At 45.5% G+C, this 72,089-nt stretch overlaps 1 protein-coding gene and 1 long non-coding RNA gene across 4 annotated transcripts; both read left to right on the plus strand.

Moving 5' to 3' along the window:
• The first annotated feature begins 38,527 nt into the window (after positions 1-38,527).
• LOC123092580 (uncharacterized) lies at positions 38,528-41,848 on the plus strand. 3 transcript variants are annotated; one of them, XR_006444744.1, is made up of 3 exons: positions 38,528-38,762; positions 38,831-38,987; positions 39,664-41,848. It is a non-coding gene; the product is annotated as an uncharacterized lncRNA (long non-coding RNA). The 3 variants fall into 3 exon arrangements; XR_006444746.1 differs by having other exon boundaries at positions 38,835-38,987; XR_006444745.1 differs by having other exon boundaries at positions 38,877-38,987.
• Positions 41,849-49,643: 7,795 nt separating this feature from the next.
• LOC123092582 (heat shock cognate 70 kDa protein) lies at positions 49,644-52,139 on the plus strand. Its single transcript, XM_044514379.1, has 2 exons — positions 49,644-50,000; positions 50,135-52,139. Exons 1-2 carry the CDS (start codon positions 49,775-49,777, stop codon positions 51,880-51,882), a joined length of 1,974 nt encoding a protein of 657 aa, XP_044370314.1. The 5' UTR covers positions 49,644-49,774; the 3' UTR covers positions 51,883-52,139.
• The last annotated feature ends 19,950 nt before the right edge of the window (positions 52,140-72,089 follow it).

Here is a 72,089-nt window from a genome sequence, read left to right on the forward strand (position 1 = left end):
ACTAGTTGGTGTAGGCATCACGAGAACAGTTTTCTGTGATGAGCTACTTTCCAATTCAAGAGAAGGTACAATTACCTCATCAAGTTCTACTTTCCTCTCACTCACTTCTTTCGAGAGAAACTCCTTCTCTAGAAAGGATCCATTCTTAGCAATAAAGATCTTGCCTTCGGATCTGTGATAGAAGTTGCACCCAACAGTCTATTTTGGGTATCATATGAAGACGCACTTCTTTGATTTGGGTTAGCGCTTATCAGGCTGAAGCTTTTTCACATAAGCATCGCAACCCCAAACTTTAAGAAATGACAGTTTAGGTTTCTTGCCAAACCATAATTCATACGGTGTCGTTTCAATGGATTTAGATTGTGCCCTATTTAAAGTGAATGCAGCTGTCTCTAATGCATAACCCCAAAACGATAGTGGTAAATCGGTAAGAGACATCATAGATCGTACCATATCTAATAAAGTATGGTTACGACATTCGGGCACACCATTACGCTGTGGTGTTCCAGGTGGCGTGAGTTCTGAAACTATTCCACATTGTATGAAGGCCAAACTCGTAACTCAAATATTCGCCTCCGTGATTAGATCGTAGAAACTTTGTTTTCTTGTTATGATGTTTCTCCACTTCACTCTGAAATTCTTGAACTTTTAAAATGTTTCAGACTTGTGTTTCATTAAGTAGATATACCCATATTTTCTCAAATCATCTGTGAAGATCAGAAAATAATGATACCCGTCGTGAGCCTCAACACTCATTGGACCGCATACATCGGTATGTATTATTTCCAATAAGTTAGTAGCTCGCTCCATTGTTCCGGAGAACGGAGTTTTAGTCATCTTGCCCATGAGGCATGGTTCGCAAGCATCAAATGACTCATAATCAAGTGATTCCAAAAGTCCATCCACATGGAGTTTCTTCATGCGCTTTACACCAATATGACCTAAACGGCAGTGCCACAAATATGTTTCACTATCATTATCAACTTTGCATCTTTTGGCATCAATATTATGAATATGTGCATCACCACAATCGAGATTCAACAAAAATAGACCACTCTTCAAGGGTGCATGACCATAAAAGATATTACTCATATAAATAGAACAACCATTATTCTCTGATTTAAATGAATAACCGTCTCACATTAAACAAGATCCAGATATAATGTTCATGCTCAACGCTGGCACCAAATAACAATTATTCAGGTCTAAAACTAATCCCGAGGGTAGATGTAGAGGTAGCATGCCGACGGTGATCACATCGACCTTGGAACTATTCCCAATGCGCATCATCACCTCGTCCTTAGCCAATCTTCGTTTAATCCATAGTCCCTGTTTCGAGTTACAGATATTGCAACCGAACCGGTATCAAATACCCAGGCACTACTACGAGCATTAGTAAGGTATACATCAATAACATGTATATCAAATATACCTTTGTTCACTTTGCCATCCTTCGTATCCACCAAATACTTGGGGAAGTTTCGCTTCCAGTGACCAATCCCTTTGCAGTAGAAGCACTCAGTTTCAGGCTTAGGTCCAGACTTGGGCTTCTTCCCGGAAGTGGAAACTTATTTGCCATTCTTCTTGAAGTTCCCCTTCTTTCCTTTGCCCTTTTTCTTGAAACTAGTGGTCTTGTTAACCATCAACAGTTGATGCTCCTTCTTGATTTCTAACTCCGCAGCTTTGAGCATTGCGAAGAGCTCGGGAATAGTCTTCTCCATCCCTTGTATAGTATAGTTCATCATGAAGCCTTTATAGCTTGGTGGCAGTGATTGAAGAACTTTGTCAATAACACTATCATCTGGAAGATTAACTCCTAGCTGAGTCAAGTGGTTATGATACCCAGACATTCTGAGTATGTGTTCACTGACATAACTGTTCTCCTCCATCTTGCAGCTATAGAACTAGTTGGAGACTTCATATCTCTCAACTCGGGAATTTGCTTGAAATATTAACTTCAACTCCTAGAACATATCATATGCTCCATGACATTCAAAATGTCTTTGAAGTCCTGATTCTAAGCCGTAAAGCATGGCACACTGAACTATCGAGTAGTCATCAACACGCGACTGCCAGCCATTCAAAATGTCCGTAGTTGCTGGAGGGGGTGGCACAACTAGCGGTGCATCAAGGACATAATTCTTCTGTGCAACAATGAGGATAATCCTCAAGTTACGGACCCAGTCCGTGTAGTTTCTACCATCATCTTTCAACTTAGCTTTCTCTAAGAACGCATTAAAATTCAAGGGAACGGTAGCACGGGCTATTGATCTACAACATAGATATGCAAAAACGATCAGGACTAAGTTCATGATAAATTAAGTTCAATTAATCATATTACTTAAGAACTCCCACTTAGATAGACATCCCTCGAGTCATCTAAATGATCACGTGATCCAAATCAACTAAACCATGTCCGATCATCACATGAGATGGAGTAGTTTTTCAATGGTGAGCATCTCTATGTTGATCATATCAACTATATGATTCACGCTCGACCTTTCGGTCTCAAGTGTTACGAGGCCATGTCTGTACATTGTAGGCTCGTCAAGTTTAACCCAAGTATTCTGCATGTGCAAAAATGTCTTGCACCCATTGTATGTGAACTTAGAGCTTATCACACCCGATCATCACATGGTGTCTCGCCACGACGAACTGTCGCAGCGGTGCATACTCAGGGAGAACACTTATACCTTGAAATTTTAGTAAGGGATCATCTTCTAATGCTACCGCCGTACTAAGCAAAATAAGATGCATAAAAGATAAACATCACATGCAATCAAAATATGTGACATGATATGGCCATCATCATCTTGTGCCTTTGATCTCCATCTCCAAAGCACTATCATGATCACCATCGTCACCGGCTTGACATCTTGATCGCCATCGTAGTGTCATGGTCGTCTCGGCAACTATTGCTTCTACAACTATCGCTAACGCATGGTGATAAAGTAAAGCTATTACATGGCGTGTGCATCTCATACAATAAAGAGACAACCATAAGGCTCCTACCAGTTGCCGATAACTTCTACAAAACATGATCATCTCATACAACAATGTATATCACATCATGTCTTGACCATATCACATCACAACACATGCCCTCCAAAAACAAGTTAGACGTCATCTACTTTGTTGTTGCAAGTTTTACGTGGCTGCTACGGGCTTCTAGTAAGAACCATTCTTACCTATGTATCAAAACCACAATGATGTTTTGTCAAGTTTGTTGTTTTAACCTTCAACAAGGACTGGTCGTAGTTGTCGGTGTCAAAACCGGCGGATCTCGGGTAGGGGGTCCCGAACTGTGCGTCTAGGCGGATGGTAACAGGAGACGAGGGACATGATGTTTTTACCCAGGTTCGGGCCCTCTTGATGGAGGTAAAACCCTACGTCCTGCTTGATTAATATTGATGATGTGGGTTACAATAGTAGATCTACCACGAGATCAAGGAGGCTAAACCCTAGAAGCTAGCCTATGGTATGATTGTTGTTCGTCCTATGGACTAAAGCCATCCGGTTTATATAGACACCGGAGAGGGCTAGGGTTACACAGAGTCGGTTACAATGGTAGGAGATCTACATATCCGTATCGCCAAGCTTGCCTTCCACGCCAAGGAAAGTCCCATCCGGACACGGGACGAAGTCTTCAATCTTGTATCTTCATAGTCTTGCAGTCCGGCCGATGATGATAGTTCGGCTATCCGGACACCCCCTAGTCCGGGACTCCCTCAGTAGCCCCCGAACCAGGCTTCAATAACGACGAATCTGGCGCGTATGTTGTCTTCGGCGTTTGCAAGGCGGGTTCTTCTTCATGCTCCATGTGTTTGCCGGATAGTGTCCGGTTGCTTCATAAATGCTGCGCTCCTTGGCTTCCGCGTCCAATAATGGTCTTCTTCCACGCGTCGCATGAATGCGAAAAGCCAGGGTATTTTTATGTTTTACCCCCTAGCTGGGCAAATAAGCTGCCTATAAGAAAGGCGAGGATCCAGATCCAAATCACATCATCCTCCTTCCGCAAGCACTCATCGAGGCGCATCTGACACCAAACCCATTCCAACATGGACAGTCGACGCGGCTCCTCTTCTCGCGCTCCCAGCCCTAAGCCAGGAGATTGGAGGAGATGCTCAGTCCCACACAGCGAGTTGGTGACGCTCCAAGAAGAGGGATATCTTCCCCCGACCTTCATGGTTCTGGTTCAAGCCGGACTGGCCACCTACAAAGGAGGGAAACAGGGGGAGAGCGCCCCCAATCCCTCCAAAGGAGAGCGGGTGTGCTTTGTCCCCTACTTAATAAGGGGACTCGGATTTCCTATACATCCGTTTCTCCGGGGGCTCCTGGAGTTCTACGGACTCCAGCTTCATCACCTTACACCTGCCTCCATTTTGCACATCGCGGGCTTCGTAGCTCTGTGTGAGCTGTTCTTGGGCATTGAGCCCCATTTTGCGCTGTGGAAGAGGTTGTTTTGCCTCGTACCCCGCTCTCACGAGGGGTCAATATATCAAGTGGGCGGAGCCGAAATATGGCGCATCGCTGGGACCGGATACCTGTCCGGGACCCCAAAGAAGACGTCCGAAGATTGGCCTTCGGAGTGGTTTTATATGGAGGACGCTCCGCTGCCGGATCCAGTCCGGATCGGCCTTCCGGAGTTCAGCAACGCTCCCCTGAAGAAACGCCTAAGTTGGCGCCCACGGAGCCCTCGACGAGAAGATGATAGTAGTGTCCATTACTTGATGGGCCGGATATGGCTGCTAGCCCCTTCCGGATTAACCATGATCGGAGTCATGGCCACATGCATTATGCGTGGGGTGCAGGCACTCCAATATAGGGGCCACCCCATGTGGGACTTCAACGGAGACGACGACGCCACCTGTCACGGCCGCAAGGGACCTGGCTCGGCCGACGATCTGTTGAAGATCCTGTCCGGCTTGTACAAGGGGGAGAAGGAGGACTTCCTCCGCACGAATCCTCTGAACGGATTTTCCATGAACAACCCTCGGAGCTGGGTAAGCGGTCGCATGCATATCTGAACCGTGCCTTTAAAGGCAATTGTCTTATTGTATGATTTTGACACAGGAACTGCGTCGGGATGTGGAGGGCATAAAAAGCCCAGCCCCACAACCCGAAGACCCAGAAAGGTCCCTTGATCCGGCCTCCGAAGAGGATCCGGACTTAGCGGTGGAACTGATCGACGGGGTGTACCACCAGCTCAACATAGATAATGCTTTAGTCGCCATTATGGCTGACTACCCCGGTTTGTGTACGGCTTCCCCGGTGAGTATGACCGAAGTCCTGGCACCGTTACTTTTTTAATGCTTAGTTCTGACAAACATGCACCAATGGTGTTCGGCAGGAAGCGCCTTTACGGCAGGAAGTCGAGCCCGTGGCGACTGGCCAACAAGGGTCAGTCCGGCCCAGCAGGCGAAGAGGAGTGTGACGCGAACTGAAACATCGCTGCAACGGTATGGAGCACCGCTATTTTTAAGGGAAGGATTCCCAGGAGGTATATTAATGCTCATAACTTTTCCAGAAAGAGCGCTCGCCGGACAGTGTCCGGAGAGGTTGTCAATCAAGCCTCCGCCAGCCATGCTCCAATGCATGGCCCGGAAGGGGAGGCGAATGCAAGGCATGAGTCGGATGCTCCACCGATGGAGGATGCCGACAGGCTGTCCGCCACCCGGTATGAGGTGGAGAGCGCCATGAATCACAGGCGTCGCCGGACAGTTCTTCGTGACGCGTGTTTCTCCCCGGAGGCGTTAAATGCCTTTGATGCGGGAAACGCGCACCTCCGTGCCGCTCAAGATGGGTTAACCAGAGCCACTAAGCAGTATGTGAAAGACATACGCATAAGTAATTTTAATAGTTATATATGTCAGTAGCCCCCGAGACTTAAAATGGTTAAAATAACTGATTTAAGGATCAATTTTTATGCAGGATCTTACGGAGAAGAATACACATCTGTCCCAGGAGCTCCAAGAGTGCAAGGCCCAACTTGAGGCCGCACTGGCCGCCACAGGGGGAGCCACAGAGACCCCCGCTGGTAAGACGTACTGTGAAAAGATAATTAATTAACAAAGTGTGGCGTGAATCTGACAATAATATTGCAGAGGGCGCCGGACTAGATCCAGACAAGCAACAGCTACTGCGTCAGCTCAAGGCTGGCGAGAGGGTGCTTATGAAGGTGCAGCAGGAGAGAAACAAGCTCCAAGATGCCCACACCCAGCTAGGAGAAGAGCTGAAAGGTGTTCGGGCCCAGCTGTCTGGCTCCTTGAAGGACAATCAGCGACTTCGTCGTGGCATTTATAGTAAGTGCTTGAGCAAATTCCTTTGAAAAGAAGAATTCGGCGAGGAAGTCGTTTGACAGAAATATGTCTTTAGCTGTGCTCACAGGTCGCCCTGCGGAGGAAATGCCTGGGTCAATAGGTAACCAACTTCCCGAGCTAGCGCAATTGTTCGAACGTGTTCGGCAGGCGATGAGTGGCGTCGTTCAGGCTTTATGGCCATCCGTCTCCCTACCCGAGGGCCTTGGTGAGCTTGTTGAGAAGATCCAGGGAGCACGGCGACGCCTCCGTTCGTGGAAGATATCGGCCTGCCATCAGGGCGCCAGGGAGGCCTGGGCCATGGTGAAGACGCGCTACCCGAAGGCTGACCCAAACCACATGGCCGAGGTCGGACCTGCGGGGCCTGATGGGAAGGAGATCCCTGTGAGCTTGATGTATGGCCAAGTAGAACTGGCTGCGAAATATTCCCAACAGGACTGTAAATTAGACAGTCTGTTAGATGGGATTGAGGAGGAGTACAATCTGTCGGTTTGACAATGTAATTTGAAATGACATGTAAGATGCCTTCTAGCCGGATTGTAGATCGTTTGTCTTTGCGGACCGTTTCGCTTCAACCTCGGGACCCAACAGTCCGAAGTGTGTCCGAATACCCCTACGGTTATAAAAGAACCGGGGCATGCATGGAGACAAGGCGTCGGGGTCATAATTGCTTTATCAGACAAGTACCCAACTAGTTATGTTATATTACATGGTTAGTAAGAAACATCTTCCAGGGAGAATAGTTCCATTAAGGGTTCCTTTCCCTGGGAGGCATGCCCTAAGGTGCAATGCCGGACTACGAAAATAGCAGAAAAAGCATCCGGGGGCTTATAAATAAGTAAGTAATAAATCATCTTTCAAGTCACCGACCGAATATTCTCTTAAGAATGCTAGCTTTCGGCTTCACCCAGTCTGAGGTACACGTCTGGCTGACCCGGCAGTAACAATCGCAGAGGTGCTCCCTTTACCTCCTAGCCGAACAATCGGGAACGTAGGGGTAAGCACAGGAGCCAGGCAACCCAGCTTGGCCAAAACTTAAGTCATATCGATGCATATAATGGTGAATAAAAGGTACATGCGGAAGTATGACACATGTATTGGGCGTGAAGCCCATATTAATAAGCTTCTGGTAAAGAAGCCCCCAGGTATAATGAGTGCTAGGAGCACATCAAGTGTGTGCGAACAAAGCGCAAATCAGCCTATAAAAGGTAAGGAAAAAAAGTGGGAAGAAGGAGGGGGACAAGAGATAGTAAAAAATATAAAAAGGTGGACGGGGGAGTGAGACGAACTCTGAGTCCGGTGTTTAGGCGTAGAATCTTCGGAGACGGGCTGTGTTCCATGGGTTCGGCTCGAGTCGGTTGTCAGATGCTTTACGTAGACGATATGCTCCGCCGGTCAGGACTTGGTCGATGATGAAGGGACCTTCCCACCTGGGCTTAAGTTTGTCCTTTTTCTTGTCCGACAGGCGTAGAACGAGTTCGCCGACATTGTAAGTTTTGGCCCGTACTTCTCTGCTTTGATATCTTCGAGCCTGCTGCTGATAAAATGCGGAACGAGCCTTTGCCACGTCCCGCTCCTCCTCTAAGGCGTCCAAACTGTCCTACCGATCCAACTCGGCTTCTCTTTCTTCGTACATGCGCACACGAGGTGAGTCATGAATTATATCACAAGGCAGAACTGCCTCTGCGCCATACACCATGAAAAATGGTGTGAATCCAGTAGTTCGGTTTGGCGTGGTCCGCAGCCCCCAGAGTAAGGAGTCGAGCTCCTCTACCCAGTGCGTGTTAGATTCCTTGAGGGACCGCACTAGTCTGGGTTTGATGCCGCTCATGATTAGACCATTTGCTCGCTCGACTTGACTGTTAGTTTGGGGGTGATAGACTGAAGCGTAATCGAGCTTGATGCCCATGTTTTTGCACCAGAGTTTAACCTCGTCGGTAGTGAAGTTCGTGCCGTTATCAGTGGTGATGCTGTGGGGGACGCCAAAACGGTGTACTACCCCGGATAGGAAGTCTATCACCGGTCCGGATTCTGCCGTTTTAACTGGCTTGGCCTCAATCCATTTGGTGAATTTGTCCACCATGACCAATAAGTATTTGTGCTTGTGGGTTCCCCCTTTAAGGGGTCCAACCATGTCAAGCCCCCAGACCGCGAACGGCTAGGTAAGGGGTATAGTTTTGAGGGCGGTGGGTGGCATGTGGCTCTGATTAGCAAAGAGCTGGCAACCGACGCATCGTTGGACTAAGTCCTGAGCATCTGCCCGGGCTGTCGGCCAATAAAATCCTGTACGGAAGGCCTTGCCTACGAGTGCCCGGGCTGCAGCGTGGTGCCCGCCGAGTCCGGCGTGAATTTCAGCCAGGAGATTCCGCCCCTCCTCTTCGGAGATACACCTTTGAAGGACTCCGGTTGTGCTTTTCTTATAAAGTTCTCCCTCATGGACCTTGTAGGCTTTAGATCGCCGAACTATGCAGCGGGCCTCATTTTGGTCTTCGGGAAGTTCCTGCCGAATTAAGTAGGCTAGGATGGTTCTGTCCACGGGGATATTGCGGTAAGCTGCCATTTTTGGATCTTTGGCATCAAAGTCTCCATTTACTTGGGATATTGCGAGGTTTGAATCCCCGCGCACCTCTAGGCGTTGAATGCCCATGGAGATTGCCATCCGGAGGCCATGTAGAAGGGCCTCGTATTCGGCTGCGTTATTGGAGTCCATGTACATTATTTGAAGTACGTATTGGATTGTGTCTCCAGTTGGGGACGTCAGGACGACTCCAGCCCCCAAGCCAGCCAACATTTTGGATTCGTCGAAATGCATGATCCAATTGGAGTATGCGCCGTACTCTTTAGGGAGTTCGGCTTCGATCCATTCGGCGACGAAGTCGGCCAGAACCTGCGACTTTATAGCTCGCCGTGGTTTATAGGTTATGTCAAATGGTAAGAGCTCAATAGCCCATTTTGCAATCCTGCCCGTTGCATCGCGATTGTTTATAATATCGTTGAGAGGTACTTCGGAGGCCACCATTATGGAACACTCTTGAAAGTAGTGTCGCAGCTTCCGGGATGCCATGAACACCGCGTGTGCTATCTTTTGATAATGTGGGTACCGGGACTTGCATGGAGTTAGAACAGTGGATACGTAGTACACTGGTTTTTGAAGAGGGTATCTGTGCCCTTCTGTCTCTCGCTCGACGACGAGTACCGCGCTGACAACTTGATGTGTTGCTGCGATATATAATAACATAGGTTCGCCCAGGTTGGGCGCGGCCAGGACCGGATTTGTTGCCAGTATGGCCTTTATTTCTTCGAGTCCGGCTGTGGCAGCATCCGTCCATTCGAAATGTTCGGTGCGCCGGAGGAGGCGGTAGAGGGGCAGAGCCTTTTCTCCCAAGCGGGAGATGAAGCGACTTAAGGCCGCTACGCATCCGGTTAGTTTTTGTATTTGCTTGAGGTCTTTTGGAATATCCAATTGTGATAGAGCTCGGATTTTAGCCGGGTTTGCTTCAGTTCCTCTACCGGATACGATGAAGCCCAAGAGCTTTCCGGCTGGTACGCCGAAGACGCATTTTTCCGGATTGAGCTTAATGTCATATGCTCGGAGGTTGTCGAATGTCACCCTCAAGTCTTCTACTAGAGTTTCGACATGTTTGGTCTTGACGACCACATCGTCTACGTATGCCTCTACTGTTTTGCCTATCTGGGTAGCCAAACATGTTTGAATCATGCGCTGACATGTTGCACCGGCGTTTTTGAGTCCGAAGGGCATTGTGTTGAAGCAGAATGGCCCATATGGAGTAATGAATGCCGTTGCGGCCTGGTCTTTCTCCGCCATCTTGATTTGATGGTATCCGGAGTATGCGTCGAGGAAGCACAATGAATCGTGCCCTGCGGTAGCATTGATGATTTGGTCGATGCAAGGGAGGGGGAAAGGGTCCTTTGGACAGGCCTTGTTAAGGTCTTTAAAATCGACGCAGAGGTGCCAGGATTTGTCCTTTTTTGGTACCATTACTAGATTGGCTAGCCAGTCCGGATGTTTTATATCTCTGATGAATCCGGCTTCTAAGAGTTTGGCTAGCTCTTCTCCCATTGCCTGTCTTTTGGGTTCGAAAAATCGCCAAAGAGCTTGTTTGACCGGCTTGAATCCTTTTAGGATGTTTAGGCTGTGCTCTGCCAGCCTGCGTGGGATTCCTGGCATGTCTGAAGGGTGCCAGGCAAAAATGTCCCAATTTTCCCGAAGGAATTCTCGTAATGCGGCTTCAACATCAGGACTTAATTGTGCCCCAATGGAGGCCGTCTTTGTGGGTCCGTTGGATGGACCTGAAATTTGACTATTTCGTCTGCTGGTTTAAAAGAGGTCGACTTGGACCTCTTATCGAGTATCACATTGTCCCTATCCACCGTGGAGCGAGGCGTGGTTAGTTCCTCTGCCGCTAAGGCTTCGGACAATGCCTCTAGGGCCAGTGCGGCTGTCTTATTTTCGGCGCAGAGTGCTGTATCTGGATCACTGGCGAGAGTGATTATCCCATTGGGTCCGGGCATTTTGAGCTTCATGTACCCATAGTGGGGTATGGCTTGGAAGATTGTGAATGCCTCTCGCCCTAACAAAGCCTGATATCCGCTGCCGAATGGGGCCACTTGGAACGTGACCTCCTCGGACCTGTAATTGTCCGGTGAGCCGAACACTATGTCTAGTGTGATTTTTCATGTGCAGCGTACTTCTCGACTAGGGATTGTCCCTCTGAAGGTTGTGCTGCTTCGCTCGATGCGACTCCAGTCAATATCCATTTTTTGAAGGGTTTCCTCGTAGATGAGGTTTAATCCGCTGCCGCCATCCATGAGTACCTTGGTAAGGCGAAAGCCGTCCACTATCGTACTGAGGACCAATGCGGCTGGTGCTCTAGCTGTTCGGAATTTGGGTTCATCGCTGGCATTGAAGGTGATAGCCGTGTCACTCCATGGATTTGCTGTTGCTACTTGGTAGACTTCGGCGAGGTCGCGGATTGTTCGTTTTCGCATGTTATTTGATGCGAAAGTCTCGAAGACTGTTAATACCGTACCGGTACTACTGGGCTGTTCGCCCGGGGCTAAAAAGCTTTCGCCACTTTTGGCCACCTGTCGTAGTATCCAACATGCTCGAAGGCTGTGTGTTGGAGTGGCGCCCTCCGTACTATGGATTTTGCAGGGTCCGTTGAGCCAGCCCTCCAGTACGGTTTCATGCCCTTTAGAGGGTCTTTGCTTTTTGATTTTTAACCCAGGTGCTTGAGTATGGCGCACCCTTTTACTTCGGACTAGGGTTGTGGTCAAGGCCGGACTGTCCCAAAACCTAGTTTCGGTGTTCCTGGCACTCTCTACCGCACAATATTTTTGTACAATAGTCGCTACGTCGATGAAGCGTGTAACTTCGCGACGACTTATGGCGTTCATGATTCCCTTGTCCGTGCAATTGTTGCAGAAAATTGAAATCGCGCTTTCTTCGCAGCAGTCCTTTATCCTGTTCATAACCAGGAGGAATCTGGCCAAGTAATGATGTACTGTTTCATCAGGCTCTTGCCGTATTCGAGATAGATCGCTTATGTTTGGGTGGGCGGGTGGAATCAAGTTCGGAACCCCGCCCGATCTGAGGCTCAAAGGCCAAGAAGTTTCCGGATTTGGAAGCTTGACTTGCTGGATGCTTTCCAACGAATCTAGTCCGATGCCTGACTCTAAGTTCAGTATTTGATTAGCGTCCGTCCCTTCGCGTGAATCCGGCTTGGAGGGATCGGGAATCCGGACATAGTTGGTTTTCAACGTAGAAGAAGGGTTGCCGCATTGTTCCTCTACCACGACAACGTGGTGGGTGGCCTGAGGAGAGTTAATCTCTCTCAGATCGGGTTTAAGCCCAATCTGATCATAGTCTGTAGCGACTCCCAGGGCGGCGATGCGATCCAAGAGCTCGTTTACAGAGGAGAGCTCAATCGGACCTAACTGCTTGGCGAATTCCGGGCTGACATGAAGATCGCTTTTGATGACCTGAGAGGTCATCGTCGGAGCGGTGGCCGAACAGGCGGTCATAAGAAAACCGCCTAGCCGGACAGTTTGGCCGGTGGCCAAAGCTCTCTTGACGACGGTGCCGTCTTTAAAGTCGGGAGAAGGCATCCTTCCTGATCGCGACGGCACAGAGGAACTCTCAATGAAAGCACCAATGTCGGTGTCAAAACCGGCGGATCTCGGGTAGGCGGTCCCGAACTGTGCGTCTAGGCGGATGGTAACAGGAGACGAGGGACACGATGTTTTTACCCAGGTTCGGGCCCTCTTGATGGAGGTAAAACCCTACATCCTGCTTGATTAATATTGATGATGTGGGTTACAAGAGTAGATCTACCACGAGATCAAGGAGGCTAAACCCTAGAAGCTAGCCTATGGTATGATTGTTGTTCGTCCTACGGACTAAAGCCATCCGGTTTATATAGACACCGGAGAGGGCTAGGGTTACACAGAGTCGGTTACAATGGTAGGAGATCTACATATCCGTATCGCCAAGCTTGCCTTCCACGCCAAGGAAAGTCCCATCCGGACACGGGACGAAGTCTTCAATCTTGTATCTTCATAGTCTTGGAGTCCGGCCGATGATGATAGTTCGGCTATCCGGACACCCCCTAGTCCGGGACTCCCTCAGTAGTCAAATTCGATTCAACTAAAGTTGGAGAAACAGACACCCGATAGCCACCTTTATGCAAAACTAGTTGCACGTCTGTCGGTGGAACCGGTCTCATGAACGTGGTAATGTAAGGTTGATACGGGCAGCTTCATCCAACAATACCAGCAAATCAAAATAAGACGTTCGTGGTAAGTGAGGGAGTCCTGGATTAGGGGGTATCCAGACAGCCGGGCTGTGTACAACGTCCGGACTATTGAAGCATGAAGATACAAGACTCAAGACTTCGGCCCATGTCCGGATGGGACTTTCCTTGGCGTGGAAGGCAAGCTTGGCGATCCGGATATTATATTTCCTTCCTTGTAACCGACTCCATGTAAAACCTAGCCCTCTCCGGTGTCTATATAAACCGAAGAGGTTGGTCCTTAGAAGGCCGATCACAATTACATTCATACCATCGTAGGCTAGCTCTTAGGGTTTAGCCTCTATGATCTCGTGGTAGATCTACTCTTATACTATCCATATCATTAATATTAATCAAGCAGGAAGTAGGGTTTTACCTCCATCGAGAGGGCCCGAACCTGGGTAAACATCTGTGTCCCTTGCTTCCTGTTACCATCAGCCTTGACGCACAGATCGGGACCCCCTACCCGAGATCCGCCGGTTTTGACACCGACATTGGTGCTTTAATTGAGAGTTCCTCTATGTCGTCTCTGTCAGGCTCGATGACTCCTTCGATCATCATCAACGATGCTGTCCAGGGCGAGACTTTCCTCCCCGGACAGATCTTCGTGCTCGGCGGCTTCGCACTGCGGGCCAATTCGCTTGGCCACTTGGAGCAGATCGATAGTTATGCCCCCGGCTAGCAGGTCAGGTTCGGAAACCTGAACTACACGACGAATATCCGAAGAGACTTGATCTTTGACGGATTCGGGCCAGCGCCAGGAGCATCGAACAGTCACGACGAGCATGGCTTAGACCTGCTGTCGGATGCTGCTCAGGAAATCACCCCGACAGAAGCCTCGGACTTAAATTCGGGGCAGATTGCGTTACCTAAGGACGGAGGGCTGGACCCCGCCCCGCACGCTGTACCCTCATCAGCGATGAAGCCGAACACAGGCCTCGCTCTTGAGAGAGCCTGTGACTTTGGACCCCCGGATTCATATCCAATTGTAGGTCCCAGTCCGACCGGCCCCGCCGAGCCTGATTTGACTCCGGCGATGGAGTTCACCGCGGCGGACGTTTTTCAGCACTCACCCTTTGGCAACATGCTGAACTTACTGAAGTCTCTCTCTTTGTCAGGGGACTCTGGGCTGAACTATGTCCGGCTTGAGTGGGAAGCAAATGACGAGGCAATTCGTTGCCCACCCACAACCCACTTCCTAGCCACGGTTGACGATTTAACCGACGTGCTTGATTTTCACTCCAAAGGCATCGACGGTATGGACGATGATGCAGGAGAAGACCCAGAACCTACGGGGTACCGGATTCCCGCCTCCTCACACGATATATACATGGTGGACACGCCCAAGGAAGACGACGGTGACAATCCGGAAGATAAAACCCCTGGGCAAAAACCAAAGCGACGGCGCAGACGCTGTTCCAAATCCAGCAACAGTAAAATATCAACAAGAGCGCCAGAAGAATGGATACTCCAGTCAATCCTGAAGGCAATAACGACCAAACGGAACCGGCGATGGAGCAGGACGAACCAGGTCACGCCGAGCATAGTTCGGAATAGACGCGCCCGAAGACAACGATCCAGAGGGATGAGTTCATCAAACCGGCCCAGGACAAGAAGACAGTCCGGACGATGACGCATTCATCATTCCAAAAGAGCACGTGGAACGAGAGAACCTCCATAGAAAGCTTATGGCCACAGCAAGAAGTCTGAAGAAGCAGAAGCAATAGCTTAAAGCAGCACAGGAAACGCTCAATCGCAAATGGAACAAAGTGCTAGACACTGAAGAAAGATATGGCGATGATCACCATACAAAGAGCTACCCAAAACGCAAGTTACTGCCAGAATTCGATGACGAGGCCATTCCACCAAAGAATAACACAACCAGGAGACCAGGAGTACCACTTCATAACCGCAACAAATCAACTATCGAAGACGCCCATGATCCACGTGAGCACCTGGATAAGAAAGCTGGCGCGGCTAGGTCCATCTATGGATCTAAAGGACACATCCCAGCGGGGGACTGTGGTCGTAAAAACAGTCATGACAACCAAACACCAGTTCGGAATAAACACTGAACACAAAAACAGCCGACGGCATGCCACAGCGCGTCTAGATACAGAGGGGCTGCTCACCCCCTGTGCTTTACTGATGAAGTACTGGACCATGAATTCCCATAGGGCTTTAAACCTATGAACATAGAGGCATACAACGGAACGACAGACCCAGGGGTCTGGATCGAGGACTTTATCCTACACATACACATGGCTCGTGGGGATGACCTCCACGCCATCAAATACCTTCCCCTCAAACTAAAGGGACCAGCTCGGCACTGGTTGAAAAGCCTCCCGAAAATTCAATTGGGAGCTGGGAGGAACTAGAGGATGCTTTCAGGGCCAATTTTCAAGGGACTTATGTCCGGCCTCCGGATGCTGACGATTTAAGTGACATAATCCAACAACCCAGAGAGTCCGCCCGCAAGCTTTGGAACAGATTCCTCACTAAGAAGAATCAAATCGTCGACTGTCCGAATGCCGAAGCCTTAGCGGCATTCAAACATAGCATCCGTGACGAGTGGCTCGCCAGACACCTCGGCCAAGAAAAGCCAAGGACAATGGCAGCCCTAACAAGCCTTATGACCCGCTTTTGCGCGGGAGAAGATAGCTGGCTCGCCCGCAAAGGCACCAGCGACCCCAGCATATCCGAAATAAGGGATGGAAACGGGAAGCCACGGTGTAATAAAAACAAATGCCAAAACAAGGAAGAGAGCCCAGATAACCCAACGGTTAACGCCGGATTCTGGGGCTCTCGACCTAATCAGCAAAATAAGTCATCCAAAGGCAGTAAAGAGGGACTGTCCGGACTGAACAGAGTCCTAGACAGATTGTGCCAAATCCATGGCGCCCCTGACAAACCTGCAAACCACACGCACAAAGATTGCTGGGTCTTCAAGCAGGCTGGCAAATTGAATGCCGAACACAAGGGAAGGGAAACACCAAGTGAGGATGAGGATGAACCTCACCAGCTGAACACTGGGGGACAGAAAAAATTCCCGCCAGAGATTAAAACAGTGAACATGATCCACGCGACTCGCACATCCTTGGGAAGGCACGAACGCGCCCATAAAGATGCATGTGATATAGAGCCCATCGTACCCAGACCTAACTACTGGATGTCTTGTTTGATCACCTTCGATCGTCTAGACGGTCGAACTAGTATTCGGTGCGAAGAATCAAATGCCTTGGTGCTCGACCCAATAATCGACGGACACCATCTCACTCATGTCCTCATGGACGGCGGTAGCAGTCTCAATTTAATATTTGAGGACACTGTCCGTAGGATGGGGATAGACTCATCCAGAATCAGCAAGATTAACACCACCTTTGAAGGGGTGATACCGGGCGTTGAAGCCTATAGCAGGGGCTCCGTCATACTAGAGGTAACATTCGGCTCTCCAGGCAACTCCATAAGCGAAGAACTAGCCTTCATCATCGCACCCTTCCAAAGCGGCTAACAAGCATTGCTTGGAAGAACGGCCTTTTCCCGCTTCAACGCATTGCCGCACTATGGCTACCTTACACTTAAGATGCCCGGTCCACGCGGCGTCATCACCGTTAGCGGAATAACAGAGCGCTCTTCACGCGCAGAGGAATACGCGACGGCCCTAGCGGCCGAACTATAAACGGCCTCTAACAAAAATATGACGGGTCGTTAAGACCACGGACACGGTTTGACGAGTCCAGCAGCCCATATCAAACCAGGGCACCGTATATGCAATCCTATAGTGGATACCAGGGGCTAATAATAAAGCCCCACACTTGGCTCAACCTTATTGGCAGGCCAGCATCTTACATTTTTTACTATCCATCGCATACTTACGTTGCACTCTTCTATGAGCTTCCCTTTTCCACAGACAACGTTCGCGCGATACCCTTCCAGGATGCGGCACAATGGAGACAAAGGCGCAGACGTGTAGCAGGGCCCCGTTCAACAGGTTTCTTTTCAGATTAAGCCCCTGTGTAAACCTTTTCTATTGCCTCTTGTTGTTTAGCCATCCCATGGGTTCCATACCCACAGAGGATACTGCCGTTTTTGGCATTTCGCCACAACAGATTAACGCCCGTACCTGGAAACACAGGTTTTATAATGAATGGGCATTCTTGAGCTCATCATCTGTAATAAAGTCTGAATACCTTCGGGAGTGTTTGGCGTCACGAGTTTGGCCTTATATGAATCAGCTCCAAATCATGTCTTTGGTCAAATGTTGGGTTTGCCCGGCTCCTGGGTTTGCCGCCTTACGTTCCGTTATTATCGGCTAAGGTGGCCAAAGGAGAACTACTGCGATTGTCCCCTGGTTATTCTGGATGAGCACCTCAGTAGAGAAAGCCGAAAACTGACTGTCATGATACAGCAAGAGACTGGTCAACCACTCGACGACTCACCGGAATCTCTAGGATTCCTCTGCATTAACGAAGGGCCATTTCTCGTCCAGGTACATACGCGCCCGTATTCGGATGCACGCGAAGGTACCAGGGGCTACATAGTAGCCCCAACATTAGAATCCCGCGGCTAAGCGAAAGTGTTACAGCTATATAGTCCGGTTGCCTAGTTCGACATGTGATCACCTCCTTGCCGGACCAAGACATTTGATAAAGAGTGATTAAGCACATTTTCTCGCGAACACCCCCACATTGTATGTGTGGGGGCTGAAGCCAACGACTGCTATCTTTCGGATCACCCACACATATATACATATATATATATACGGCCGCACAGGGGACACAACCATATTTTCAGATAAACATTATAAATATAATCTTCTAATCAAAATAAACATTGTTTTTACAATGATTTGAATTATCACTCGAATAAGAGATTCTTCGGGCACTGCGCCTCTATCAGGCGAGCACCCTCTGTGACCTGCGCCAAGTAGTGCCCGGCCGGATATTGGCCCCCCACCAGATCCTGAGATGCTATTATAGTGGCGTCCATATCCGTCCAATACGCTTTAACGCGGGCAAGGGCCATCCGAGCACCCTCTATGCATGCCGACCGCCTCATGGCATCGATCCGAGGCACGGACCCAAGGAACTATTGCACCAAACCAAAGTAACTGTCCGGCTTAGGCCCCTTCGGCCAAAGATGGTCTATTACAAATTGCATTGCAAGGCTGGACAGCCTGTGAAGCTCCGCTACAGCAGCCATCTTATCACTTAACGGTAGCGGGCGAGTGGGAGCATTGAACTGCGACTAGAAAAGCTTCTCCACCTCTTTTTCACCCTGATCTTTGAAGAACTCCACAACATCAGCCGTACTCTTCGCCAGGTCCGCGTACGCGCCCGGCGAACTCCAGCGTCCATCCAGGGGAGCGTACTTCGGATCGAAGAACTTCGTCCGCAGCAAATAGGAGTCTTCAGCCACGATTTTCCCGGCCTGTTGAAACTCCTCCCGTGCACCCCTGAGCTGGGTCCGTATTTCCTTGGTGGCATTAAGTGTCTTGCTCAGGTCAGCCGATTTATCCTCATGCTCCTTTTTCAGGAGCTCATACCGGTTAGCGGCATTTTTAACTCAATAGCCATTTCGGCTATCTTTTCCTCGCTTTGGCGATGAGCAGCCTGTTCGGCTCTCAATTCCTCGGCCGCCTTTAGGGCAGCCGCATTGCTCACCCGAGCTTGCTCCTTGGCTAGAGCAAGTTCCGCCCTCAGGGCCTCCACGGCAGCAGCACCATCTGCAGTCCGAACATATTACATCAATATGTGCCACCTTCATATTTTCCTATGCAATGGAAGGACAGGACACATACCTTGTGATTTATCCAGCCGCTCATTCATTAGAGTGATATCAGCGTCAATTGACCCGATTTGCCTCGTCAGTTCGGCAACTTCAACAGACAGGCCGGCGGTCGGACCCGCAGGTACCTGCACACATTTCCGCATAAGTCTTTGGTTTATGATACCCCATTTGCCGCCTAAGGCGGGCAACCAGAGTCTCAGGGGCTACTATCTATATGGTGTATTCCTCATAACATACCTCAAAGCCTCTGAGAAGGCTTGTAAATGCTTCATTCAAACCGCTTGTAGCGGATGAAATCTTCTTGAGCACCGTACTCATTAATGAGTGGTGCTCCTCCGAGAGTGCATCTCGCTCCAGTAAGCCCGTCAGCACGTCCGGACTCAAGGCGGCTGACGTATTGGCCCCCGGCCTTGGCGGATTCGGACTCCTCCGTGATGACACCTCGGTGTTGCCCGCGTCAAGAATCGGAGAGGTGGGTGGGGCTCGCTTTCCATCATCTCCGGAGGAAGGTCCCCCGAAGACGATCCCTGTTGAGAAGAGCTGCCAGCCGGACTGCAAAAAAAAGTTGAATCCTGGTCATCGATCCAGGAGAAATACAGTACCTTTAAGTTAATGATTGACTTACGACTCGTTGGAGGGCTGGCCCGTTGGAGGGCATGGTGCAGTGAGGGAGCCCGTCGGGATAAGGCCCCCGGGGGATATCTTTTTCCCTAATTTGGGCATCTCCGCCTCCAAATCTTCGGAGGCAGCCCTCTTCTTCCCGCGCGGGGAGGAGGCCTTAGCCTCCCATTCCTCCCTGGGGGAGGTAACAATTCCCCCGGTTCGGATGCGTAGCGTGTGGGGTTCGGATTCTTCGTCCCTCCCCTTGTCTTTCCCCGAGGGAATTCTGCTTAGCACCCGGTCGAGCATCTTGGCTATAGTGGGGACGGGCGAGCCTTCGGGAAGCGGTGCCGGACACCTAGTTCTCTCCGCCTTGTTGAGCCATTCCTGCACAAGGATGATGGTCAGAACGAATAGTCATGATAAATACAAAACAAGGAGTCCGGTATCAAGGCTACTTACTTGGGTATCTGGGCGATTGCAGCTTAGGCCCGCATCCTCGGTGGTGTTCGGACATACGACTTTCTGTCCGAAGAATAACTTGCACATCTCTTCAGGCTTCAAACCGAGAAGTGCTTCACAGTCTGCGGACCCTCCGGATTGAACTCCCACATCCGAAGAGGCCAGCGTTGGCACGGCAATATCCGCCGGACTAGCATTACTTGCATTATGCTGACAAGGTTGATATCCCTCTCGACAAGCTCCCGGATGCGGTTCTACAACATTGGTACATCGCCTGCGGGCCCCTAATTGCGTCCTACATCTGTCCAGGATGCCATCTGCGACGGAGGGCCCGAGCGGAACTCAGGGGCGGCTACCCACTTTGTGCCCCTTGCGGCCGTAGCATAAAACCACCTCTGCTGCCATACATCAGATACTTCTGGGAAAGAACCCTCCGGCCATGGGGCATCGGCGTTTCTGCTTATTACAGCACCTCCGCACTCCACATGTCGCCCCCCAATCATCTTCGGCTTCACATTGAAGGTCTTGAGCCATAAGCCGAAGTGCGGGGTGATATGGAGAAAAGCCTCGCACACGATAATGAACGACAAGATATGGAGGATAGCGTCTGGAGCCAGATCATGAAAATCCAACCCATAATAGAACATGAGCCCCCTCACGAAGGGATCGAGGGTGAAACCCAGACCGCGGAGGAAGTGTGGGACGAAAACAACACACTCATTGGGCTCCGGCGTAGGGATGACCTACCCTGGAGCAGGAAGCCTCTACTGGATATCTGCGGTCAGGTATCCGACCTCCCTAAGTTTTGCAATGTCCTTCTCTTCGATCGAGGAGGCCACCCACCGGCCTTGAGGGTCAGATCCGGACATATTGGAGGATTCCGGAGGAGTGGATCTTAGGTTTTGGGTGTTAGAACTCGAGGTGCAAGAAGGCACGATGAAGGTGAAAAAAGAGGCGTAGGTCTCGGTCCCTTTATAAAGAGGGTGAATATCAAGAGTCCCTGGTGTGACCGTTTGAGGCTTATCTAAAAACACATGGGGTAATACCAACGGCCGTCATGGGGTCACGCACGCTCATATTGATGGAAAATCCCGTAATAAAAGGGACACGATCTCTACCTCGACAGGACGTGCTAATAAAACCGCCTCGTAACACAAGTCGTTGTGGGGAAGGAAACGTCAGTTCACGTTGGACCAAGCCACGATGCAGGGGCACGACGCACGAAGATTGCCAGCAAATCAGATCTATACCATAAGAAGATCATCTTGCAGATCCGGACATGGTCTACGTGTTCGATAAACCACTTTGGAGTATTCGGAGGAGAAACCCGCCTTGCAACGCCGAAGACAATACTGCGCGCCGGACTCATCGTCATTGAAGCCTGGTTCAGGGGCTACTGAGGGAGTCCTGGATTAGGGGGTATCCGGACAGCCGAACTGTGTACAACGTCCGGACTATTGAAGCATGAAGATACAAGACTCAAGACTTCGGCCCGTGTCCGGATGGGACTTTCCTTGGCGTGGAAGGCAAGCTTGGCGATCCGGATATTATATTTCCTTCCTTGTAACTGACTCCATGTAAACCCTAGCCCTCTCCCGTGTCTATATAAACCGGAGAGGTTGGTCCTTAGAAGGCCGATCACAATTACATTCATACCATCATAGGCTAGCTCTTAGGGTTTAGCCTCTACGATCTCGTGGTAGATCTACTCTTGTACTACCCATATCATCAATATTAAACAAGCAGGAAGTAGGGTTTTACCTCCATCGAGAGGGCCCGAACCTGGTTAAACATCTGTGTCCCTTGCTTCCTGTTACCATCAGCCTTGATGCACAGATCGGGACCCCCTAACCGAGATCCGCCGGTTTTGACACCGACAGTAAGCAGTATGACTATCACCGCCCACAACTCTTTGTGTTCTACTCGTGCATATCATGAACGCATAGACCTGGCTCGGATGCCACTATTGGGGAATGTAGCATGCAATTTCAAAAAAAAATCCTACGCTCACGCAAGATCTATCTAGGTGATGCATAGAAACGAGAGGGGGAGAGTATGTCCACGTACCCTCATAGACCAAAAGCGGAAGCATTTGACAACGCGGTTGATGTAGTCGAACTTCTTCTCGTTCCGACCGATCAAGCACCGAACGTACGGCACCTCCGAGTTCTACACACGTTCAGCTGATGACGTCTCTCGAACTCTTGATCCAGCAAAGTGTCGAGGGAGAGTTCCGTCAGCACGACGGCATGGTGACGGTGATGGTGAAGTGATCCGTGCAGGGCTTCGCCTAAGCACTACGAAGATATGACCGGAGGCGTAAACTGTGGAGGGGGACGCCGCACACGGCTAACAATTGTTGGTGTGAGTTCAAGCGGTGCCCCCCCCCCTCATATATATATATATATATATATATATATATATATATATATATATATATATATATATATATATATATATATATATATATATATGTTGGAGGAGAGGAGAGGCAGCCAAGGGGGTGCCCCAAGTAGGAGGAATCCTACTTGGGCACCTCCCAACAGTCTCCCCCCTTTCCTATTCCTATTCGGAGTAGGAAGGGAAGAGGGGGAAGGGGGAATCATATTTCATTTTTCCTTTCCTTCTTCCTCTTTCCTTCTCCAATTTGGCCAGCCCATATGGGGAGCGCACCAGCCCCTTTGTGGCTGGTGTGTTTCCCCTCTTGGCCCATAAGGCCCATATCTTTTGCCGGGGGTGCCCGGAACCCCTTCCGGTGACCCGATAAGTACCCGGTGCTTCCCGGAACTCTTCAGGTGCCCGAATACCATCGTCCTATATATCAATATTTACCTCTCGACCAATTCGAGACTCCTCGTCATGTCTGTGATCTCATCCGAGACTCCAAACAACATTCGGTCACCAAATCACATAACTCATATAATAACAAGTCGTCATCAAACGTTAAGCGTGCGGACCCTATGGGTTCGAGAACTATGTAGACATGACCGAGACTCCTCTCTGGTCAATAACCAATAGCGGAACCTAGATTCTCATATTGGCTTCCACATATTCTACAAAGATCTTTATCGGTCGAACCGTTATGACAACATACTTTACTCCCTTTGTCATCGGTATGTTACTTGCCCGAGATTGGATCATCGGTATCTTCATACCTAGTTCAATCTCGTTACCATCAAGTATCTTTACTCGTTATGTAATGCATCATCCCACAAATAACTCATTATTCACATTGCTTGCAAGGCTTATTATGATGTGCATTACCGAGAGGGCCCAAAGATACCTCTCCGATACTCGGAGTGACAAATCCTAATCTCGATCTATGCCAACCCAAAAAAACACCTTTGGAGATACATGTAGAGCATATTTATAATCACCCAGTTACATTGTGACGTTTGATAGCACACAATGTATTCCTCCGGTATCCGGGAGTTGCATAATCTCATAGTCAAAGGAATATGTATAAGTCATGAAGAAAGCAATAGCAATAAAACTTAACGATCATTATGCTAAGCTAATGGATGGGTCTTGTCCATCACATCATTCTCCTAATGATGTGATCCCGTTCATAAATTGACAACACATGTCTATGGTTAGGAAACTTAACCATCTTTTATTAATGAGCTAGTCTAGTAGAGGCTTCCTAGGGACATGGTGTTTTGTCTATGTATCCACACATGTATCAAGTTTCTGGTTAATACAATTCTAGCATGAATAATAAACATTTATCATGATATAAGGAAATATAAAATAACAACTTTATTACTGCCTCTAGGGCATATTTCCTTCAATAAGTTCTCCCAACATGTGGAAATGAACACTTTATCAATGTTAGCCATCACCAGATTATCCTGGTAGTTAGCCCAAGTATACTTCCTAGTATAATTTTTCAATTCAATCCGGGCATACTTATTCACCCAATCATTGAAAAGAGTTACCCAATGTAAATTAATAGAACCGGTATTTTTCTCTTCACTACTTCTCACCAAATCGAAATCACCTCCAATAATGGTAGGACCCAACTAGGCATCCATAGTATTGTGGAGTTCATTGATAAACTCAAGCTTGAGATTATCATATGAAGCCCCATAGACAGTAATCTCCAAATCTTACTATCTCTTTTATCTTAATTAAGCAAGCAACAGAGAATTGTAAGATATCTACAAAGATAGTCTCAAACTACCCATGTTTAATTCCCACTAATATACCACCTATTGTACCAATAGCTGACATCCAGTTCCAGGTGAAATCATTATTTGGATCAATAGGCTTAATTTGAGAACTCGAAAAGGATTCTTTCTTAGACTCAGAAAAACCTACCAAGTCAGCATGGGTATCTCTAATGAGTTTTCCCACTGCACTCAGTTTGTCAAGCTTATTAAGCCCTCTAACATTCCATAGCAGTCCTACTACCATTGTTAAATTCCAATTTTCTATAGCTACTTTTCTTTCCTGACACTACCTCAGCCCATGTAGGGGTATATTACCAGTGGTGTCACTACTATGAACACACCCTGGCCCTACATTTGATGAGGTTTCAATATTACATCCCTCAAAACTACTATCTAAGTCAACGGGGAGGAAACATTTAGGATGTGATTCTTTAAAAGTAGATACTCTATCATTCTCAATCAGCCTAATGGTCTGAATATTATGAGAAATGGTATTATCATCATCACCCAAATTCAGCCTAGCTTTCTTGGCTTTTGATAACAACATCTCATCATTGAATGCAGAGAAGGAATCAGTGTTTCTGTTACCTTTAGGTATCTCCAGGTCCTTGAGCTTCTTGAGGTCTTAGCTTTCTGAATTGTTGTTCTCCCATCTCTTCTAGTCCTGGTACTCATCCTGGGCGCCACAATAGGGTCCCAATTTTTTTTTCTTGCCCCTGTTATGGATTCTGCTGGTTGGAGCTTCTATGATGTCTTCATCCTCAGATTCCTCACTAAATTGCTTAAGTAACTGGACACCAATGTTCTCCTCGGGTAATTTCCTATATATGCTTTTTTGATACTTCCATCACTCTTCATATCCAATATCACACTCTGCACCCTCTTTTCCAATGTGTTCATCAACTCCATAGGGGTTTTGGAATGTGATGGGGCTTTTTGAGAGTTCTGAGAGTTCTGAGCAGGGCCCTTAGCAGATTTTTTTGTTTTTGTCTTTGTCTTTATCTGTCTCCATATCTTTAGGCCCCTGTATTTGTAGATCTTTTTTAGGATCACCTTCCAACAGATCTTCATCAGATTTTTATGTCTCATTAGTACTGGGGACAATAGCTTCCAAGTTTGGAGCTGTGTCAACTACGAAAGATATGAGGAATAGCTCTTTGTCAATCTCCACTAGCCTTTTAGATGGTATCTTGGAGATATCTCTCACAGCAATCTAGACTTTAACTTTTTCATAGAAGCTTCTGAAGATTTCATGCCAGTCCACATTAACTAATATACCCAGTATATAGGCAATCTGTGAGATTGCTCTCCAGGTAAGCTTATTGACAGGGATCCGTATCATAGTTACCCACACCTCATGTAGTTTAGCATATGCTACTTTTTATCCATCCCACTTGTCAAAAGAGACAGTCACCCCCTTCTTTTTGAGATTGATGGAAGGGAGCTCCACCAAGTATTTGACCTTCTTATGTGGTGGAAATTTGACTAAGAAATTTTTTTCGGTCAGTTGTCTCACTTGCCATGGCCAATTAGTCTTACATATCTCAGAGAAGTTGTTTTTTAGCTCTTGAGTGGTGATAGAGCCTTCTTCAATCATGCCACACACACATTAGTCAGGTTCAACCATTTGGTAGCATCCTTGCCATCAGACTCAATGTGAAAGAACCCCAAGCCAGCATTAGCACTTCCAAAGTATTGTGCAGTGGCTTGTGGTTTGTACCACTCCAGGTAGTAATCCATATGATGTCCAGCTTTGTGGCAGATGAAGCAGTTTTTTGGAATTGGGCATGTCCTAATAAAATGAACTGGTTCTCCACAATTATAGCAGATCACATCCTTCATCTTTGTATATAACAACCTCTTATTTTCTGTTCTGACTGTTGTCTACTTTATCAGCACTGCTTGACTTCCTCTGTTGCTCTTTCTGAGAATTGAAGCTCTTGGTCTTATTCTTCTGCTACAGGTTTTGAGGACTCTGTTGATAAGCGCTTGACTGTCCTTCTCCAAAGCCCTGGAATTGAGGTCCAGATTGAAACTGAGCAGGGGGAGGGCCAAATTGCTACTGTTGTTGGTGCAGAACTGGCATAGTAGGAGGAACTGTTGCGGCCACTGGTTGAATTGGGGGAATTGGACCCCTTGCCATGGCTGCATCCCTTGCATTTCCCCTTGACCATTAAACTGTTGGATTGGCCCAAAATTACCTTGAGGTGGTGCTTGCATCCCGGACGGACCTTGGGGGTGGAAGCCGCCCATTTGTGGCAGCATCTGTGTCGACATCTGCCCTTGAGTCGAAGAGCGGCTCTTGTCGCTTGGCATGCGAGACGCATCGCCTTGACCAGCCCCTCCTCCACCTCCGCGATGGTCGCCACCATGATTTCCAGTCATTCCTCTCACTGCTTCCGTGTAGGTTTCTCTACCAGATACGCCCTTCCACAGATCCTTGGAGAAGCTAATCTCCTTTGGTTGCGGCAACTTTTCTGTCTCTCTAGCTGGATAACAATGCTTTGCAGTGAATTGCTTGGTGAGGAACAGATCCTTGCGGATCCAGACTAGCCTGCCTCTGGCGGCAGGAATCCTAGTTTTCACTTGTAATGGAACAGACCAGAGTTGCCCGTATATTTCAACCACTTTCTCTTCACCGACCTGCGATGACGCCTTCTGGGATTGCACTTTACCAGCTTGAAAGCGGGTTCCACTAGCCTTTCCATCCTTATCCGAGTCATGCAGGCTGATCTGCGGGGTCCCCTACCCCACCTTATCCCCAATGGTTCTCGATGCCATGGCCTCAGCTTGCTGGTGCATTTGAATTGCCGCCGGAGTTGCCCGAAATAGAGAGTGGCAGCATGGGGATCCATACCTGGCCTTCCCACTTGGCTCCAAGGAGATGTAGAAGCTGCAAACTACAACCTCCCTTCGATCACCTGAGCCCCTCCGAAATAGCGTATGGCTCTATCCTCTGAAAAATTCGTCGTGAGGTGCGTGATCCCTTACCGAAATAGCTATGGCTTGGAAGATTCTTTTTTTGGGGGGTTAAAAAGGGATTTCATTCCTCAAGACGGAGGAAGATCCTCTAAATAAAGTAGTGGTACATTAGCAGGGCCAGACTTGAGCCAAATTGCCGTGTAGCTTCTACACGACCAAACGAAGCTAACCTATGACTTACGGGTTTTTTGAACAGAGACTGGCGGTATTTTGGTGCCTGCTAATAAGAGCAATAGAGTTATCCCTTTCACCAAGGATTTTCCTCACTTCATTTACTAGCATCACATGCAGCGATCTGTCCGGTGCATGTGCCTGGATAGAAGCCACAGCAACCTGGCAATCCATCTCAACATCAATTGTGAACGGCGACCATTGCATAGCAAAATTGAGTCTCTCCAAACATGCAGCAAGCTCAGCTTGCAAAGGGCTTACACAGTTAAGGAGATTCCTGCATGCCAAGAAGATGATGGTGCTGGTACTATCTCGCAAGACCATCCCAGCACCCGCCCTCCTGTTGTCTCACAGAAAGACCCAACCACGTTTAATTTTACTCTCCCTTGGTCTGCCCCTCCTGTTGTCTCGCAGAAAGACCCATCCTCCTTGATCTGCCCCTCCTGTTGTCTCGCAGAAAGACCCATCGACGTTTAATTTTACTCTCCCTTGGTCCGGAGGTTTCCATCTGGTCGACTGGTTTAGATTAGCTACATGTAGTAATGATGCTGGTCGGCCTCCAACCTGTAACACCATTTTTCCTTTAATATGACCGCCTGATGGATGTTGCTTGATGGCCAGAAGTGACGTCTCATAGCTAAGCAAGAAATAGCAAGATGCTTCAACCGGGGGAGGTTTTTTGTCGTGGACAATTTCGTTCCGGATGTGCCATGCCGCCAGAGGACCATTAGTAGTCGCATGCGGTCATCTTCTCCCAGCCCGTGCAATACGTCAAATAGCCATTCCAAGCCTGTGTGTCACACTATAGCTATACTGGGCAGGTTCCAGTTCTTCGCCATGACTTGCCATAGCTCCACCGCTCGAGGGCACCTGCAGAAAACATGGAATGTGTCCTCTCGCTCCAAGCGCACAGGAGTCAGTAAGTTCCAGCCTTAGAGTTTTTTTATTTGTCCAAGTGGCCAATGAGTACGATGCAAGCTTCCACACAAATATATGCACCTTTGGAGGAGCAGTGCACCTCCATATAAGTGACCAGATGGCCCGTCGCCCGTCCGGTGCCCTGCTCGCTGCGACTGAAAACGGTAGCAGACGTTCGTTGAGCACGAGGCGATAGGCGCTCCGGACCGTAAAGACGCCCGTTCGCTCCCTCCCATGCGATAACATCACCCTCCAACCGTGGAGAAGCTCTGATCTTCAAAATTTCCATGATGTCTACATGCATGAAGTATTGGCTAAGGAGTTGCACATTCCGGTTCCCGTAGGCGTTGAGGAGCTCGCTGACCTGACGTAGGTGGCAACGTCCCTGTTGGGTGATTGGCCCCCGGGCGATAGGATGAGGAATCCACTGGTCACGCCATATGCGGACTAACTCGCCGTCTCCAATGTGCCAAATTAACCCCTTTTTAAGGAGGTCCAGGCCATGTACAATGGACTGCCACTTAGGCGAGGCATTTCCGGAGAAGACTATGTCCTCCAAGCGGCCCTCGGGATAGTACCGTGTCTACAGAACCTGCGTGCATAAACTGTTAGGGTTAGCAATAAGACGCCAAGCCTGTTGGGCCAGCAAGGATTTGTTGAACAATTTGAAGTCCCAAAACCCAAGGCCACCTTGCTCCTTTGGCTTGATCAAAGTGTCCCAAGCCCTTCAGTGTGTCTTCCTTCTTCCTTTTTTCGCTCCCCACCAAAAGTTTCTGACCATGCGAGTGAGGTCGTCACATACACTGCGTGGAAGACGGAACACACTCATCAAGTATGTGGGCAAGGCCCGAGCAATGGCCTTAATAAGAATTTCTTTCCCTCCTTGTGATGCACCTTCTCCCCAGAACAAAATTCTCTTAGTAAGTTGTTCATGTAGGCTTTGGAAGCGCCCTTTAGACATGCGTCCAGTAGGCGTTGGCAGTCCCAAATATCGTTCCTCAAAGTGAGTATTCTGGACTTGTAGAGTGAGTGTGATGGCAGCTTGGTCCTCCTGTCGGCATCTATTACCAAATAGTATAGAGCAGTTCAGAGGGTTGATGAATTGTCCAGTAGTCCTCTCATGTACTGCCAAGGCGTCTTTGATCTCCAAGGCCTCCTCTTCCTTGGCATGAAAAAAGAGTAGAGTGTCGTCTGCAAACAATAAATGGGATATGCCTGACGCCCCGGGGCACGCATGCGTCGGAGTGATACATCCCTGCTGCACCTTATGTTTCAAGATTGCATCAAGTCCATGCGCAACAAAAAGAAATAAGAATAGCGATAACGGGTCTCCCTGTCATAACCCACGTGACGGTGTGAACGAATCTTTTGAGCCCCTATAAGTCACCGAGGTCTATGTGCGTGGCCTCGGTGACTTATAGTGGCTCGGAAGATTCTAACAAATTCGTTCGTGGGCTATGAGAAAGATGATGTGACTTGAGAAATGTTCTTAAAATTTTATTGTTGCAAGATGTTGTGAGCTATGAGAAAGCTGATATAACCCTAGAAATCACTATGAGAAAGATGATGTGACTCGAGAAATTTTCTGAAATTTTGTTGTTGTGAGCTATGTGAAAGCTGAATTCTGTAAAATTATTCTGACTGTGAGGAAGCTGATGTCAGCTAAGAACTCTTTTGAAAAATTCTTGTGAGTTGTGAGAAAGAAAGAAAATATAAAGAAAAAAATATTCTGACCGAGGAAGCTGATGTGAGCTAAGAACTCTTTTGGAAAAATTGTGGTGAGCTGTGAGAAAGCTGACATGAGCTAAGAACTCTTTTGAAAAACAATTTAGCTACTCTTCAGTCGCCTGAAAAACAATTTAGGGCCAACCGATTTTTTCTTCCCACCGCTTCATGCACGTGACAAGCACTATGGCGTGCATGCAGCATGCAGGCAATACATACAAGCTTGCTTCATCAGGTTGTATAATTTTCTAAAAGATATATGTGTCTAAATTATATTGAAGTGTGAAATTTACACTATTATATATTTATGTTTGCATTTATAAAAAAACCCATTTTTCTAAAAAAATTGTGCAAAAACTTTAATCATTTGTTTTAATTTATTTTTTATTCTCTATCTTCTTCAAGGATAGTACCAATGTCACTAATTGGTTCTTTTTAAAACACTTCATTTTTTAGAAAATTTCACTATTACATGCTTGTTCTTGCATATTATGGAATAGCGCAATTTATGTATAAATTATGTGCAGGTTTTGTGATTGTTTGTTTTATTTTTGTTCCTTTTTAAGTGTAATACTAATGCTATCAATTCATTCTTTCTTAATAAAACTTCATTTTAGTTTATACGTATTTTAGCTTTAGTATTGATTTTGGTTTAGTTTTTATTTAATTTTTCTTTCTTCTTAACTGGTAATACCATTGCCACTAACTCGTTCTTTCTTAGAAAACTTCTTAAAGGCCTAGAGAAAACACAAAATATATACATTTCAGTTTGGTGCAACCGATGCGCAAATCGTATCATTATCTGAAAATTGAGCTATGATATAATTATTTTTGCATATTGTGCAACAGTGTGATTCCTGTGCAAATTATGAGCGATTTTTGTTTATTTTTGGGGGTAAAACCACTTCCCCTAATTTGTTCTACCTAAAAGAAAACTTACTTTTTGTCATTTCCGCTTTTTACTAGTTTTAGTCTTTAATTTTGTTCATCAAGTGTTTTTATTCGATTTTTTCCTTTATGTGTATGTGTGAATATTAGGCATGTGTAAATATACAAATAAGTAGTAAACAATATGCGAGAAAAATATACTAGAGGGCAAAACTGTACCATTGTATGCCTATTTTTGCATTCATAAAATTATGCAATTTCAGTACAAATTGTGCAGAAAAATTTAATCATTTGTTTTTTTTCTTTTCTCTTCTTTCTCCTTTAGGCGCTGATTGGATTGGCGTTTCACAGTGTCATACACCTGTAATATATACGGACCTCCATCCGTCGTTTTCATTTCCAGGCAAAAAGCAAGCGTGGCCGGTGTTATACATCTGTAAAATAAATACAGATGTATAAAAATACATCGATACCAAGCGGAGCCTTAGCGGTAATCCAAAGCCACTAATTAATTCTTTCTTAGCGCTATTATACGCTTATTCTTGCATGTTATCAAAACACAATTTCTATGTAAATTATGGGAAAATTTTCTCATTCAGCGTTTTCTTCATTTTCTTTCTTCTGGAAGGTTAATACCAATGTCACTAGTTCATTATTTATTAGAATACTTTATTATTTTTTAATTTTGTTTTATTTTTATTTATTTTATTTTTTACTTTAAGGGCAATGACAATGCCACTAATTTATTTCTTTCTTTGAAAACTGTATTATTTTGATGTTTCGGTCTTTTTTATGTTTTAAGTGCAATACCAATGCCACTAATCATTTCCTTCTTAGAATTATTTTTTCCGAAAATTCCACTATTATATGCTTATTCTTGCTATTTTAAAAAAAACGCAATTTCTATCTAAATAGTGTGCAAAAATTATCACCATTTCTTTTAAAAAATCTTCTAGAAGGATGACACTAATGCTACTAATTCATTCCATGAACATGCAATTTATGGATCGACGATGTATATTAGTGGCGTCGCATTTTCCATCTCTCACACACACGCACGCATACCCTACGCTTGCACACGCACGCACACTGCGCCAACACACATCCACAGACGCGGACATCCAAAGAGAAAATAAACTTGGGCGCATCCTGACGGCCGACCTACTCCTTCGACGGGGCTGGGAAAACAACTACTTCTCTCTGCTTTGTGAACGCAATCTCGAGACGGCCTTTCACCTGCTTGTTGAGTTCCCGTGGTCGCGAGAGTGCTGGGATCGCCTCGCTGGATTGGCAAATCTGCCTTCGCTAAAACCATCTAGCTGGACGGACACTAGCAACATCAAGGATTGGATGACAGTGTGTTGGACGCAGGCTACACCCACCAAGAGGAAGGGCGCCCTGTCGCTGTTGCATCTTGCCTCCTGGGAACTGTGGGGCGAGCACAACAGACGCATTTTTCAGGACAAATGGATGGACAAGCGCACGTTCGTGCAACGGCTAAAGGATGAAATCATCTTGTGGAACATGGCAGGCGCTGGGATTCCTTTCGACCCAGGCTGAGGGCATGATATAACTGTATTTTCTTCCTTTTCTGGCATCCTCTTTTTTTGATGCTTTTGCCCTTGGGCACCTGTTGTACTGTGTTCCTTCTGATCAATGAATTTGGTAGAATAACTACCAACATTCAAAAAAAAAAAGAGAAAATAAGCACGTATAGTGAACGGGCTAGCTATACTACTACGTAACACTAGTAGTTTGGATATAGCTAGGTGCCTAGGTGCAGTGCATGGGCTTCCAAGAAAAATTGACTGACCCTAATACAATTTTCAGGCGACTGGCGTATAGCCACACACTTCGAAAAAAATGTTGTGAGCTATGAAGAAGCTAATTTGAGCTGAGATTTGCCAAAAAAAACTGAAAGTTAGTTGATTGAGAAAATTGTGAAAATGTGGATTAGATAGAAATTGTATGTAGTGTTCATGGGGCCGAGAGAGTGTTTATATAGTAATTGACTATAAAGCAGCGATTTTAGTAACACTCAACCACCATTTAGAAAGAAAAATTCTGATAATGTGGATAGTTCATAGTTAACCAATAGACATTTCAACTATTATTAATCCCGTAATATTATTACAAAAGACATGGGCCAGACAGAATACATACTGGTCATATGATGATGGTCTCCACCAACATAGTTAAATTATCTTCACTAAAAAAAGACACATCGGTGACATTATGGTCCGAAAACTATTTATATCATGGATGTGCCATTTCCATGACGATAATTGTGACAAAAACACGTATCATCATAGATGTGGAGGGCTCCTACTTCTATGACAAAAAATTATGACAGAAAATGAGTTTTCGTTCTGGGCAGACCGGAGGCGCGTCTGCATGACATTCTTTGGGCCTTGCTAAATATGATATGAAGTTAATTTTCAATTACTCTGTAACCATATTGTACTCAATTGACATCATTAGAAACATTATGTAGTTATGTCATATGGCATTTGACTTTATATATTGTCAAAATAGTGTTTGTTGTTTATCAACTACTTACTGGTTGAAATAAAAAGTACTTATAATGCATATTAACTTAATACAAAATGTCTTATATTAAATTACAGTGGTAGTAGTTTAAATTTACATTACATCTAGAGATACTTCTTATGGAATGTACTTATATTCTTGCATGTGTTACCATGTAACCTAAAACAGTTTAGTTATCTAGTTCAATATAGCTTATGCACTCAATACTGAAATGAGGAACGAAGGTAAGCTATCGAATCAGCATCAGGTGTGTACTAGAATAATTATTTTGAGTTTTTCTTTTTTAAAACAATTTAGATTTAAGATTTTTCAATGACTAATAATACGATCCTGTGTTCATAATGCATAGCAGAAGGTTCCCATGCATGTTTGTTGTTCAAATGAAGCAGGACAATTAAAGAACATGAGCAGAAAAAATGAGGTTAATGTTATTTTGGTTGCAATGAACAACCTCAGTAACCAAACATAATAAGTATACACAATTTAATTTCTTTATGGTTCTTTGTTGTCAGTAGTATGATGAACCAATACAAGAGATGGCCTATCATGTTACACATAGTTGTTATGCTTGTGGGAAACCAGGTCCTTGCATGCCAATGAACATGAACAAGCATTATTTTAGCGTGCCAATGTTCAAGACATATAGAAAGTTTATGCAAGTTAGTTAACACAATTTCAAATATACACAATGTTGAAGCTTGTAATTTGAATATATGATGATTGTTCTAATATATTTGTTATAGACGATGCCTTGCAATATGAGAAAAAGGATTAACAGCTTGGCTGAATACAACATAAGAATTGAAGATTTATATCAGAGAAATTACAAACTTAATATTATAAAAGCTTCAGCGATGACATTTCAATGTGGAGAAGGTAGGGAAGAATTCATGACTAGTCATGACATTCAAGAAGGTGATCAAGTATCTTTTTGGTTCAAGGATGACTTAGTTAGTATGGTTGCACAAGTCCACAGAGATGAGACTCATCAAAGTTTGGCAATACCTTTATTGGTAATATTTATAACTGTATACAGATTTAATACCAATGAACACTAATTCTTTATTTAATATCATTATCTTGTAATTCAGTGATAAAACAAATTGAGCCTAGTTACATGAAATGTTTTGTTCGTTCTTTCAAAATGGAAATGAGCAATATTGACATCGATGAGATGCTTGTAAGTCATCCATTTATTTTAAGTCCAAAATATGAAGTAATACAAGTGTACATCTAATTTTCATAATATTGTGTCATACTCTGTACAAACTATGATACCAGTACATTTATTTGTAGACATTTAATGAAAGTATTACTCAAGCATTGCATGTGCCAAAAGGAAAAGTAACACTTACCAATTGAAGAGGTGATGTTAAAGTGGAAGGTCGATGTTCCATTGGTCATCATGATGGTTGTCTTGCTCTGACACATGGGTGGGATCTAGTTCTTCAAGAATTTCCGATTTCTATTGTATCTTTCATATATAGAAGTGAATATTGCCAAAGAGAAGAACAATTTGTTTATCTATATTCTAGTATTGGATGTACAAGTATAGCTAATGATAAACATACCATAAATAGATTGTAACGTGAAATCCTGTGGTTAACTATTTTCAAATTGTTGTTGTAGAACGATATTTCAACTCTTTGTCTTGCTTATTGATTTAAAATGTAAGTTTATATATTACTATATACATCTTATCTCATTTAAAATGTAAATTTGATGTGCAAACAGTACACAAGTTCAAACCCTAAAAATATTAAAGCTTAAAAAAGCTAAAACATTAAAACCACAAACCCTAAGAAACCTTATCCCTAAAAACCCTAAACCATTAAAACCGTAACACTAAAGATTATGCCTAAATCCATAATAGTATTGAATTTTATTTTTCACAATCACAGTTAAGAGTAAAACCCTAAACACTAACCCAATCCAAAAATCGTTAACCTAGGACATTGTAAAAATAAAACAAAAGTTTTGCATAAAGATAACATTTAAATTGTAAATCTTACAACCAAAGCTTAACAAAGATAAAGTATAATACAAAAACTTACAAGCATTCAATAGTTACACTAGAGTGATGCAATTTCAAATGCCTTAATTTTTCAACTATAAGCATAAACAATAATGGAAATTATCATGAGACAAAAAACTTATAACATAATACTAGTACAATGATTTCTATAGTTTGTCTTTAATATATAATAAGAAATTGTTTAAGATTTTGGTGTGCAACGCAATTCATTTTTATTGCGGATTAAGTTCTGTATGTACAAACTTGTGAGTATGTGTGGAGGAATCTTAATCATTTTGTGTTCTCAAATAAATTGTAGCATAGTGACAAAGTGAAAATGAAAATTCTTTTCTGAGCATCACGCACTCACTTTTCTAGTCTATATAAGATTGAGTACTGGCTCCACTTGCTTCCAACAACAAGCTTCTCTTTATTTTCCTAAATCCTAAAGTTTTTACTACAACGAAAGATTTTGGAGTTTCTCTTCCTGTAGTGGAGTCGGCCGGTTGAGAAAATCGGTAATGCATCTTAACCCAACTTGTGTCTATGTGTTTTACATTGTACTTTGCAAGTGAATGTACCAGGTTAGGAAGGTAGCGCAGATCTTATTTGGAAAAGAATGTGAATATCTTTCAATGTTATACATGAGAATTAACATCTTTGTTCATCAAACATAAACCACGGTGATATAATAAAATTAACTAGTTCCTATTATTTAGTATCTTTAAACTGCTTTAGGAAGAATAATGTTGAGTTGAATTAAATAATGACTTACAATGAATGTATTAGAAATATGGCAAATTAACTTCAGTTAGCTTAGATATCAAAATTTGAAAATAAATAGGGTTTGCTTATACTATGTAGTGTTAAGAGATGTATATGTGGTTCTAAACAGAAATATTGTGTACACATATATAAATTTCTATGAATGTTCGTGCTCTAGAAGTGTTGTATACTTAGTGGGTGCAAGTATCGAATAATCATGAGTGTACATGCCACCACGCGCGGTCGGTATCCACACCGCATGCTGCCACGCGGTTCGTGCAACTTTAATACTCTCCAGCCGTATAATGACTTCCCCTCCTCATATAGCAATCAGTATAGCCGTGTATATGCAGCTGACACATGCAGCCCATGTCCCACGAGGCAGCGCTGGATCAGAACGCATTGAGTGTTTCTCAGTCTCAACGGCTACTTGCAGCACGATCCTCCAGTTCTTTAAAACGTTCTGCTTGCTTGTTTCAGCTGCCCAACTCTCTTGCCCTCATAGGCTCACCGCAGTTGAGAAGCATGTGTTCCTCTCCACGAGCTACGTCATTTGGTTTGTTTCTGCCACAGATCAAAGCCTGGGTGGCATTTTTACAAGTGTGAACTCTGGTAGTTCATCATCCACCTTTTCTCCATACATCTATATAGTTCTCTGGCCGATTAAATATTTGTTTTGCAGCATGGAGAATGCAGGTTCTGGCTGTGGGAATGAACAGGAAGTAGACCCTTCTCGTGGCTTACGAACTTTTTCATCCTGTGCATCGTCCACAGCAACTAAAGCTCAACCCCACTCAAAAAGATGGTCACCAATGCCATCATCATTTTTTAGCACTGAACCCATTAAATGGTCTGATATCTAGTACTAGTATTTATTTCATGCACCATGTCCCTCCATGTATCTACTAAGTGGGCTGTGCGTGTTCATGTACCGCGTATTCATTTCCGTTGGGCAGCTAGCCATGCAAGTCTAATCTTAATCATCATGTGAAACGCACCAAATCAGCAGGGAGTAGACCCACATAACGCATGCCCCGTTCAAGCTACCCGATATAAATATCTGATGCGCGGCCTTTAGTAATTTAATTGACAACCAAGGCAGCGTAAATGCCTCTGACAGCCATCAAGCTACCCGGGAGGGATTAATGGACATACAGATGATGTCAAACCACCTCTCATGCTAAGGACAAGCAGAAGAAACAGATGAAGATGGACTACATTACTGACACACACACACACACACACACACACACAGAGAGAGAGAGAGCAGGGTGATGATGCTTATGGACGGCTACGTCACGATGTGTAAATACCACCCAGCTTACAGGTACCGGGCATTGCTAAGGGACATCGCGGTATGCAGTGAGCACCCTGCTCCTGAACCCTCCACCAAAAAAGTCGACATGCTAAGGTACGAAAAGGATGAATTGTTCGGTAATACCTAAATAAACAAAAGACGCATGATCAAATATAATGTCAAGATGCTAACCTGCGAGTCTCTGTTTCTGTTGAAGCCATGTACTCTTGTTTTGCTGCTTTTCCGCATGCCACAGCTTGAAGACGAGCAACAACATAGCACGAGCGAGGCCAGCCCACACCCAGAGCAGTTATTGACCGACCCAACCTGTGTGCTCAGTCGTTATCGGACAAGCGAGTATTCATACAATGATAAATGACACCTGGCCCACTACTGCGAGGTATACCACGATGTATTTCGGTTGAATAGCAAATAATGTGTCAGGTATTGCGCAACGCCCTATATTAAGTAGTAATCACGATGTGCATGTGGACGTCTGAGATTACGGCATCGCGTGCCACCATGTCCCAAAAATTCACGTCCGTGTATATACAATATTTGAAGACCTAAAGTATATAGGAGACAATATATTTCTTATACTTATGTAGTTCAATAATAATGTTCAGTACATAACTTTTATGTGTCCACGCAATCAGATTATGGACGAAAGAAACAGAACAACGATTACCTTAAGTAGTTACCGCTGTGCATGTGGAAAGGGAGGACCTCATTGCATTAAGAATACATGAACAAAGACATTTTTTGCTCTCGAGATGAATAGAAATTGTGCAAATTTGCTGGTATGGGAACATATATTTTACATAGGTCTTCTCTCAATACATTAACCATGTTTTTCTGTTCACTAATTTGTTTTCAATTCCCACAACGAGTGTCTTGCAATGTGCACACTACAAGAAATGTGTTAATACATGACGGATTTGCGGTGACAGATTCGGAAACCGTCATGGACAGACTGGTACAGCCCGCAAGCCCACCTAAGCCCACCTGAAGAACTAAACCATTCCCCGTATATAAAACCTAACCCTAGAGACACTCCCACTCTTTCTCCTCCTCCGCCGCCGCCCCCATCTTGGCCCTCTCTAGTTAGCGACTTCCTGCCCTGCCCGCGCCGCGCCACCGTATCCTCCTCCTTTGCACCGCTGCCGTCCTGCTCCTGCCCGTCGTCCAACTCCTGCTCCTCCACCGGAACCAACCGGAGCACGCCTGGAAGTGGAGAAATCCCCGTCCTTCTCTGTACTGGATCTGGATCGGCTCCCATGATTCTTCCTCCCTCTGTTGGTAAGGACGCACTAGCACATCTACTATCTTTTGCAGCGAAGAATCGAACTAAATCCAATACAATTCAGGCAGATCTCTTATCTTTGTGAACTTTTGTGATGATCCGGCATGGAGGTCAAACCCGACGCCGGCTTGTCGGAGCGGAGTGGCCGTGCGGTGGCCTACGGCACGGCTCACTGGAGGCAGCAGTGCAGCGGCATCGCCGTTTCCTTCCCCGTCCATGAGGTCGGATCTCCTGCCCGCCCCATACACCGAAACTCAAGATCCACTTGTTCTTGTTTTTTTTTTCATTTTTCTTTGGACTAATCTCATAGCTTCTTGGTCAGTTCGTCTTTTACCCCAAGATAATTTCCACGAATCAGTATCTTCATTGTTTTTGGTCTGTGGCTACCTAATTCTACAGCTAGAATAGAATAGAACAGGTTGAGGGGATCGATCTGAAACTGAGTAGGCAAACATTTCAGTCTAGGTTAGTCGGTGTCTTTGGAGCAAAATTGAACGCCCCCAAAAGAAATATCTGCACACAGGACAAAAAAGAAAATGGTATTTTGAAACATCTGAATAAAATTTCAATGCAACGAGAGCTCCATATCGGTAGACTGCTAGAGCTGTACTTGTTTTCATTTCCTGCTATCCGATTTGCTATTAATCTTACTTTCTCAATGTACAGACGTGCTTCACAAATGTTAAAAAATCTTGATGGTTAACGCTTTAACTTAAGGAGATATTTCCATAAGCAAGTTTAGTTTCTTGCTTTGCTGGGTTCTATTAGCTTATTCTGAATCTGAACATGACATGACAAATCACTGAAACATGATCAGATTAATTTTTTTTCTGTGTGTATTTAACAAGTTCCTTTGATTGATTGGCATACATCTCACGCACACATACTGGATCGCAGCGGTGCAGCCAACCTCTGGCCTCTGCTTCTTCCTCCCTGACGGCAGCATGGAACAAATAGTGGGTTCTGCTAACCCCGACCGCGGCCTAACATGCATGGACTGAAGCGCTGGACAGGCGCCCACTACTCGGCTCTGCATGTCTGGGTCATCTAAGATAAGTTGTTCTGTCTCTTCCTTAAGTGAGATCGTGTGCTTCTCTGATCCAGTTGTAGTAAGTTGTACAAGGCCTTAGCTGGTTTTCAGGGAGGAACTTCACCTCATGGGTGAAACTTGGGTAAAACTACGGGCATACAAAATACATCTTTGTTTTGTTGCCTTACAAACATGGTTGTGAACGAACTGAATGTTGGCAAACAACTGTATATCCATCCTCACTTATTCTGATATTTTTGGAAGTGAAAGGTAGTAAGGATAGCACAGAGAGCAGAGAGCACACTGGGTATGTTGGAAAAATTGGTCGAAGTTACAGTCCAGTAGCTGGCATAAATATAGGACAACTAGAATGCCTAAATGCACAAAATGTTGATGGTAAGACATGCTTGACAACTACCTAACACGATTAGATTATTCTTTTCGTAAATTTAGACAAAAAATAGTATTGTCTTCACAATGTCCACCACTGAATATCTTTGTGCATTTCTAGACCTTGAAGTTATATAAAAAAATCCAGTTTATCTTCTCACTTGTGTCCTGGAAGGTTTCAGCATCTGTACCCATATCCGTGATTGCTTTTACATGTGTTCTGATTCAGCTTGTACCTTCATTAACGTGAAGTAATTTTTAAGATATATATAGACTAAATTTGTTGTCTGATTCATGCAAGCCTTGTTTCTGTTGCTGCCACTTTGTATAAATATATACTGGTTCGTGCAAGCCTTGCTCCTACTTCAAATTTGTAGTCTGAACGTACCTATATATCCGTGCATCAGACTAAATTTGTAGTATGATTCGTGAAGTAGGAGCAAGGCTTGTTCCTACTGCTGCCACCTTGTATAAATATATACTGGTTCATTTCATTTCATTATTATTTTTTGTTATAAATAATAGTACTATGTTGGTCAAGTGGGCAGCATATAAAATTGTTATGCACAGAAGTAACGCAGATAATAAAATCAATGTGTTTATGATAGAAAAGCTTTTCTGTATATTTTGAATGAATATAAATGATGCATGATCATTTCAAGCTGCACTTCCCTATCCATTATTTCATTGTTTATCAAGTATTTTCAAGTTTCATAGTCCACTACATTACAAATTTTGTTTTTTCATCTAAAAACAAATACATAGCTTAATGTTCCATGAATAAAACCAAGTGTGGGAGATCTCTCAAGGAAACTGTATCATATTCTTTGGTGAAATTTTCCATGCCATTTGAAGTTCACTTGGCAGGCAAGTATTGTTTACTACTCCCTCTGTCCCATAATGTAAGATGTTTTTTGACACTACACTAGTGTCAAAAAACGTCCTATATTATGGGACGGAGGGAGTATTTGTTAGCCCATTGAGATGTAGTTGCAACATAAACATTGCTGCTGCTCGTCGACCCTGATGACATAAACTTCAAATATTTACGTGTCAACAAGTCTACACATCATGGGGGGATATTGTTTGTTAGTGATATGCCATTCCGTTGGCGGGTTTATATGGCCTCAACTACTGCTGCTATAGTACTTGGAGCTCTGTGATGTGTATTTTTTCACTTTGTCATGTGAATTTCATTTGACACACTTTTCTTTGTATTAATTTTAAGAAACCACGTGTTTACTCTTGTTTTATACTCCATCTGTGGGCACTATAAGATTTAGGAATTCTGGACATCATGTAATTCATTTTTTATTTTTGTTGCAATTCTCTTATTTCTACTATCCATTCATATCTCCAAATATCTAATATTCTTGTAAATATGCTAGGTAATATTGGATAGAGTGCTACTTGGTGCTGCCCATCACAATCATCCACAACATGATAGTTGCCATCAAGAGCGTCGACGCAAGAGCCTGAATAACAACAGACTCAATAGTTTATGTGTTCTGTTGATGTAAAATGGATTGTATTGGTTCACAACTCTATTGTGTGATATATTTTCTCAACCTATGTTGTATGTTATCATTTTGTAGAGGATTTTTTAAACTGCTATGTTTGTAGATACGTACAAATGGATGTGATAAACTTTATAATGTTTCACACCATGCAAATATTTTTTGTTGGGCCAAAATTGGCATTAGGATTTGAGGACCGCATTATGTTAAAAACATACTGGGTCAAACTTTGGCCAAAAGAAATGGGCTAATGGGCTCAAGGAAATTTAAACTGCCCTTTAAATTTTGCCTAAATCCATGACGGATTTCGTGACGAAAAATAGTATCCACGTAGGCAGCCACATCATTCGAATTAGTCAATTGAAAATCCTACGTGGCGTTAGTCCATGACGGATTATTCCGTCACAAAGGCTTGGGCCTGGGCGGGCCTGGGGCAGATCCATGACGGCCAAGAACCGTCATGACTGGTACGATATCAAATTATGACGCGATATATATGACGGATTTCAAATCCGTCAAGGATGGACACCCATGACAGTTTTTCACTAATCTGTGACGGACTAGATCCGTCACGTGTTAACAGATTTCTTGTAGTGGCATGAACAAATTAACAGTATGGCAGGAGATACAATAAGACTTCAAGATATATTTGGTGGATATTATGATGTTTCTGTTTTGAAGGCAATTGCAATGACTTCGGTGGCAAAAATATGCTTGTGTGCACAAAATTAGGGATCATGATCAGGTTTTCTTCCATTTCATGCAAAATTTGGCATCTTTGATTGCATATGTTTATAGGTACAGAAGAGATCTTTCAATGAAGCTTCAGGGTAATTTTTAACATTAGGAGTACTGTATTGTGCTTCTCTTATCAAAACTTAATTTATGATTTGACAAAATTAAATGGTTCAATAGTTGCATATACAATTGATCCAAGTAATAAAAGTGCAATACATTCTTCGTTCCTACATGAGATGAAACCAAGCAAGATAAGCTCCATTCTTGCAAGCAAGTACTTCTGTATTCATATACCTGAACATACAATTTGAGTTATTTACACAAGGTTGTCTTTTTCATAGAAAATTAAGATTTTTTTTTGGTAAAAGTCCTAAAACTCAGGAAAAAGGTGTAATTCTGCTCCGCACACGTAATGGCAACGTACAAGTTGAAGGAAAGTACAAAACATCTTTGAATGATGGACGTCTTCAGATAACATCAAGATGGAAGAGTTTTGTACAACGGTGTGTAGTTGTCGAAGGATCAAAAATTTGGAATATATATTATTGACCGCAATGCCCGGTATGTTCTTTGATGATGCTCTCTAGGATTCAAAACACATGAAAAGACGAATTTATTTAGTATGACACTATTGAGTCTTTTCCTTGATGTACTATATCTGATAGTCCATAGAGCAAACATTTTGTTATAGAATGTTTGCCACATATAACACTTGTGTAGATTGATATCATAATCTTCATCATGTAATACTAGCTTAATAATATGTTAATCATTGCTTTAGGATTAATCCAATTGTTGTATCACCACATATGTGGCTGACTATAATCAATTTTATATTGACATGATAGCCATAGTTTTGTATAGAAAAACAATAGATTATGCATATATTGTAGAAAATAGTAATGGAACAAAGTAAGGATACATTGCAATGAACGTACTCTTCTAGCGAGTATTGAAACCATGATAACATAACACATATTGTGCCATCATTCTCAAGAAACCATAACACAACACATTGATAATATTATACATTACGCAAAGTGAAGAAACAACACTATGCAAACTTTTATACGTTCCAAAGTGAAGATACAGAAACAATAACACACATCTCAAGAAGCAAGATGTTAAGAACGAACAGAATGTCCACACACGAATTTAGTCTTGTTACTCTGTAGTCACACTCTGCATATTCCAGGATTTTGCATTTTTGAGAGTTGGCACAAACCATAATATGTTGCCAGGAACCCCCCATCTGTTCACTTTCAGTTGGGAACCGATAGTAACTTCTCCATCTAATTCCATCTAGCAAACATCAGGATCACCTTTGGCTGGTTGCCCATTCCTGTAACGGTCTCCACAAAAAATGAAGATAAAACCATTCCTCAACATTTGCACAATTTCATTTTCTATGTGTATTTCTGGACCGACACCCACAAGAGGATAGTTCATGCCAACAAAAACAGATAAGTCACCAACATTATGCCTTCTCACCCATTTTTCACTCGACATATGAACTGCATTCTTATTTATCTCAAACATAGTGCATCATAACGGTTTGTACTGAAACACAGGCTGACCAACATAATGGATATATGCATTACCCGACCAAGCTGGCCAATTGGTTTCTTTTCCATGAACTGATGCATCACCAGACCTACGAATCAATAGGATGGAAGTATGATGAGCACTATGCGGGCATAAGTACCAATCTGAGTTTGATGGAATATCTTGAGGCAATTCATTAACTACCGGTGACTCCACACGTGTTGGAACAATATCTGCACCTATCGACAGTAAAGAAAATGTTGGTGAACCAAATTGCACAAAAATTCAAAGATTTCAAATGTAAATATACTTACCAAAAGTTTCAAGGTTCTAGCAGAACATTGAAACCTTCAGCACTAACTACAAAAATATGGTTCCAATGGAGCAGAGCATCCACATAGTTGTGTTGCGGAACATTAGTGTTTTTCAACAACAACCAATTTATGTCAGATGATCTCACAATTGTAATAGCAATATCAAACACTACTATGACATAGTAATCCTTGTATCCTTTTGATTTAGTTGGAGTTTTGCAGAGTGTAACTTTCTTAAGCCTTCTAAGGTGTTCTGATACACAAATCATGTTGGATTTGAATGGTGGAGAGATTCAAAACCAATGGGTGACAAAAGGTGGGAGCATAACTTTGTCGCATGTATACACATTACAGTTATATAAATTATCGTGACCACCTATCATAAAAAGGCAATCATCTTTCCCACCAATCCATTCTTTGGATTTCTCAAATGACATCAACGCTTGACAAATTTCCTTGTCCAAGGGAACCAAAGTACATTGCTACCTCTTGAGCATACGTTGGTTTTCCTTTGAAGAGAAAAGGGTGATGCAACAAAGTAGTGTAAGTATTTCCCTCAGTTTTTCAGAACCAAGGTATCAATCCAGTAGGAGGTTACACGCAAGTCCCCTTGTACCTGCACAAACGAATAAGAACGTTGCAACCAACGCGATAAAGGGGTTGTCAATCCCTTCACGACCACTTGCAAAAGTGAGATCTGATATAGATAATAAGATAAATATTTTTGGTATTTTTGTTGTATAGATTGAAAAGTAAGATTGCAAAATAGTAAACGAGATGCAATGTAAATAAAAGAGATATAATACGATGGAAAATAGACCCGGGGGCCATAGGTTTCACTAGTGGCTTCTCTCAAGATAGCATAGCTTACGGTGGGTGAACAAATTACTGTCGAGCAATTGATAGAAAAGCGCATAGTTATGAGAATATCTAAGGCATGATCATGTATATAGGCATCACGTCCATGACAAGTAGCAGATCGAAACGATTCTGCATCTACTACTATTACTCCATACATCGACCGCTATCCAGCATGCATCTAGAGTATTAAGTTCATAAGAACAGAGTAACTCATTAAGCAAGATGATATGATGTAGAGGGATAAACTCAAGCAATATGATATAAACCCCATCTTTTTATCCTCGATGGCAACAATACAATACGTGCCTTGCTGCCCCTGCTGTTACTGGGAAAGGACACCGCAAGATTGAACCCAAAGCTAAGCACTTCTCCCCTTGCAAAAAAGATCAATCTAGTAGGCCAAACCAAACTGATAATTCAAAGAGACTTGCAAAGATATCAAATCATACATATAAGAATTCAGAGAAGAATGAAATATTGTTCATAGATAATCTTGATCATAAACCCACAATTCATCGGATCTCGACAAACACACTGCAAAAAGTATTACATCGAATAGATCTCCAAGAAGATCGAGGAGAACTTTGTATTGAGAATCAAAGAGAGAGAAGAAGCCATCTAGCTAATAACTATGGACCCGAAGGTCTGTGGTAAACTACTCACACATCATCGGAGAGGCTATGGCGTTGATGTAGAAGCCCTCCGTGATCGATTCCCCCTCCGGCGGAGCGCTGGAAAAGGTCCCAAGATGGGATCTCACGGATACAGAAGGTTGTGGCGGTGGAAATAGGGTTTCGTAGTGCTCCTGGATGTTTTCGGGATATATGAGTATATATAGGCGAAATAAGTAGGTCGGTGGAGCCATGAGGGTGGGGGCGCGCCTACCCCCCCTGGGCGCGCCCTCCTACCTCGTGGCTGCCTCGGTGCTTCCTTGACGTCCACTCCAAGTCTTCTGGATTGCGTTTGTTCCAAAAATGATTCTCTCGAAGGTTTCATTCCGTTTGGACTCCGTTTGATATTTCTTTTCCGCGAAACACTGAAATAGGCAAAAAAAACAGCAATTTGCACCGGGCCTCCGGTTAATAGGTTAGTCCCAAAAATAATATAAAAGTGCATAATAAAGCCCATTAAACATCCAAAACAGATAATATAATAGCATGGAACAATAAAAAATTATAAATACGTTGGAGACGTATCATACATCTATCTCCAGATTGGCCTACTCTAGGTCCCTATAGACCAATATCAGGTTGCAGCACACAAGGAATATTCAGAGGAAGGGAATGATCAGATGGTACAACCTCTTTTAACTCAGTTGAAGAACCACCAAAGCAGCAAGCAGAAAAGAAATCAGACCGAGAAGTTACTCCCTATATGATATCAATAGGAATCCAACCAAGAGAACGCAGGCCTAAACCTTGTCCGTCCTCCATGTAGAGTTGCTTGCCTTTGATAATGTGTTCTTCTTCTTTGTTGCCTCTGCGTCTCCGCGTTTCTGCTGTGTAGTTCTTTCAGAAAGGAAGCAACTAGAGTTGAAGAACCGCTGGTGGTTTCTCATGATAGAAAAGAACAAGAAGAGGAAGCGACTGCAGTTGAAGAAATGAGACGGTTGGAACTTGTGCATAGTGGTTGCATTAATGCAACGGTAACATCAAGAAAGTATTGATCATGAGTTGAACCGCCAACTTTAGCCCCCAATACACAAATGACTAAATAGTTTTTGTAAGGAAAATGTGAGTGTGTTTAGGGTACAGAACTGAACGCATATTGTAAGTTTCATTCACAAAAACTTACGTGACCACTATAGCGGATATTTTAGCGGTACGAGAAATGCGAATTATATTAGGCAACGGATACATGATTTACACGTTGGCTTGCGTGATGATTATGAAGCAGCATCCATATATATATACACAATAAAGTATGGGAAGTACATAGTATCAATGGTATTTAAATTTGCATACATGTAATAATACATTGTACATATGCGGTTTTGCTCTAAGTTAAACAGATAGTTATGGCTCTATTATGATGGTGATTGTTTCTCTTACGAGAAAGGAATCAAACTTCTTGAAATTTACTTAGATAATGAAAATGAGTTTTGGTAACTTATTTAAATAATGCACATACAGGAGATAAAAATCGGTATGTCATCTCAAGATGCCTGCAGTGCACATGATATGCAATAATCCTATCAACATTCATATATAGACGAAGGTATGTTCAGAATGATCAGTTAACATGATAATAATGGAAAGTGTCATCATATTTGGCACTGAAAATCAACAATTGTGCTAAGCAAAACAGAACTTGTCATTGTGTGTCTCATTGTCAGAATTTGCAACTGTAATATTTGGAAGCACAAATCTGTACAATTAGGAATCAATTTCTCAGAAAAGAAACTATTGAACACTGATGCCATACAGTGAAATGAACAATTTAACTCATTATGGACTAAACTTGAGTAATGATATGTTTTTATAATATTTGAATAAATGTTCTTGTCATAACATTTTCGAGTTTTGGTAATTGGTTTGTATATTACCTTGATCCAAATTTAAACACCATTTACAATTAATATAATAGTCGTTGAAATTTGTAGTAACTATTGATGATTTAGTAACGCTTTAGTGTAATATTGTAATAAAGTAGTGAAATTAATATGGGATTGCACGGCTGCAGAAGCTAACGAAAGAAAACAACAAAAATATACACAAGTAATGAACAAAATCTTGGGTCATTCTTTTCACTTCATAACCTTCTTCCGATGCTCGATCAAATTGCATTTCCTGGCATTGTTTGACGAAGTTGTGCATTGGAGAAAGAGTGAGTATATAACTTTTTAGTAAATGGTTTGCTTTTTTGCTACATTGTGTGCTTGTCTGCTCTGCATCACGAATGAAACTTAAATGCAGCAAGTTTCAGATAATGTAACTTTAAAATAAAGAAATAAACTATTAATATAGATGGAAGAGATTTCAGAATCAGCTAGTATGTTACTGGTTGTATTCGAAATAAACTGACAAATCCATTGGCACTGAATCGACAGCACGAGCATATTCAGATTATTGAAAGTGTCGATCTGTGAAAGAAGTTGGTCGCGCAAGACGACTATTTTCCCCAGTTGTAGATCCAGAATCGTCTGATGACTGAACATTAGTAATATCGAAATCCTTCGCACATACATGAGTAGGTAAACAAGACTTTGCATCAGATGATCTAAGGTCCACAAATCTGCATCAATAAATCCACTCGCTCGATAAAATGAGAGATGGGAAGATACGAACGGGCTATGTGAGTAAGCAAGAATAGTAGCAGAAAAGAAGGAGTAACAGAATAAGTTACCCGTCGAATTGCAACTTTAATCCATCAAACTCCGGTCCAAAAGATCTCGTACCACCAGTAGGTGAAGAAACGAAGCAAAGAAATTAGGTTAATCCAAACAGAATAGAAAGCAACGAATGAGACAAAATGAAAGAACAGTGGCGATGTACATAAGGAAGAAGAGTTCGCTCTGATTAAGAATGCAGAGATAGGAGGAAAGAGATGAACACGAAATAAAGAAGTAAACATGTAAGGTCCTCCCGTAATAAAGAAAAAAGAATAATAGACGACAATACGTACGACATGTATATTTGTCCGTATTCGAACATATTCATAGACGCGTACCCCTCCTTTCATCTATATAGGGCCTAATGCCTTTTTCGATGCTAACTTTGACCAAATGTTAGAGGAATAATATATGACATGCAACTTACACAAAGCATACTGTCAAATTCGTATGTGAAAGAAGTTTCCATTGATATAATTTTCACATTATATATCTCATGTACTATTAATCTTGTCAATAGTCAAAGGCGGTCTTGAAAAGCGCATTAGGCACTATATAGATGAAAGGAGGAAGTATGAATTTCCAGTGAATCACAGCACGAACGGACGCACCTGCTTGCTTGAGTAGGTGCACGCCCCACACTTACGTGCCCCTACGAATTTTCGCATACTTTGTATTCAATTGATGTTTTGTTTGAAGTTAACAAAAACGATTTTTATTGAAAAAGCTTTGGCTTTCTCCGAGAACAAATAATTTTACTTTCTGCACATACAACAACAAATACTCCTGTAATTAGGCACTACCAGCGGCGTGTGCATGAGCACGTGCGTACCTTAAACAAGACGACTCATCCTAAACTCGCCACTTGGCTCCAAGCTGTAATCACGTGAGTACATAATTCTAGTAATCTCCACTTGGCCCAGAACCCACCAGAGCGGACTCACCAAACCCAATCCAATCCAACCCAAAGCGGTGCACGAAACCTGGGACCGACCGAGAGAAACAGGCACCGCTCTGGATGTGTCGCGCGTGCACCCGAACCCTCCACCCGGCGCCGAGCCTGAACCGCCCACCTCATCTCCCGCGCGAACCTTCCCGAGCTCCCACCGCTCTAGCGGGTCCGTATATAAGAACCCCACCCCCTTCGTCCCCTTCCATCATCAATTCAACTCAACTCAGAGAGCAAACCAAAGCATATCCACATCCACCGAGCGGACCGAAAGAACAACTCGATCAGTCACAGACAGAGTCTCGAATCTTGCGTTCGATTTGATCGGAGAAGATGGCGAGCAAGGGAGGCAACAAGGGGGAGGGCCCTGCAATCGGCATCGACCTCGGCACCACATACTCCTGCGTCGGCGTCTGGCAGCATGACCGGGTGGAGATCGTCGCCAACGACCAGGGCAACCGCACCACGCCGTCCTACGTCGCCTTCACCGACACCGAGCGGCTCATCGGCGACGCCGCCAAGAACCAGGTCGCCATGAACCCCACCAACACCGTTTTTGGTAAGCCCCGCGTGCCTCGGTCTCTTATCTTACAAGTAGTAGAATACATGCTCGTGCAGTGAGAGTACGTGCTCTGCCTTTTGCTCTGTTTTACGCTCCTGAGCAGTCACTTACCACTCTGCTCTGCCACGCAGATGCCAAGCGACTCATCGGACGGCGCTTCTCGGACGCATCCGTGCAGTCGGATATGAAGATGTGGCCGTTCAAGGTGGTCCCCGGCGCCGGCGACAAGCCGATGATCGTGGTCACCTACAAGGGGGAGGAGAAGACCTTCTCTGCCGAGGAGATATCCTCCATGGTGCTCACCAAGATGAGGGAGATCGCCGAGGCCTTCCTCAGCACAACCATCAACAACGCCGTCGTCACTGTCCCGGCCTACTTCAACGACTCCCAGCGCCAGGCCACCAAGGACGCCGGCGTCATCGCCGGCCTCAACGTCATGCGCATCATCAACGAGCCGACCGCGGCGGCCATCGCTTACGGCCTCGACAAAAAGGCCACCAGCACCGGGGAGAAGAACGTGCTCATCTTCGACCTCGGCGGCGGCACCTTCGATGTGTCCATCCTCACCATCGAGGAAGGCATATTCGAGGTCAAGTCCACCGCCGGGGACACCCACCTGGGGGGCGAGGACTTCGACAACCGGATGGTGAACCACTTCGTGCAAGAGTTCAAGAGGAAGAACAAGAAGGACATCAGCGGCAACCCGAGGGCGCTCCGGCGGCTGAGGACGGCGTGCGAGAGGGCCAAGAGGACGCTCTCTTCCACCGCCCAGACCACCATTGAGATTGACTCGCTCTACGAGGGGATTGACTTCTACGCGACCATCACCCGTGCCAGGTTCGAGGAGCTCAACATGGACCTCTTCCGCAAGTGCATGGAGCCCGTCGAGAAGTGCCTCCGGGACGCCAAGATGGACAAGACCCAAATCCACGACATCGTGCTCGTCGGAGGCTCCACCCGGATCCCCAAGGTGCAGCAGCTCCTCCAGGACTTCTTCAACGGGAAGGAGCTCTGCAAGAGCATCAACCCCGACGAGGCCGTCGCGTACGGCGCCGCCGTGCAGGCTGCCATCCTCAGCGGCGAGGGCAATCAGAAGGTGCAGGACCTGCTCCTGCTCGATGTGACGCCGCTCTCGCTCGGGTTGGAGACGGCCGGAGGCGTGATGACTACTCTGATCCCGAGGAACACCACCATCCCCACCAAGAAGGAGCAGGTCTTCTCCACCTACTCGGACAACCAGCCCGGCGTGCTGATCCAGGTGTACGAGGGCGAGAGGACGAGGACCAAGGACAACAACCTGCTGGGCAAGTTCGAGCTGTCCGGCATCCCGCCGGCGCCCAGGGGCGTCCCCCAGATCACGGTGACCTTCGACATCGACGCGAACGGCATCCTGAACGTGTCCGCGGAGGACAAGACGACCGGGCAGAAGAACAAGATCACCATCACCAACGACAAGGGGCGGCTGAGCAAGGAGGAGATCGAGCGCATGGTGCAGGAGGCGGAGAAGTACAAGTCTGAGGACGAGCAGGTGCGGCACAAGGTGGAGGCCCGCAACGCGCTGGAGAACTACGCGTACAACATGCGCAACACGGTGCGGGACGAGAAGATCGCGTCCAAGCTCCCCGCCGAAGACAAGAAGAAGATCGAGGACTCCATCGAGGACGCCATCAAGTGGCTCGACGGCAACCAGCTGGCCGAGGCCGACGAGTTCGAGGACAAGATGAAGGAGCTGGAGAACATCTGCAACCCCATCATCTCCAAGATGTACCAGGGCGCCGGCCCGGGCGGCGCGGCCGGCATGGACGAGGACATGCCCGGCGGCGGCGCGGGCACCGGCGGTGGGAGCGGTGCCGGGCCCAAGATCGAAGAAGTGGACTGAGTGAGTCGTGACAGGTCATGGAGTGGACGCGGCTATGCCGCACTTAAAATGTTCTGATGCCTGTGTTCGTGTGCTTCTGTCGAATAACGAGGGTGCTTGTATGAGTTTGGTTAATGACCTAGTAGTACTAGGTTAGTAGAGGAAATGATAAATAATCTGTAAAAGCAAGAACGACAATACACACGTCTGGTTCCTGTACTATGTTGTTTTTGCCTGAGCTTCCAGGAGCTGAGAAATATATTATCAGTTCGTTGTCCCGTTTCCTTGCGCCCATCAGAAACAGAGGTCAGAGATGCAGACATCATATTTCATTCTCACACTGGAATCCAAATCTGATGAAGCTGAGAAGGCGTAATAAAGCTACTGTCATCAGCCAAATGATGCAGCAAAATCAACCTTTCTGGAGCAGTCGACCACACGCAAGCAACATCAACAACCGGCTATCCTCGTCTTCAACGTCAGCGACAACAAACCATAAATCTGAGTAAAATGCATGTGGTCATGGTACATTGTACTCCTCTCAATAACTCACTTTGATCATACGATCACTATGTACAATTTTGGATGATCATTAGAGTCCAAAAATCAATCTTCTACGCTAGAGCATCTAGCCGGACGTCTCAAACCATCTCTCATATGACTGCGGACGCGTCCGGTCACGGACAGCTAGCTATCATCGAGTCAGATAGAAACACAGATGCCTTCTCTAAAGAGTCCCTCACTTTTGAAGCGTCGGTCCATCTTTACACCCTGGTGCCTTCTCTAGAGGCAAGTTGTCACTCCCTCTGTCATGAAGCTGTTGGGTAACGTAACAGAAAACAAAAAAATTCTAACCTATGCACCAGCCCAGGACCACTATGGAGACTCGGTTTGATCTTTTTCGTTACCGACACGTAGCGCAGCGAAAAGTAGAGTCGATGACGATCGGCAGTGTAGATCCCCGCAGCTAGGATTTACAACCTTCCAACCGCGAGGATGTATACCTTCATCTGCTTCTCAGACAGCCTTCCGGGAGGCGGTCGAACAGCCCTCCCGGACGGTGTCGCGGACAGCCCTTCGGGAGGACCTTCGAAACTCGAACGGTCACTCGGAGAGCCCTTCGGGAGGACCTTCAAAACTCGGACGGTCACACGGACAGCCCTTCGGGAGGCACTCACGAACTAAGACCGAAACTACGATCTCTCTACAGAGTTGCACACATACGGTGTCATCTATCCGGCAGGGCTTCGCCGTCCAGAACTAGTTCATGCCGGAACTCAGACAGCCTTTCGGCTCTACGAAACTATTTCGCTGGAGGGGGGGGGGGGAGAAGAAGCCAGATCATTGCATGGCACGTGTATGAGAGCAAAGGGATGAGGTCTGGGCAGCCCCCTCACCTCCTATTTATAGGGAAACCAAGGGGTAGGATGGGTATTCTGAAGAGGTAATATCACCAGTGGTGCTTAAACTTGTCATCGATTTTCATTTTAGTGCATAAACTTGAAAAATACACCAAACTGATTCTTAAACTTGTCATAATCTCATCAGTACACGCATAATGCGCTGACATGGCAGTGTATTTTAATTAGCATGCACACGTGGCATGGGGCCTACTTCCTACAACTGGCTTCTTTTGTAAATGTCTCTATGACCAGTGGGCTCCACATATCAGAATTATGGCTTACTTTATACTATATGTATTTATAACAATGGGCCCCACATGTCAGAATTAAGGAAAATCAACCATAAAAAGTGGTGCCGCCGGGAATCAAACTTGGGACGTGGTCCGTGCAAACAACCATAGCTAACCACAAGACCACTCATGTTTTGTTGCCCAACAAGGATAATGACGCAATATATTATAACTGAACACACCCGTGTGGTTTAAATGGCTGCAATATGTGTTCCCATGTTGCACATGTTAGCTTTCTTTAAAAAAATTAAAATTCATAAATAGTATGTAAATTATAAAGATATTATAAAAATAAATTTCAACCATTTGTATGTTATAAATATTATACATCCAAAAGTAACTTATTTAATAAAATGTTCAAGTAATTTAAAAAAAGTATTGATGTATTATTTTTGCTAACATCACATAAATAAAATACTATATTTATAAAATTTAGATTAATAGAACTTCTTTATAAACTATAATTAGTAATTATTATTTTAATTACACAAATATTTTAATAATTATATGCACATTTTCATAATTCATAATTTATTTTTTATAAATATTTTGTGTAACTTAAAAATATTCATAATTACGGAAAAAGTCAAAATTTTAATTGTTTTTATAAATATATGCATCTATATATTTTTCAATTATATAGAAATTAATAAAATATTCCATGAGCGGAAGTTATCACAAGTGATTGTTAATATAATTGTTTGTATTCATAATTTTTTATAATTCAAATGTAAGCCATGAGGTACATGTTTTTACATTTACTACAATTAATAATTTTATATTTACTAAATGTTTCAAATATAATCCACATGTAAATTAGTGAATATTTTATTTTATTTGTCCATAAAATATTTAAAACACGCGAATATTATAAATTTGCTGTTATTGCTGTGATTATAATTTACAAATTTTAAAAAGAAGCTAACATGTGCAAATGGGCTACACGGACATGTAAAACCCACAAACGTATTCCTACACAGGATATTAAATGTCGTTTTGTTTTTGGACATGAAAATATGAATGGTGCTTTGGCTAGGCCAAGTGCTTTTGCTAGACTATAATTTTTATCTTTCATTTCTCATCGTGCTGATATATGCGGCTCACTAGTCATAGAGACATATATAACACAAATCATCTATTGGAAGTGGGTCCCATGCCACGTATGCATGCCAATTAAAATATTGTCCCATGTCAGCGTGTTATACATCTATGAATAAGATTATCATCACGTTTGCACGATCATGCCAAGTTCTATAACCAGTTTGACGTATTTTTTAAGTTTAGGCACTAAAGTGAGCATCGGTGACAAGTTTAAGAACCACTGGTGATATTACCTCTATTCTGAAATACCAAAAGTGCCCCCACTTTATGTCACACACAAAGGGTATAAAAGGCATAAAGGGATGACAAGTGGAGCCCCATGTAGGAGCTGCACCCTCCAACGTCCCACCTTCATGGGGGCCCCCCAAAGGGGGTTCCTTGATCCCGAAGTCCTTCTAGAAGCCTTTTGAGAAAAGCCCCAAAAGGTGGCTTTCCATAAATATCCCAAAAAGTAATTTCACTATTCACGACGACATTTTTCAGTGTCCGTTCGAATTGAAAATACAAAATGATTTTCAGCGTGTTCCGAAACAATTCCGGTTTAGTGATTTTCATCTGCGAAAAGCATCTGAAGTGGTTCCGGCAGCTCTGGAGCATATCCGGTTATTATCCCGGAAAATTCCAGAAAGCTTCCAGAATGATTCTGGCACCCTCCAAGAATTATCAGGCATGTGTCGAAACCAATTTAACTTAATGGTATCCCCTGCAACAACTTTTCAGTTTCATCGAAACTCATCCGATGACCTCTCTCTGCGGAACCTTTTCCGTTGTCCGAAACTTTTCCGGTGATTTTCTCTGAGACTCCTTGTCTAGTATTCAGCAGATAGATGACCCTTAAGCGTGTGACCCTATAGGTTCGGTGAAGTATAGACATGACCGGAACCCTTTCCGATCAATTATCAACATCAGAGCCGTGGACACCCATATTGACCCCTATACCCACACGAATGAATATTTGAGTGAACCTCTAGTTGCCGTGTGCTATTCCTGTTGCTTCGTGATATGTGACAAATACCTGAGGTGAGACATGTTGGCATTCCCGTGGATCAAAAACTTGTCCACTATGCTAGTTACCTCGTTACTGGTTTTGTTCTCTTTTCTCATTTTCGTGTTCCGGCATCCCCGTGATCAAATCACAAAGTGTCTGGCCAGACGATGATGGATACCGTAACACCGAAAGGGCCCAGAGATATCTCTCCATCGTCGGAGGAGCAAATCCCAATCTTGAGCTATCAAGTTACTTGACATACTTTTCCATGAACCCGTAAGCCGCCGTAATAGCCACCCATTTATGGATGACGTTTAACAAACCCCAAAGTTCATGAAGCAAGCATGAAGAAACTTGATACTCTCATGGTCTAAGGAATCATGCAAACATTAACCATCTCTGTGTTATTTACCATTAACTTGTGACGAATGAATCTCATGGCATAACATCAATCCAGGTCGATTCAACACAAATGTTCTCTTAACATTGTGCCCTCAAAGTTGCTCGCATAGACATGCCCATGATCAGGAAAACAGAACCATCATGCAACACTTGAGATAGTCTTAGAGGCCAGACTAGGAATACTTCTTACCGTTTATTATTCCACACGTGCATATGAGTCTTCCTCCGAGCCTCGTGGATATTGCAGACTCGAGAATCATTGCAGTTATAGCATGGAACATAAACATAATTATGAACTCGGAGATAAATAATATCATTTATTATTGCCTCTAGGGCATATCTCCTACAGACTCCCACTTGCACTAGAGTCAATAATCTAGTTAATGCTAATGCACTTTACACCTATGGCATGCTAGTGTAAAAAATGCTTCGCATGTGGTATAGCCTGATGTCCATCGGATCTGACAACTTCAGCTCTGTGTGTATCTGTGCATATCCTCGCATTTTCACGCTTTCACAAAATTCATATTTTGTGTGGACTTGGCTTTGTATATATGTGAATCATTGGTCGAAACCTGATTCCTCAGACTGAGTTATGGATCAACTATCTGCTATAGTGTCCCATTGACCAAAGCCTTCTTGGAACCATACTAAGTTCATGAATGAACTATATGATTCAAAATCTTTGTCTTTGTCGCTTCTAAAGCGGAAACATACTTCGCCTCTGTTATAGAATTCGCCACAGTAACTTGTTTGGAACAATTTCCAACTAACTGTGCCACCATATTGTGTGTTATACAAAACCCTAAATTTAAATCGAAAATCGCATGGAGAAAAGATGAAGACTGTATCGGTGTAACATTTTACAACTAACTCTTCATGATCTCCGCTTGCGAGAAAACATATCATCAGTACTTACTCTAGTACTCAATGACATCTTTCACTGTTGTCCCATGATCAATACTTTGATCACTTTAGTATCCATACTCGCAACACCTTGGGAGTATCGGACATATCTGGTTGTTTTACATACCATGGAATACATGATTAATCCAAACACAAAAGTGTGTGGAATCTGCATCATGTATTTTGCTCATCAGTGTTTTGGGACACCGAGTCTTGCAAAAAACTCTTCCATGTGACTCCGGCAAGAATCACTCCTTAGCGGTTTTAAATGCTAAAAGGTTTTAGCACCTTGTCAATATGTATTCATTGCTTAGCCCTATTAGGTAAATCTATCTCCATAGATCATTATGCCTAATATTGAGGCTATTTAGCCTAAGCACTTCATCAAAAAACTATTTTCAAATGAAGTCCTAATTCGTGTCAAGAAATTTATTTCCAATTAACAATGTGTCAAGCACACAAGGTTTTTACAAATATTATTACGCTCCCACTTACTTTCTTGAATTACAAGCATCTTCGTTACGCATTGATGAAGTCAAACCCCTTTGACCATTTCATCAAAGCACGAAGATTCCAACTCCATTTTGCTCTCTTCTGTCCACCGCTGGAACTCTGAAGTTTGCACCCTTACTAGCATCCTCTGGATAGACAAAATTCCTTGGACTGTAACACATGCAAGTCCTTGGTTTCATTTCCATCAGATGGAAATCCTATTGTCATCCATGTTTCATATCTCATGATTGAAATATGTATTAATTGCTAGTTCAACCCGAACCGACTTTAAGCATCGCTACGATGAAAACAACCTCATCGTAGTCTCTTGAATTTGTTATTTCAACAAGTCGAGCTTTACGGATAAAACATTTTTATCCGTATCAGTTTTAAGTTCCATAAATATTCGTTAGATTCTAAGTCTTCTGAAAGGTGTATCAAGGTTTTAATCTTGAATCACTTATATGGAAACTAACTCGGGTTGTATTAGCATTTAGCCAATTCCGGAGTCAAGGCCCATCAACGCTTCCTTGTGTATCATAGGTATAATGTTGTCTAACAACAATATCTCGTTTGCGCACCTGAGAGGTTTGCACGAGCCTTGCCTACGTGGTTCAGCTGCAAGTTCGACCGACGTTCATACATTTTATTGTAGAGACTTCCGTATCAGTCATAGTAGGAAACTTTGGAATTACGTCCAAGGTCTCTTTCCTTTGACCTGATGACGAAGATACTGTTTATCTCATCGAGTTTGCACTATTCTCCCACTCACCTTTTTGAAAGAACCATTCTCTTTAAAAGCACACCGTTTCGCAGCAAAACTATTTGCCTCGTTATAGTGAGGGAGGAATACCCAACATTTTGGTATAACCTACAACGTAGCACTGGTCTGATTTGGAATAGGTTTGTAATATATTGTATGCTGAGGCCCTCCGAGGGATGGGCATTCCGATGTCCAAGCTCAGTGAGAGCAACATGAGATTCCATGGTGTCATCCCAGGAAAGAAAGCCGATTCACTCGGTTAGATCACTCTTGATGTGGTTTTCGGTGATTCAAAGAATTACCGCAAGGAAAAGTTGACGTTTGAGGTGGTGGATTTTGACAGTGCCTATCATGCCATTCTAGGTAGACCTGCTTATGCTAGTTTCATGGCTCGACCGTGCTATGTGTACCTTAAATTGAAGATGCCTGGCCCCGGAGGCGTGATCACAATCACTGGAAACCGGCAGAGAGCAAAAGATTGTCTCTCGAAGGGTTCAAAGATCGCCTATGAACAGATGGCAGCAGTAGAGTTTCAAGAATACCAGAAGAATGCAGATCTGAGTGATTTGTTGCGTGCCAAGAGGCCTGCCTTAGAGTCCGCATTTCAGTCGGTCGGCGAAACAAAACCGGTTCACATTCACCCGACCGGTCCCAAAGCTGTTCTGACTCATATCTCAATAACACTCGATGGCAAATAGGAAGAAGCGCCCATCTAGTTCCTCCGTGAGAACTAGGACATCTTCGCGTGGAAACCATCAGACATGTCGAGTGTACCCAGGGCACTGGCTAAGCACCATTTGCGAGTCGACCCAAAAGCAAAACATGTTAAAGAGCATCTCTGTTGGTCCATCGCGGAGAAGAGGAAGGAAATTGGCAAGGAGGTGGCTCGGCTTATGGTTGCTGAGTTCATCCGCGAGATATACCACTCCGAGTGGCTCGCCAATGTTGTTATGGTCCCCAAGAAAGATAAGTTACTTCGAATGTGTATTGATTTCAAGCATATCAACCGGGCCTTCCTGAAGGATCATTTTCCTCTGCCACGCATCGACCAGATAGTCGACTCAAGTGTGGGGTGTGAGCGATTGCCCTTTTAGGATGCTTATTCTGGGTACCATCAGATCCGACTGTATGGACCCAGCGAGATAAAAACAGCTTTCATCACCCCATTCGGGTGTTTTTGCTGTGTTACTATGTCCTTTCGCCTCAAGAATGCCAGTGCCACGTTCATGCGCATGATTCAGAAGTGCCTGCTCACTCATATCAGTCGGAATGTGGAAGCATACATGGATGACATAGTGGTCATGTCACGCAAAGGTTCTGACCTACTAACTGACCTTGCCAAAACCTTTGCCAAGTTAAGAAGATATGATATAAAATTCAGTCTGTCAAAGTGCACATTCAGAGTCCCAGGTGGAAAGTTACTCGGTTTCCTTGTTTCCGAACGAGGAATCGATGCAAACCCAGAGAAAATTGACACAATCCTCCGAATGAAACGCCATGTGCGTGTGCACGATGTTCAGAAGATTACTGGTTGTTTGGCTGCATTGAGTCGATTCATCTCACGCCTCGGTGAAAAGGCATTACCTCTTTACCGACTAATGAAGAAGCTGATGAAGAAGTCTGACAAATTTGAGTGGAATGATGAAGCTGAAGCAATGTTTGAAGAGCTCAAAGCCCTGCTTTCCACCCAGCCGGTGCTTGCCGCTCCAATCAGCAAGGAGTCTTTACTGCTTTACATCATAGCCACTTGACAAGTTGTTAGCATAGTGCTCACGGTCAAGCGGGAAGAAGAAGGCAAAGCCTACAAAGTTCAATGCCCTGTATATTACATTTCTGAAGTCTTGACTCCATCCAAGCAGAGATATCCTCATTATCAGAAGCTTGGTTATGGAATTTACTTGACCACAAAGAAAGTTGCACACTACTTCTCAGACCACTCGGTTTCAGTCATCAGCGATGCTCCATTATCTCAGAAATTCCGAATAATAGGGACGCAACTGGTCAAGTGGCAAAATGGGTGATTGAACTCCTTCTGTTGGATATCAAGTTTGAGGCAAAGAAAGCCATCAAGTCCCAAGCAATAGGAGATTTCCTCGCAGAGTGGATTGAACAGCAACAAGCGACTCAGATTCAGTCGGAGCATTGGGCTATGTTCTTTGATGGGTCCAAGATGTTGAATGGCTCTGGTGCAGGGGTGGTTTTGGTGTCCCCAAGAGGCGACAAGCTCAGCTATGTCCTCCAGATTCACTTTGATTCTTCAAATAATGAAGCTGAGTATGAAGCACTGTTGTATGTGTTACGTATGGCCATTTCACTCGGCGTCCGACGCTTGATGGTATACGGCGACTCAGACTTAGTGGTTAATCAAGTAATGAAGGAATGGGACGTCGGGAGTCCAGCAATGACTGGTTATTGTAATGCAGTAAGAAAGTTAGAGAAGAAGTTTGAGGGGTTCGAGCTCCATCACATACCTCGAATCAAGAATCAACCTGCTGATGATCTGGCGAAGATAGGTTCCACTCAGAAACCTATCCCCAGTAATGTGTTCTTGGAGCATCTCCACACCCCGTCAGTACAAGAAGATCCCTTCAAGGAAGAGCCCCCGCAACTGATAAGTTCAACCAATCCGACTGAGATTGAAGTCCCAACTGTAGTCGACTTGGTTATGGAAGTTTTAGTGATCACGCCCGACTGGACGGTGCCATATATCGCGTACCTGCTCAAGTAGGAAATCCCAGAAGATGAGGATGAGGCCCGCCAGATTGTCCGTTGATCCAAAGCTTTCACCGTGACAAAAGGGTAGCTTTACAGGGAAAGTGTCACAAGAGTGGCTCAACGTTGCATCACCCCAGAAGAAGGTTGAATGATTTTAAACGAGATCCACTCGGGGACCTGTGGTCACCATGCGTCCTCTCGGACCATCGTGGCTAAATCATACCGAGCGAGATTCTATTGGCCGCGTGCAAATGAAATGGCAAAAGATATAATCGACAAGTGCGAAGGATGTCAGTTCTACCCAAACATGTCCCACAAGCTTGCATCTGCCTTGAAGACTATTCCACTCGTCTGGCCATTTGTAGTATGGGGTTGGATATGGTTTGACCCTTCAAGACCGGCAGAAGTGGTTTCACTCATTTGCTCGTAGCAGTCGACAAATTCACCAAATGGATCAAAGCCAAACATATCAAGAACCTTGACTCAAGAACTGCCATCAGTTTCATCCGAGAGATGATATTCAGATACGGGGTCCCTCACAGCATCATCACGGATAACGACACCAACTTTGATTCTGATGAGTTCAAGGCGTTTTGTGCTTCTTAGGGCACTCAGGTCGATTACGCATCTATTGCGCACCCGCAGTCGAATGGGAAAACAGAAAGGGCAAATGGTTTGATTCTTCAAGGGCTGAAACCCCGACTGATGTGCGACCTCAAGCATGCCGCTTGAGCCTAGGTGACTGAATTGCCATCTGTCTTATTGGGACTGAGAACAACTCCAAATCGGTCGACTGGCCGAACTCCTTTCTTCTTGGTGTATGGTGCTGAAGTTGTGCTTCCGAGTGACTTGCTCTATAATGCCCCCCCGAGTGGAACTCTTCTCTGAAGCTGAAGCAGAACAGGAATGACAAGATGGAGGTCATCTCCTGGAGGAGGAATGAGAGATGGCTCTGATCCAGTCGACCATCTATCAACAAGACCTGCGTCGATTCCATGCCCGTCATGTCAGAAGGTTGAGCATTTCAGGAAGGAGACCTTGTGCTCCGAATGCATCAGAAAAGACCTCACAAGCTCGCTCCGGCCTGGGAAGGTCCCTTTATCATCACCAAGGTGCCCCACAACGGGGCATATCACCTCTACACGTAGCCAAAAAAGTGGACGAGCCATGCTCGTGGAATGCATAGCTACTCCGCCGTTTCTATACCTAAACCACTCAGATCGACGAGTTGTAATAAGAATCCTTCAGTTTGCTTATCAAAGACAAGATTCTTGCGGTATCTTAATGATTGTTTTCCCATAAGCACATGTGTTCAAATCCCCTAGTGGGTGGCTTAGCCGCGAACTTGATTCGCCTAAGTTTCAAAACCACTCCGAGTGAAGAGCAACCCTCTCACTCAGAGGCTTAGTCGCGAACCTGATTCGCCTAAGTTTCAAAACCACTCTGAGTGACGAGCAACCCTCTCAATTGGAGGCTTAGCCGCGAACCTGATTCGCCTAAGTTAAAAAAACCATTTCGAGTGGAGAGCAATCCTCTCACTCGGGAGCTTAGCTGCGACCCCGTACTCGCCTAAGTTAAAAAACCATTCCGAGTGGAGAGCAATCCTCTCACTCGGGAGCTTAGCCGCGACCCCATACTCGCCTAAGTTAAAAAACCATTCCGAGTGGAGAGCAATCCTCTCACTCGGGGGCTTAGCTGCGACCCCGTTATCGCCTAAGTTGAAAAACCATTCTGAGTGGAGAGCAACCCTCCCACTCGGGGGCTTAGATGCAACCCCGTACTCGCCTATGTTAAAAAACCATTCCGAGTGGAGAGAAACCCTCCCACTCGGGGGCTTAGCTGTGACCCCGTACTCGCCTAAGTTAAAAAACCATTCCGAGTGGAGAGGAATCCTCCCACTCGGGGGCTTAGCTGCGACCCCGTACTCGCCTAAGTTAAAAGCCATTCCGAGTGGAGAGCAATCCTCCCACTCGGAGGCTTAGATGCGACCTCGTACTCGCCTAAGTCGCAAAGATCCTCTTAGATGCATCACAAATACAACGTCCGCTCCATCCTAATCCGCAAGGACAGTGAGGTGCCAATCAAGCACACCGACGGAGCTGCGTCACAAGTACAACGTCCACTCCATCCTGATCCGCAAGGACGACGAGGTGCCAATCGAGAACGTCGTTGAAGCTGCATCACAAGTACAACATATGTTCTGAGTGAGAAGTCAAGTTTCACTCGAAATTAAAAAAAGACCCAAAAGTGGTAATGGCAAAGCCACCGTATTCAAGAGAAAAACAAGTTAAGATAAACCCAGCAAAGTTCCGAACCACGGACAGAAGTACTCAGGCATCGGGCCTGAAAGAGTTTAACGGTTACAAAATCACTCGGCATTCCGAGGCAAATAAAGGTGAGGCATAAAGTTTGTTCACTCGGTAGGAGGAGGGCTTGCTAGCTGGCGAAGCTATCAAGGTCAATGCCGTCTGCAATGCGAGTGGCAGCATCGATGAAGGTCTCCATGAAGGACTAGAATTGGAGCTTCTTGGTGTTGGAAACCTTGAGAGCCGCCAACATGTCTTCTTTGACTTCCTTGCAATGGACTCGGACCAAGGACAAAGCCACATCAGCGCCACAGCGAGCAGACGACTTCTTCCACTCTTGCACTCGACCAGGGATTTCATTGAGTTGAGTCATCAGGGACTCGAGATCATTTTGGAACTCCACTTGGGGCTAGAGCTCTGCGTTGATCTGTGACACCGCCACTTTCAGACGAGCAAGGTAATACACAACACTGTCAAGATGAGACTCCAATCGTAGCATGTTCATCGCAACATCGTCCTTGATGGGAGAGTTTATGGGGTCTAGATCCGTCTCGACCCGCCCAGTCTCTGCCACGAAGTCCTGAAAGAATTCTGCACACCCATAAAAATGGTGAGTCGACAGCTTTATGATTAGTCGACAGTCGCAAATCAGTCGGACAAGAGAAAGTACATTCAAGCTTCAAGAGCAGCTTCTCAGCGAGTCTTCCCAGATAAGCCTCCAGTTCACCCTTCTTTTGAGTGAGAGCTCCAACCTTGTCAGACAGGGTCTCCTTGTCCTTCTTCAGCTTCGCAACTTCTTTGTTGGCTTCGGTAACAGCAGTCTTCAGCTTGGCGTTTTCCTGTTCTAACTTGCTGACTGAAGCCAACTTCATGTCAGCAAGCTCTGTTCTCTCTCGCGCCTCTCTCTGTGCTGCCACAAGGTCAAGGTCCTTCTGCTCCAGAGCCTGCTTTATTTTGACTAAAGAAATAACATTCTTCAGACGAGCTTGGAGTTGATGGTTTTCACTACACACATCTGTTCGAGTGGAGTCACTCGGTTCAAAAGACTAAAAGGGAAAAACTATAAGATGGACAGTCGGCGAGTTATTACCTCCCATAGCAGCAGCATCATCCTTAGCCTTCTGAAGATTCTTCTTGGTCAGCTCCATGCCAAGGTTTAGGCTGATCTGTTTCTTCTCCAACTCAGCAAATTGGGCCCTAAGCTCACAAGATTTCTACGGTCAGCAAATAAGACACGTCAGTCGACAGAAATAAAAGTTAATCATAGCAAAAAGTGTTCTAAGACTACTGCCGAATCAAACATTCAACAGTAGTCTCGAGGACTACACCCAGTGGGTGCACTTGGCGTGCCCCCACTGGTCCATTTTACCACTCGGCATGGTCTGCCCAGCGCGAGTATGCATATAAAAAAAGAGATTCCCAGACACCGGCCGACTGCCTGCAGTCGACCATGGTCTCGGGAACTACACCCAGTGGGTGCACTCTGCATGCCCCCACTAGCCTGGATCCTACTCGGTTCAATCTATTCCACCAAGTGAAAGAACAATGAAGAGACATTCGACAAAGGACCCCGCCAAATCAAACATCCGACGGCACTCTCGAGGACTACACCCAGTGGGTGCACTTTGCGTGCCCCCATTGGTTCATAGATACACTCGACTTAGCTTGGTCGACTCAAGTGGAAGAACTATTCAGCACTAAGTTGAAACACCCAGTGGGTGATTGGATGTAAAGTGCAGAATCATGATAGATGCACATAAAAGGTTCCAAAACACTCATCCAGGGACATCTTATGGATAATGAATCAGCAGCTTACAACTACCATATCGTAGCAGGGCAAAAATCAAACTGGAAGATCAGTCGGAAATCAACTTACCTTGACATTAGTGTGCAAAGCAGAGACGGCATTATAGGCAGCCTGGCTGGCCTCATGCACCACCTTCATCTGCTCCATCATAAGGCCTGCTTGGAGTATGGCTTCCTTGGCAGCACCCACTGGGTCATCTGGGGTATGATGAGCAGCAAAGAGCAGTGTCGGTAGTGCAGTCGGAACAATCACAGGATTTGAGGCATGGAGCTGCATAGACAAAGCAGGGACTTGAGCAATCGATGCCGAAGGATGGTCAGTCGACACAGGATTAGCAAAAGAAATAGAGGCCCGAATCGGATCTACGGATCGTTGGACCACTGTTTCCGGTGCTGGCGTCGACTGAGGCACCTGGCTGACAGGCATTCTCCTGCTTGAAGCCCTGCCCCTCCTTCCCGTATTCTTCCGAGGCACTTCTTCATTGTCATCTGGAAGTTCAATGATGTCTTGTGGGGCTGCATAAAATTCAACCATAAGATTTCAGTCGACCGACAGTCCAACCGACAAAATAAACACAAGATTGCAGAACCGTACCCGCTTTAGAAGTAGCTGCGTCTTCAGTTTCTTCACCATCCTGAGGCTTGTCAATGTCCATGGAGGTCTGAGGGAGTCCTGGATTAAGGGGTCCTCGGACAGCCGGACTATATACTTTGGCCGGACTGTTGGACTATGAAGATACAAGATTGAAGACTTCGCCCCGTGTCCGGATGGGACTCTCCTTTGCGTGGAAGGCAATCTTGGCAATTCGGATATGTAGATCTCCTTCTCTATAACCGACTATGTGTAACCCTAGCCCCCTCCGGTGTCTATATAAACCGGAGGGTTTAGTCCGTAGGACAACAACAATCATAACCATAGGCTAGCTTCTAGGGTTTAGCCTCTACGATCTCGTGGTAGATCAACTCTTGTAATACTCATATCATCAAGATCAATCAAGCAGGAAGTAGGTTATTACCTCCATCGAGAGGGCCCGAACCTGGGTAAACATCGTGTCCCTTGCCTCCTGTTACCATTAGCCTTAGACGCACAGTTCGGGACCCCTAACCGAGATCCGCCGGTTTTGACACTGACATTGGTGCTTTCATTGAGAGTTCCACTGTGTCGTCGCGATAGGGCTTGATGGCTCCTTCAATCATCTTCAACGACACGGTCCAGGGGGAGGTCTTCCTTCTCGGATAGATCTTCGTATTTGGCATCTTCGTACTACGGGCCAACTCGCTTGGCCATCTGGAGCAGATTGATAGCTATGCCCCTGGCCATCAGGTCAGCTTTGGAAGCTTGAACTATACTGCCTACATCCGCGGAGACTTGATCTTCGATGGATTCGAGCCCATGTTAGGTGCGTCGAACGGTCACGACGAGCATGACTTAGATCTGCCATCGGACAGTGTTCGGGAGATCGCGCCTGGGGAGGCGCTAGGAGTTAATCTGGAGCAGATCGTGCCTGCCGAGGACGGGTGGATGGACCCCGCCATGGAGGCTGCACACTCATCGGCGTCGGAGCCGAACACTGATCCCACCTCCTGTGAGGGTGGTGTCATCGGACCCTCGGACTCGTCTCCGGCTACAGGATCCGAACCGCGTACGTCCATGCCTATCAAATCTAATTGGGCACCGGTCATGGAGTTCACCGCCGCAGATATTTTTCAGCACTTGCCCTTGGGTGATGTGCTAAATTCATTAAGGTCTCTTTCCCTGTCGGGAGATTCTTGGCCGAACTATGTTCGGCTCGAGTGGGAAGCGGACGACAAAGAAATTCGTTCCCCACCCACCACCCACTTAATAGCCACTGTCGACAACTTAACCGACGTGCTTGACTTCAACTTTGAAGACATCGATGGTATGGACGATGATGCAGGAGAAGAACAGGAACCACCGCCTATAGGGCGCTGGACAACCACCTCATCATATGATATATATATGGTGTACACCCCCAAAGAAAGCAATGGCAATGAGGCAACGGAAGATAACCCCTTGGAGAAGCAATCTAAGCACTGGCGTCATAGGCGCCGCTCCAAGCCCCGCCATAGCAAAAATAGTGATATCGGCACAAGAGATAACAATCCGGATGGTGCCGAAGATGAAAACAATCCTGCCCAGCCAGGCTTCAAGCAGGCCGAGCAAGAGGATGGGCAAGCTAGCCCTAAGGAACAGGCGATAGATGGAGAATCAGAGGATGATAATTACATGCCTCTCTCCGAAGACGAAGTGAGCCTTGGCGACGAAGAATTCATCGTGCCTGAGGATCCCGTCGAGCAGGAGCGCTTCAAGCGCCGGCTTATAGCCACTGCAAAAAGCTTGAAGAAAAAGTAGCAATAGCTTCAAGCTGATCAAGATCTGCTAACTGATAGATGGACCGAGGTCTTGGCTGCCGAGGAATACGGACTCGAGCACCCTACCAAAAGTTACCCAAAGCGCATGTTGCTACCTCAACTCGAGGAGGAGACGTTAAAACCCACACTACCAGCGCACACTACAAAAAAAAGACACATCCGTGACATTTTGGGCCGAACGAATTTTTTTCTGTCATACATATGACACTTCTATGACGATAATTGTGACAAAACCCGGTATCATCATAGATGTGGTGGGCTCCTACTTCTATGACAAAAAATCATGACAGAAAATGGGCTTTTCGTCCTGGGCGGGCCGGAGACGCAGCTGCATGACATTCTTTGGGCCGTCCATGACGGAAAATACCATGGTAGAAGCGAGGGGGAGGAAAATTTCGAGGAGTTGCCGGAGACGGGCTGCATGACATTCTAACTGAACCCGAGCGATTGCACTGCTGGCTACGCGTTACTGAACCCGAGATATCGATCGATGGCTGTTAACTGAACCCGATGGAGCGATTCCTTCGCTACTGCTGCTAACTGAAGCCGATCGATGCTGCCTCTGGGATGAACAGTGAGCGTTGCGGGGGGGGGGGGGGGCGGGGGGGGGGGGGGGGTTGGCTGAACAGTGAGCGGTGGCGTTGCCTCTGGATGAACAGGAACCCGTGGTGTGGAGGGCTGGATGAACAGTAGACGGTGGAGGGGTGGCCGTGGAGGGGTGGTTGAACAAGACCCCGTGGTGTGGAGGGCTGGATGAGCAGTAGACGGTGGAGGGCTGGATGAACAGTAGACAGTGGAGGGGTGGTTGAACAGTAGTCGGTGGAGTAGCACGCGGTGGAGGCTGGATGAACAGGAGCCCGTGGAGGTTGGAGGAGGTCGACGGTAGCCCGTGGAGGCCGGAGGAGGTCGACACTGGAGATGAACAGTATCCCGTGGAGTCCCGTTTTGCGGTACGCCACACCCCTCCCGATTAAGAGGACCCCCGTTTCGACCGTAGCGCTCCAACACAAGTCCGTTTTGTCCGTTTTGCGGTACGCCACACCCCTCCCGATCAACAGGACCCCCATTTCGACCGTAGGAGGTCCGTTTCCTCCGTTTTGCGGTACGCCACACCCCTCCCGATAAACAGGACCCCTGTTTCGACCATAGGAGGTCCGTTTCCTCTGTCTTGCGGTACGCCACACCCCTCCCGATCAACAGGACGCCATTCCAGACGTGGCCGGTCGAACACAAGGCCGTTTCCTCAGTTCTGTGGTACGCCAGGCCTCGTTTCCATCGCCTGTTCCGTCCAAGCCGGTTGGCTCCCACGCGTTCCGTTGCCTCCCGATGAACACGACGCATTCCGTTGCCTCCCCATGAACACGACACATTCCGTTGCCTCCCCATGAACACGACGACGACTCTGTTTCTCCGTTCCGACCCAGCCATGTACGTACACGCGAGTAGGCGTTCGAGACCCCGCCCGTATGTACACATACGTGGCCGTATTATCTTTCTTGCACCCTGGCCGCTGTACGTACGTGTACATGCTACGTGCGCGCCTCTACTACGACACGTGAGCGCCTCTACAACGACCAGTATGTACGTACACGTTCGCAACCAAAATGACAACCCTACGTATGCTTCGACCAGGTGGGTCCCGACTGTCAGGCACTTCCTTGCCTGCGAAGATGTAGCTGGTGGGTCCCAGCAGTCAGGGGGCGAATCGTTTTTTTGCCCGGGCGCACTTCCTTGCATGTAAAGATGTAGCTGGTGGGTCCCAGCAGTTAGGGGGCCGAATCGTTTTTTTGTTGCCCGGACGCACTTCCTTGCGTGCGAAGGTGTCGCTGGTGGGTGCCAGTGGTCAGGGGGGAGAATCGTTTTGTTTTTTTGCCCGGACGCACTTCCTTGCGTGCGAAAATGTAGCTGGTGGGTCCCAGCAGTCAGGGGGAAACGTTTTTTTCACGAAATATAGTGGCCCGTCCGGTGGGTCCTAGCTGTCAGGTGGAGGAATCATTATTTTCCCGTAATAAGGAGGCACTTCCTTGTTGCGGCCGTGGACCCAGCTATCAGCCTCTCCACGTACAGTCCATGTTCGATGGAAGTCGTTCCTTGACCATGTTGACCATGGCGTGCTGAGAGCACCAGGGCGGTGGACGACGGCGAGGCCTAGGAAGGGGATGACGGGGAGCTGGGGAAGATGCGACAGTGGAAGCCCGCCCGGAGAGGAGTACGAGGGTTCACTGCTTCGGCTGCGGTGTGAGGCTGCCATCGCCGTAGGGCCTAGCCAGCGGTGGGAATAGTAGGGGGCGGTTAGGCCTCCACGGCAGCACATCCGGCCACGGGAGGCAGGAGCATGCGGCACGACCGGCGCTGCTTTGGGCGGCTGGAGCAAGAAGACCAAAGGTTGAAGAAGCACTATGGCCGTTGGATGGAAATCGTACGGTCACTGGAGCTAGAATCGTTCATATTGACTAAAGTTAACAAAGGCCCCCGTCCCAGTCAACTTAGTAGGCCCACAAGTCAGCATCCCACCATGGTGGGTCCCAGCTAGCAAGGGGAGTATTCATTTTTTTGTGCGTAATAAGGAGGCACTTCCGGTGGGTCCGAGCTGACAGCGCGGGGAACATTTTTTTTGCGAAATACGCTGGCCCGTCCGGTGGGTCCCAGCAGTCAGGGGGAAAGATTTTTTTCGCGAAATAAGGTGGCTCGTCTGGCGGGTCCCTGCTGTCAGGTGGAGGAATAATTATTTTGCGCGTAATAAGGAGGCACTTCCTTGCAGCCGCCTGGACCCAGCTGTCAGCCTCTCCACGTATAGTACTATTCCGATGGAAGTCGGTCGTTGACCACATTGACCACGCTGCGCCGAGAGCACCAGGGCGGTGGTCTGGACGACGGCGAGGCCTAGGAAGGGGACGACGCGGAGCCGGGGAAGATGCAGAAGTGGTAGCCCGTGCAGAGAGGAGTACGGGGGTTCACTGGTTCGGCTGCGGTGTGAGGCTGCCGTCGCCGCAGAATAACAGGGGTGTGGGTGAGTAGAGGGATACCCTGGGCCAACGGTGGGAGTAGTAGGGGGCGGTGAGGCATCCGCGGCATCACAGCCGGCCACGAGAGGCGGGAGCACGCGGCACGACCGGCGCTGCTTTGGGCGGCTGGAGCAAGAAGACTAGAGGTTGAAGAAGCACTATGGCCGTTGGATGGACATCGTACGGTCACTGGAGCTAGAATCGTTCATATTGACTAAGTTGACAAAGCCCTCTGTCCCCGTCAACTTAGTTGGCCCACAAGTCATCCTCCCACTACGGTGGGTCCCATCTAGCAGGGTGGGTATTCATTTTTTGTGCGTAATAAGGAGGCACTTCCTTGCGTGCGAAGATATAGCTGGTGGGTCCGACATGTCAGCGGGGGGAATGTTTTTTCACGAAATACAGAGGCCCTTCCGGTGGGTCCCAACTGTTAGGTGGAGGAATCATTATTTTGCGCATATAGTCCACGGCCGATGGATGTCGTTCCTTGACCATGTTGACCAGGCCACGCCAAGAGCACCATGGCGGTGGACGACGGTGAGGCCTAGGAAGGGAACAACACGGAGCCGGGGAAGACTCGGCAATGGTTGCCCACGCGGTGGGGAGTACGAGGGTTTACTGGTCCGGCTGCCGTCGCCGGAAAATAAAAGAAGGTGTTGGTGAGTAGAGGAATGGCCTGGCCAGCAATGAAGTAGGGTGGGGCGGTGCGGCCTGTGCGGCAGCACAGCCGGCCATGGGAGGCGGGAGCAGGCAGTCCCACCGGAGCTGGTTTGGGCGGCTGGAGCAAGAAGATCAGATATTGAAGAAGCAGCGCTGCCGTTGGATTAACATCCAATGGTCACTGCTGCTAGAATCGTTTGTGGATTAAGTTGACAAAGCCAAAGTACACGTCAACCTAGTAGACCCACAAGTCAGCCTCCAAATCTGTCCCAAACAGCATACAACCCGAAATTTCTAGCTAGATTCAAATTAATTTTAAATCTAAATATACTTTAATTTAAATTCAATGAAATTTTACCCGCACAAAAACAATGAAATTTAAAATATCAAAATCCGAAAGAAAACAATATTTGGGAACTAATTGCATGTTTGCTGTATTTTTTCCATTTTACAACCCATTTATTATTACTTATATCCCATTTCTTATTACTTATAGCCCATTTCTTATTACTTATAGCCCATTTCTTATTACTTATAGCCCATTTTCTGGGCAAAATGCATTCCTCCTCGTCTTATTACTTATAGCCCATTTCTTATTACTTATAGCCCATTTCCGGCCGAGCATGGCGTAGAAAAGCAAGTAGGCCTATGTTGGTTATTCTGCAAAAAAAAAGCTGGCTAGCTATTTTTCAGAAAGGAAAAAAACAAACTAGGTTGGTCATGTCCTAAACATATGAAATAGAAGCCTGGGCTAGACGGGCCACGGGTCTCGCACAACCCAGTTGATACCCTTCTCGATCCCGAAAAAACAAAATTACTGCATGCGCTGCTGGGTCCCTACTGTCATCCTCACCATGTACAGTCATCTCCTTATTCCTCTCGGTTGTTGACCATGTTGACAACACCGAGGGCGGCTCCGCGGCGAGCGAACCAAGGCGGAGGACGATGGTGAGGCCTCGGACAGGAACGAACAGGAGCCGGGGAAGATCACAGCCAG

The sequence above is a fragment of the Triticum aestivum genome, chromosome 4B (genome assembly GCF_018294505.1).
Source record: "Triticum aestivum cultivar Chinese Spring chromosome 4B, IWGSC CS RefSeq v2.1, whole genome shotgun sequence".
Classification (NCBI taxonomy): Eukaryota; Viridiplantae; Streptophyta; class Magnoliopsida; order Poales; family Poaceae; genus Triticum; species Triticum aestivum.

Bases quoted from the DNA above. Each gene is read 5' to 3' on its own strand.
- LOC123092582 (XM_044514379.1), top strand. From the start codon at position 49,775: ATGGCGAGCAAGGGAGGCAACAAGGGGGAGGGCCCTGCAATCGGCATC. The intron at 50,001-50,134 runs GTAAGCCCCGCG...TCTGCCACGCAG, and splicing joins CCCCACCAACACCGTTTTTG to ATGCCAAGCGACTCATCGGA.